General features: G+C 43.3%; 5 protein-coding genes across 5 annotated transcripts; 1 reads left to right on the top strand and 4 right to left on the bottom strand.

The window, feature by feature from the left end:
- Window positions 1–1,518: 1,518 nt before the first annotated feature.
- LOC134405468 (olfactory receptor 5F1-like) lies at window positions 1,519–2,478 on the bottom strand. Its single transcript, XM_063136712.1, has one exon. The coding sequence runs from the start codon at window positions 2,476–2,478 to the stop codon at window positions 1,519–1,521; it is 960 nt and encodes a 319-aa protein (XP_062992782.1).
- Window positions 2,479–5,288: 2,810 nt separating this feature from the next.
- On the bottom strand, window positions 5,289–6,218 carry LOC134405467 (olfactory receptor 5AP2-like). Its single transcript, XM_063136711.1, has one exon. It carries the CDS (start codon window positions 6,216–6,218, stop codon window positions 5,289–5,291), a length of 930 nt encoding a protein of 309 aa, XP_062992781.1.
- A 5,817-nt stretch (window positions 6,219–12,035) lies between these two features.
- LOC134407017 (olfactory receptor 5AP2-like) lies at window positions 12,036–12,947 on the bottom strand. The gene has a single exon (XM_063138744.1). The coding sequence runs from the start codon at window positions 12,945–12,947 to the stop codon at window positions 12,036–12,038; it is 912 nt and encodes a 303-aa protein (XP_062994814.1).
- A 5,452-nt stretch (window positions 12,948–18,399) lies between these two features.
- LOC134405466 (vomeronasal type-2 receptor 26-like) lies at window positions 18,400–26,523 on the bottom strand. Its single transcript, XM_063136710.1, has 5 exons — window positions 26,239–26,523; window positions 23,749–24,588; window positions 21,870–22,097; window positions 21,148–21,274; window positions 18,400–19,307 (listed from the first exon to the last, which is right to left on the bottom strand). Exons 1-5 carry the CDS (start codon window positions 26,521–26,523, stop codon window positions 18,400–18,402), a joined length of 2,388 nt encoding a protein of 795 aa, XP_062992780.1.
- An 11,143-nt stretch (window positions 26,524–37,666) lies between these two features.
- Window positions 37,667–46,503, top strand: LOC134405465 (vomeronasal type-2 receptor 26-like). Its single transcript, XM_063136709.1, has 6 exons — window positions 37,667–37,809; window positions 39,392–39,683; window positions 40,012–40,851; window positions 43,103–43,330; window positions 44,833–44,959; window positions 45,602–46,503. The coding sequence occupies exons 1-6, from the start codon at window positions 37,667–37,669 to the stop codon at window positions 46,501–46,503; spliced, it is 2,532 nt and encodes an 843-aa protein (XP_062992779.1).
- Window positions 46,504–60,948: the final 14,445 nt, after the last annotated feature.

Genomic DNA, 60,948 nt, shown 5'->3' with positions numbered 1-60,948 from the left:
CAATCCTGAAAATGTCTGTCATGACCACATACAAAACTGCTATGGTGACCATGTGAAAAGGAGGACAGGGCTCCTGTATCTTTAAAAGTTGTATAGAAAAGGGAATTTCAACAGGTGTCATTTGTATGCAGGCAGCACCTGGTGAAATTCCATCATCACAGCAGTTAAAGCTACATGAGCCCTGCCCTCTTCTATAGAGTGATCAGTGATAAAAACAGGAACACAGTCAAATGGCAATAAAAACAACAATAAAAGCCAACAGTAAAACCAGCAGCAACAACCAGGCAATAACAACAGCAGTCACATCAAGGGAAGACAAAATTAACATAATATCTTCTCAAGGCCTTTTGAAAAGCCTGCAATGATGGAGCATGGGGGACCTCTGGTGGCAACTTGTTCCAAAGGTTTGGGGTCATCACAGAGAAGGTCCTCCCATGTGTGGTCACCCATCTCACTGCTTTCCTGAATGGGCAAATGAGAAGGGCCTGCCTTTCTGATCAATATCTGAGCAGGCTGATATGGGTGAAGCTGTTCCTTCAAGTAACTTGAGCCCAAAATATTTTAGGCTTTAGGGTCAAAACCAGAATTTTGAACTTGGCTCAGAAATGCACTGTTAACCAGTGCAGCTGGTGCAGTATAGGCATTATGTGATCGCATTGCCTCACCCCCAATAATACTCGGGTGGCCATATTCTGCACCAGCTGATGTTTCTGAACCTTAGTGAATGGCAGGCCCATGTACATCACATTACAGAAGTCCAGCCTGAATTTCACTGCTGTGTGGATAACCGTGGCAAGATCCATCCTCTCCAGATAGGGTTGCAGCTGTTGTACCAGCTCAAGCTAGTAGAATGCTCTCCTGGACACTGCAGCCACTGGGCTTCTCCAGTTAGCTTTGAGTCCAAGTGGACACTTGGGCCACAGGTAGACCTAAGGTTTATCCTGGGATCATCCAGGGTTCACCCCTGCCTGAGCACTGGATCCCCTGTGTGTCACCTAGATGAACAGGTTTGACCCCTGGAAAATCCAGGGATAAACCTTATGTCTAGCTATGGCCTTGGTCTTTTATGGGGAGTGCAACCACATCTAAGACCAGTTGTAACCTCCATCCCTGTAATGGTCCAGACAAAAAACAAACTATATAGCTGCTATTTCTACTTGAACACAATTTTGTGTTGACATCAATTGGACATTCCTTACAAATGTAAACAGTAGCTTCATAGCTGTGAGTTCTGTCAGGTTCATGATAGGGAGAGAAAGAGTCTCTACCTGCTGCAGCCCTGATCAGCACCCCTCCAACCCCCGCTCAAAAATTTCCTTCTTGCCCCTTATTTAAACATTCAATAATATCCTCACATTTCAATCAGGGAGCAGAATTAATATTTTGGCTACTGTGATTACACAAGGTAATTAGCATTGTAACTAGTTCAACCAACCAATAAATGAATTGACTGATTCTTTTGATGTTTCCTAATATAACACAATTCCCTACTGGTCTACAGTAAGTAAGCCTGAGCTTTCAGAGTGGGCAATGTGCTTTCTTTCCAAGAACATTCAGAAATGCTGTTTGCATGTCCTTGTTCTTGAAGCTGTAGATTAGAGGGTTCAGCAAAGGAGTGATGATGGTATACAATACAGAGATCAGACGGTCCTGTTCCATGGAATGACTAGAGGAGGGACGCATGTAGGTGAAGAGGGCAGTGCTGTAGAAGATGCTTACTACTGTAAGGTGGGAAGCACAGGTGGAGAATGTCTTGATCCGACCTTGAGCTGAATGGATTTTGAGCACAGATGAGACAATGAGGAAGTAGGAGAGGATGATTAAGGAGACTGTTGTGATCATGATGCTACCAGAGATGATGAAAGTCACTAATTCAGCAAGGGAGGTATCAGAGCAGGAAAGATGCAGGACAGGTGGGATGTCACAAAAGAAATGCATAATTTTATTGGAAGCACAGAAGTTCAGGGAGAAGATAAAGGCTGTATTGACAATGGCATTGAGATTTCCAATGGCCCATGAGGCTGCCTGAAGCCACCTGCGGACAGGCTGGCTCATGAGCATGGTGTAGCGCAATGGGTGGCAGATGGCAGCATAGCGGTCGTATGCCATGACGGAGAGTAGGGCACCCTCAGTGGCAGCTGTGGTTAGAAAGAAGTACATTTGGAGCACACAGCCAGCAAAGGAGATGGTCTTGTCCTCTGACAGGAGGTCCGACAACATCTTTGGCATGGTGGTGGTGATGTAGCAGATTTCAGTAAAAGACAGGTTACTCAGAAGAAAGTACATAGGAGTGTGGAGGTGCTGGTCAGCCTGTATCAAAACCATGATGGTCAGATTCCCTGTCAAAGTGAGTACATAGACAAACAGCCCCATAGCAAAGAACAGGTTCTGGAGTTTAGGATCATCTGACAGTCCCAAAAGGATGAATTCTTTCAGATTTGTTTGATTCTTTCTTTCAGTTTTGCCATTGATTTCCATCTTCAGAAGGCACCAGGACTATTCAGAGGGCTTCCATCACTGCATTAGACCTGTACATTTAGGAAGAGAGGGAAAGCATAATAAAAGGGATTGAGTATTCATAACCATCAGGTGGGGCTTAACACTGTGACATAACTACTGAGACAATTCTGAGTGACATAGGTTGCAGCTAAATAAAATTAACATTGTGAAGAGAGGTTCCATGGGTGGATTTTTCTCATGCTAAGGTTTGTATATATACAAATGACACCTGCTGAAATTCCCTTCTCTATGCAACTGTTAAAGATACAGGAGCCCTGTCCTCCTTTTCATATGGTCACCCTAGTATAAGCATGTTGTGACTTCTGCTGTATCTATCTGATCATTTCAGCTTCTTCTACACTGGTATGCCTGCTATTTCATGTGCTGTATGCACATTTACTCGTACATACAGTGAGATACTTCAACTTAATCCTGTACCAGGGATATAGTTTCAAGCTGCAGCATTTCCAATCAAGTTGATTGAAACTCATTCCAGTACCATCAACATCACAGGATCCCTTTGTGCAGTTACACATCAAGCACATTTAACACTTTCCCTGTTTCTGTTCATACACAAGGGATGTCACTGCTTAATAATAGACCAAATACTGCTCACCCCACTCCACCCAATACACATTCATGGGACATCCTTAGGGGAAGGGGGAAGAGTTTTGTGGAGGGGCAAAATCCTATGACTTGGTGTGTGTGTGTGTGTGTGTGTGTGTGTGTGTGTGTGTGTGTGTGTGTGTATGGGGGTTCTTCTTACCTTACCTTTGGTGTGGCTGAGGGTTTCCCCCTCCTCTTAACTGGAAAATAAGCTTATGTGAAGCTTAAAGATGTGGCTTGAACTTCTCCAGTACCATGGCCATATCACTAATTTAAGTAGAAAGAGTGACAAGATTCTATTGGGAAATTTCAAAAACGTGATTGATGTCATGTTATGTCATGGCTTCCCCAGGTGTTTTTCTCTCCATGGAGAAAAAGACTTGGACCCTGTAACTTTTCATTTATAGATGGGAATGAGGAAAATAGCTGAGTAAGTCATAACTTTCAGTGGAAAATGGCAGGAGGTTAAGCAGCTATTGCCACACCATACTTCCATACCTGATCTTAGCATTTCAAGACTGTTCTTCCTTTTAATATGAAACTAAACAAAGGAGTTAAGTAGGTAAAAATGATGGTCCCTTAGAAGACGCCCACCACTGTGAGGTGGGATGCACAGGTGGAGAAAGCTTTGATCTCCGTGATAATTGTGTGGCTCAACGTCATTCTACATATCTTTGGCCATCTTTATTATCAGGTTGTAGGCCTTCGTGGAGTTGAGGCACAACAGCCAATTGTATCCAGGGGAGACATGAAAAAATGTATGCTATTAGGGAGAAATAACATTTGGGAGGTAGATCAGAACTATTATTTTTAGAGTTTTCACAAAACAAATTATGCAAACATTATGGAACTAACTGAAGCAGACAAGTGATAACTATGGGCACAAGGTGATAGAAAAACAGAGATGAGGAGAAATAGTCTTCTCCTTCCTGCAACCATGAAGAGCTTTATAATTATTATTTAGAATGCACACTTCTTCAAGACTTTTGAGAATGAGTTCTGCCTCACAACCACAAAACTCAGGGGTAGCAGCAAGGTACAGAAGAGGCCCTTAAACCATTACAAGTACTCAGGCATACCCAGTTACAGATTTTTCAGTGGTGCACAGTCGGCAATGTATACTATGCTAGGATAGATGGGAGAACTGTCTCTCTTATTAGTAGTATAAGACAACTACTTACTTATATCCTCTTTACCCTTAACAGTGTGGAGAGTCCAAGGGCAAGAAATAAGGGAAGAGCTGTGTGGCAGACTAATAGGTATTGTACATCAAGGAGCTGAACAATGAGGAAGAAAGAGAAGGAAGGCTTCTCTTTACTGCTGGCTCTTTAATATTTAAAGTATTTTAAACACTTTAAAAACATTTCCTGTGGATAATAAGCTACCTACATGATAAATCACAATAGCTATACATCTCAACAGCCTTAACGTTACCGGTGCCATGGAACTGCCACTGTTGTTTTATTGCAAATGTCCAACCTTTGCATAATCTCAGTCTGGAACAGATCTTGATAAAGGTGCATCTTCTTACATGTAATGCCTATCTCAATGGCTGTTCTGCCTGTGCCTCCTCCAAGATGCAACTTTAAACTACATTGACCCAGGTGTAGTAAATACTGAGGTGTTTTCCCAAAGGATTGTCTACTACATAACAAACTGATATCAACAGATAGCGTTACTGGTTTCCCTAAGGGCAACTTAATAGACAAACAACTTGTAAAGCGAAGCGGTATAGTGATTATCTTTTCCAATGTTTTGCAGATCACAAGAAAAAGTATCTGCACTGGAATTTTCTTTAGTCTTCATTGTATGTATGTATGTATGTATTTTTGCATTTATATCCCACCTTTTTTACTCCAAGAAACCCAAGGCAGCATACATAACCCACCTCTCCATTTTATCCTCACAACAACAACCCTGTGAGGTGGGTTGGGCTGAGAGTCTGTGATGGCCCAAAGTCACCCAGTGGGTTTCCATGTTCAAGCGTAACATTTGTATTTGCTTTTCTAGTTTCATTAACAAAAAACATGAGATTCAGGGATTAATGTAATATAATTGTTTAATAGATTTGTATGTCTCGGGTCACTGGCATCAAAAGCAAAAACAAAGCTTTATATTATGTAATGTGCAATGCCTATCTAATGAAAGGGAGGGAGGGGTGGTCTTGCAAATTCAATTTGATTTTATTCCTGTTGAGTTCTTCGCATGACATTCTGGAGCGCCCCTTGCACATCCTTGTTCCTCAAACTGTAGATGATTGGATTAAGCATAGGGGTTAGGATCCCATACAGTACAGGAAATATCCGGTCCTGTTCCTGGGAGTAAGTGGAGTTGGGACGTATGTATGTGAAGATGATAGTGCCAAAATAAATGTTAACTATGGTCAGGTGAGAAGCACAGGTGGAAAATGTCTTGAGACGCCCTTCCTTGGTGCGGATCCTGAGGATAGCCAAGACAATGTAGACATAAGACACTAGGGTAACCAGAAATGAACCCATGATTACACCTCCACCCACCACAAAGGTAGCAATTTGATTGGCTTGAGTATCAGAGCAGGAGAGTTGGAATAGGGGTGGGATGTCACAGAAAAAGTGTTGGATAATGTTGTCCCAGCAGAAAGACAAACGGGACATCAAGCCAGAGTGCACAGCTGAGTTAGACAAGCCAAGAGTCCAAGCAGCTGCTGCAAGCCAGACACACACTTTGGGGCTCATGAGCACACTATAATGCAATGGATGGCAAATGGCTGCATACCGGTCATAAGCCATGACACCCAGCAGAAGGCACTCAATGCCACCAAAGGAGATGAAGAAGTACATCTGGGTGAAGCAGCCGGCCAGGGAGATGCTTTTGTCCTGAGAGAGGTAGTTCACCAGCATCTTGGGCACAGTGGAAGTTGTGTACCCAATGTCCACCACAGAGAGATTCCCCAGGAAGAAGTACATGGGATTGTGGAGCCTCTTGTCCAAGCTGATCACAAGAAGGATAAGAATGTTCCCAATGAGGGCCACCAAGTAAATGACAAGAAAGAGACCAAAGAGAATATGTTGGACCTCAGGGTTGCCCGAGAGTCCCAGGAGGACAAACCTAGTGACAGCTGTTCCATTCCTCATCGTCTGATCTGGTGGGGACTCCATCTGTGAAGGAAAATTGATGGAACATTGTTTTCAGCTATCTTTCCTGCTGAAAGAAGAGACCTGATATATCAATCTTAGCCACACAAAGACCTGCACAGGATCTTTCAAAGCACTCCCGCTCTCCATAAATGATGTATGGAAGCTCTGCAGCTGCCTTCAATTCCCTGCTGTCTCTCAGCTTCTCATTCTCTGTGTCTTTTTGCCCCCTTTTGAACCCACAGATTTATCCCTTCAACACTTCAAGAAAAATAAAATAAAATACTACCCTTCCTTCCCACAACCTCATGATGTCAGAAACATAAGATTGCCTGATCTACTGATATGATCTAGTCTTTCCACTGGGTAGATTTTTCTTTCCACCACCACCGGCTCCCGCTCCACTTATGAAAATTCTTTTTCCCCACACTATATGGCTATTGTTTTAAGAGATACCAATTTTCCTGGCATGTACTGTTTGATATTGTAACTCTGACCAATTCCTGAGTTATAGCAGAGCTCAGTCACAAAGCAAAGTGGTTGTGGAAACATGTTTGTTATCATGTACTCATTCAGTATGCAGTGGACGTAGAATTGGTTGAGAGTCTGAGGAGTATGAATTCAGCGACAGCTGTTCCAATCCACATCATCTGATGTGAGGACTCCACCTGTGAAGGAGTACTGATGGAATTTGTTGTTGTTGTTATCTTTCCTTCCAAATGGCGACCCCTGAAATATGAGTCTTTGCCACACAAAGACAAGCACAAGAGCTTTTAAAGCACTCTGCTTTCCCCGCCTTCTCTCACCTTCACCCATCTCTCCTGTTTCTTGACCTCATTTTGAACTCTCAAGCCTTCTACCCCTTTCAAAAAAAAATGTGGAAGAAAAGAGAAAAAAACCCACCTTTCTTCCATAATGTTCTGATCCCAGTTAAATAGGAAAGACCAATGTCCCATTACCCAGCAGTTTCAGAGGGAAGATATTTCTTTCCCCATCTGGCTCCAACTCCTGAAAATAATAATGAAATATTATTTTCTACCAAAAAGGATATTTTTTAACACATACCATCTTACCTGCCATTAACAGTGAGCATCATCAGATGAATATTTTATCACACACTTGCTACTGCCCACTTATGGAGGTTCATGCATCCTTTAGACGATGACGTCAACCTCCTGCGTGCCTCCTGCTCCTTCCTTCCATTCATTTTTCCATCACAAAATAGACCCCTTTAATCCAACTGTTTAAAAAACAAACAGAATGTGCCACCATTTCCTGCTGTGTGCAGGAAAAGAAGCAGAATAAAATGCCCACTGAATAGGCCGTGTGGTCATTGCTGCTTCCTCATTCTCTCCCTGTGTAAAGAGATTGTTGCTATTGCGGGACAGCAGCAGGAGGCCATAGCGATGGTAGGGAAACACGAAAACCTGTGGCCAAAGAAAGAGAATCCCCCAACTTATAGATGGTATGACAGAGGCATTAGGCTGATGCTTGTGGCACTCATCCTGCTATTTCAGCGTAGATGTTATGCTATGCGGAGACCACTACACTGTGTTTGGCTGCACACACTTAATAGGCAACTGTAATGTAAATTACCAGTTACACCAGAGATCCAAGATTTGCCAATCTTGTTACTTTTATTGTAAAGCAGAGTTTGGGCATTTTAAATTTAATCAGAGCAGTGCCACTGTGAGAGGGAGAATTTATGTTTTATTTTAATTTATTTTATGGGGAAAAGCCATAGCACAGTGGTCGAGCAAATTCTTTGTATGTAGCAAGTCTCAGTTTCAATTGCTTCTCAAATTTGGGCTGGAGATGACCCTGTCTTAAACCCTAGACATCCAGTGCTAATCAGTACTGAGTCATGTCCCAGCCTATGATAGATTGCAACAGGAACTCTACCATCATGCACACACAGGGTAAAAAGTTAGTAAGTGGGCCCCCAAATATATAATTGGCCTAAAAGTGGGTCTCAAAAGGTTGAACACTACTCATGTCAGGGTTTGGTGTCTGACGAAGAAGCTTTTCAGGGCCTTGGGCTTAAGGCTGAAGGGAGAAATATATTTCAAAGATAAAGAGCTTTGAAAAAGTAAATTAAATTTAAGTAGACGGGAGAAAGTTTCATGAAATGGGGGGGGGCATTACTCTGGCAGGTTGTTGTTTTAGAAGGCTATGTGTGGTGAATACATGGTATTTTTTGTGTGCACACTAATTCCCTCAATTCTTACATTTTTATATGCATTTTCAAAGAACTGCAGCACTGCAGTATGAATACCAAAGAACATCTGCATTCCAAGTCACACACTAATTCGGGAAGTGTGAATTTGGTAAAATATGAACTGAACAAAATTTCCCCCACCCCATGATTGTTAATTGGATATAGTCCCCCACTTAGTGGGATCATAAAATAACCACCACCACCATCACAACAACCACAACCACATTGAATCAGTCTTCAGGGGGCATTTTCAATCCATCCCCATGAAATGCTCCCCTCCAGAAGAAGGAGGAGGAGGAGGAGGAGGAGGAGGAGGAGGAGGAGGAGGTGGAGGGGATGGGTGGGCTGAGGATTTTGGCTGAGCTTTAATACTAATACATCTGTAAACTTGGAGAAAAGAAAAAGAGAGCATACAAAATGGCTGGCACCCGAGAACCCTATAACCAGTTTTATGTTTGCAAGAAAGTGTTGGGCTTGTGTTCCTCTAAGAAAGGATTGACACTATTATAACAGTAGAGAAAACTGTTGGGGCCCAGGGCACACATCCATATACCATTTTTTCAAACCATATTCAAAGTGTCATATTCTGAGCAGGATCTACACTATTGCTTTATAATGGCTTAAAATAGTATTGACAAATTTTGGGACCCATGACACATTCCACATACCATTTTCAAATTGCTTCCAAAGTGTTATATCTTGCTTGGTGTAGATCTGGCCTAAGATGGGACAGACAAACTTGTCACCCTCCAAATGTTTTGTCCTGCAACTCCTATAATCCCTCAGCTTTGGCTACACTCACTAAGGCTGACGGGATTCCTAAGCCAAAGCATCTAGAAGGCCACACATTGCCCACCCCTGCTCTAATAGAAACCTCCTATGCCACATCACTTCTTCTTCTTCTTCTTCTTCTTCTTCTTCTTCTTCTTCTTCTTCTTCTTCTTCTTCTTCTTCTTCTTCTTCTTCTTCTTCTTCTCATTATTATTATTATTATTATTATTATTATTATTATTATTATTATTATTATTAATATACCACCCCATAGCTGAAGCTATGGATGATGAGAAACTTTCAAAACCAATTTGGGATACAGCATGGTGTCCTGCTGTTCAGAAGAGGACAAAGAAGTCCTGGATGATTGGTGCACCCAAGTCTTTGAACAAGCATAAAGAAGCTGCATGAATGCTAGCCAAAACCTCTTCAGGATCAAACTAGACAAGAGGACGTCTGCCCTGTCTCAATCATTGTAGGTCTGACCCATTTCATATGAGACAAGGGCAGCAGTCCAATTCTCAGAGTAAAGGAAAGTGAGAAACAAACCTCATTCATTGCATTGCTATGACATTTTCCAGGGCCAGTTCTGAAGACATGAATGAACCGTCATTTCATATGCAGTGCCTTTTTATTTGTCATCCACCACCTTTTCTTGTTCATGACTAGCTTCACAGCAAGATGCTGTCGAGACTATTATCAACCTTAGAATATTCTTCTCTGGGACCATTGGAGAAATGTAAAGAATCCACAGAACTCATTAAGAAAGTCTCAAGTGAGAGCTGCATAAGGGGCCAAGGGAATAGTTGTAGAGGGAATCAACAGGTAATGGTATGAGAAAATGTTGTGGCCGTTGTATACATTCCACCAATTTAAGTAAAAAGAGTGTCAAGATTCTATTGGAAAGTTTCAAAAATGTGATTGATGACCAGTACAGAAATACTTAAGGTTATATTTGAAGGTCATGGCTTCCCCACATGTTTTTCTCTCCATGAGGAAACAGCTGAGTAAGTCATGACTTTCAGTGGGAAATGGCAGGAGGTTAAATACCTACTGCCACACCATACTCCCATACCTGAACTTAGCATTTCAAGACTGTTCGACCTTTTAAAATGAAACAAAACAAAGCGAAAATAGGAGAATTCTGTTCAATGGACACTTTTTTCATGTCTAATGATCTCCCACAATGAATGCTGAGTTAAAATACCCCCTTCATCCCCCCATTTTTGTGGGGCCATTGGGGCAGTCATCTTTTTTTATCCAATGATTTCCCTGGAAATGATGGATGAAATGATCTAGAGCCAATCTTCATGGCAACAGAATGAGAACAACTTTCTGTTCCTTCTGGTTTTTCATGAAAGGTATCCATGTGTTTCAAGTCCATTTTTCTTTCTGACACGTTCACCCATAAATCCATTCTGCTAATCCACATTCATCTGGGGGAGAAAGTTTCTTAAAAAAAATCTCTGCGTGAAAACTCAGATTTGCAGACATATTTTAAAGTACATCTTCTCGTCAAATACATATTTCTACACTCTGGCCGTATTCAGAAGACACCTTAAACCATGGCTTTAACCACGGTGAATAATGGCAAAAAGCCTTATTCACAATGGTTAAAGCCATGGTTTAAGGTGTCTTCTGAACAGCACATCTGACTAGTAACTGCCCTATGCCTCAACCAGATCACAACAGGTATGCTGGTTTCAATTCAGAGGAATAGGACACACTGGAGCTGAACTCCATGGAAGCCACATTTAAGGAGGGGAAAGATGGACTAAAGCAACTCTATGAAAATGTGCCTTTTGAGAAAGAAGCTGCATCAAAGTGCTCTTCCCTCTGCACTAAATCACGAGTGTAGATTGACATCTTGTCATTGGCTGCTTTATTGTTTTCCTCCATCTTCTGGATTAGAACTTCATTATTTCTCTCTATCATTTCTACAAGCTTGGCCAGCATGTCTCCCTGTGCTGTTTTTGGCCCTGTGCCATTAAACTTGCCTGGACGATTAAATCCAGTCTTCTCCACCATTTTATCCCCTTCTTCCATAACTTGTGTGTTTGTTACTGAATCATCATGGGTAATTCCTTCTTCTTTTATTAATCTGGCCACTGTTTTGTCAGAAGGGTGAGTTTTAGTTCTGGTCCAAAGTGGTTTCCCATTATTATTATTATTATTATTATTATTATTATTATTATTATTATTATTATTTTGGCATTTAGGTTCCTATGCTTCAGATTGCTCAATTGCTCTTTCCTTCTGCTCCCCTCCTCCACCTCCTTCTCACCACCAAAGATTTATTTCCAGAGCGAGTTAATTTATATCCTCTCTGTACTTATCCATAGCTTTTATTTATGAGCTTTCAGAGAAGGATTTTGCAGATCACAAGAAAAAGTATCTGCATTGGAATTTTCTTTAGTCTTCATTGTATGTATGTATGTATGTATGTATGTATGCATTTTTGCATTTATATCCCACCTTTTTTACTCCAAGGAATCCAAGGCAGCATACATAATCCTCCTCTCCATTTTATCCTCACAACAACAACCCTGTGAGGTGGGTTGGGCTGAGAGTCTGTGACGGCCCAAAGTCACCCAGTGGGTTTCCATGTTCAAGTGTAACATTTGAATTGGCTTTTCTTTTTTCATTAATAAAAACATGAGATTCAGGGATTAATGTAATATAATTGTTTAATAGGTTTGTATGTCTCCGGTCATTAGCATCCAAAGCAAAAACAAAGCTTTATGTTATGTAATGTGCAATGCCTATCTAATGAAAGGGAGGGAGGGAGGTCTTGCAAATTCAATTTGATTTTATTCCTGTTGAGTTCTTCACATGACATTCCGGAGTGCCCCTTGCACATCCTTGTTCCTTAAGCTGTAGATGATTGGATTAAGCATAGGGGTTAGGATACCATAAAATACAGGAAATATCCGGTCCTGTTCCTGGGAGTAAGTGGAGTTGGGACGTATGTATGTGAAGATGCTTGTGCCAAAATAAATGTTAACTATGGTCAGGTGAGAAGCACAGGTGGAAAATGTCTTGAGACGCCCTTCCTTGGTGCGGATCCTGAGGATGGCCAAGACAATGTAGACATAAGACACTAGGATAACCAGAAATGAACCCATGATTACACCTCCACCCACCACAAAGGTAGCAATTTGATTGGCTTGAGTATCAGAGCAGGAGAGTTGGAATAGGGGTGGGATGTCACAGAAAAAGTGTTGGATAATGTTGTCCCAGCAGAAAGACAAACGGGACATCAAGCCAGAGTGCACAGCTGAGTTAGACAAGCCAAGAGTCCAAGCAGCTGCTGCAAGCCAGACACACACTTTGGGGCTCATGAGCACACTATAATGCAATGGATGGCAAATGGCTGCATACCGGTCATAAGCCATGACACCCAGCAGAAGGCACTCAATGCCACCAAAGGAGATGAAGAAGTACATCTGGGTGAAGCAGCCGGCCAGGGAGATGCTTTTGTCCTGAGAGAGGTAGTTCACCAGCATCTTGGGCACAGTGGAAGTTGTGTACCCAATGTCCACCACAGAGAGATTCCCCAGGAAGAAGTACATGGGATTGTGGAGCCTCTTGTCCAAGCTGATCACAAGAAGGATAAGAATGTTCCCAATGAGGGCCACCAAGTAAATGACAAGAAAGAGACCAAAGAGAATATGTTGGACCTCAGGGTTGCCCGAGAGTCCCAGGAGGACAAACCCAGTGACAGCTGTTCCATTCCTCATCGTCTGATCTGGTGGGGACTCCATCTGTGAAGGAAAATTGATGGAACATTGTTTTCAGCTATCTTTCCTGCTGAAAGAAGAGACTTGATATATCAATCTTAGCCACACAAAGACCTGCACAGGATCTTTCAAAGCACTCCCGCTCTCCATAAATGATGTATGGAAGCTCTGCAGCTGCCTTCAATTCCCTGCTGTCTCTCAGCTTCCCATTCTCTGTGTCTTTTTGCCCTCTTTTGAACTCTCAGACCTATCCCTTCAACACTGCAAGAAAAATAAAATAAAATACTACCCTTCCTTCCCACAACCTCATGATGTCGGAAACATAAGATTGCCTTATCTAGTCCTATGATCCAGTCTTTCCACTGGGTAGATTTTTCTTCCCACCACCAGCAGCTCCAGCTCCACTTATGAAAATTCAAAATTTACCCCTTTTAATCCATCTCTTTTTTTAAAAAAAAACACCAAACAGAATGTGCCACAATTTCCTGCTGTGTGCAGGAATAGCAGCACAATAAAATGCCCACTGAATAGGCCATGTGTTCATTGCTTCTTCCTCATTCTCTCCCTTTGTAAAGAGATTGTCCTTTCTGTGGGATTGCAGCAGGAGGCCATAGTGATGGTAGGGAAACATGAAAATCCACCTGTCTGATGACGCTCAGTAATATATTATAACCAGGACAATTACTGAATTACTGTACGGCTCAGTGCTTGTGTGAACAATGAACATGTCCATTTTCAGATATTCTCATGGTCATTTGGTATGGCTGGATGTGTGCCAGTGCTTACAAACTAGAACACCATATACTAGGCAAGTGGTTGCAGCTATTGCACCCACCATGCTATTGGAATTGAGTCAGGAGAAACCTCTTCACAAGACCTGTGACCAAAGTCAGAGGATTAGGATGCCCCCCACCATTTATTTATTTATTAATTTATTATTGCATTTATATTCCGCCTTTTTTCCTCCAAGGAACCCAAGGTGGCGTACATAATCCTCCTTGTCCTCTCCATTTTATCCTCACAACAACAACCCTGTGAGGTGGGTTGGGTTAAGAGTGTGTGACTGGCCCAAAGTCACCCAGTGGGTTTCCATGGCTGAGTGGGGACTAGAACCTGGATTTCCTGACTCCCAGTCTAATACTCTAGCTACTACACCACACTGGCTTCCAGTGAGTTATAAGTGGTATGACAGAGGCGTTAGGCTGCTGATTATGGCACGCATACTCATCCTGCTATTTCAGTGCAGATGTTATTCATCTCAGTTCAATTCTTAATCAGATTCATGCAGTTCGCACTTTACACAGATGTGGATGCTATCTTGAGCTTGCAATGTGATTGTTTGACCCCTCCCCCCCAAAAAATGCACTTGGATTTTGTTTAAAAAATATGCGCATGAAAAAATGTGTACTTTTTAAAATGCACAAAATACCCTTTAATCAATGGGAGAAGAATGCATACATTTCAAATAAGCATACAATTGATGCATAAATGTGGAAAAATATGCATGAAAAATATGGACAGATTTTCCTGCAAAAAGAAAGAAAGCTTGCAATCTGATATGGACAGCAGCTGGAATGAGCATCAAGTAGGAATTTGCAGAGCTTGAGTTTTGCTGATTTACCCATCTCTACTTATTGTTATGGCTGGAATGAAAATCACGAGGTCTTGCTGAGAACCCATGAAATAAATGCTAAATCACTGTATGTGCTTAAGTGCTATGGATATGATGAACAATAATAACTTCAAATACAGGAACTTTTGTTATAGCCTTACCTGTTTAGGCTTGAACTCTTTGTTTCATTGCAGAGAGTAATCCATTCTGGAGCCTCATTCTGGAAAAGCTTTGCAGAAGAATCTTCCTAAATCATTCACACCAACATGAACAATTTTTCCATCTCTGCCTCCTTCAAGCCACAGCTGAAGTCCTTACTATGTCAAGGTAGTCAAATGTTCTACTGAAATGCACCAAAGGGAACTGTTTGCTGCACTGTAGCTTGATTCATATAAATAGTTTCACTTATTACTTCTGGGAGTTCTTTTTTCAGTTAATGGTTTGTTTGTTTTTACAAGTTGAAATACAAACTTCCCAATTTTTTTCTCAATTCTGTGCTGGAATTTTCTTCACAGATTCTGGAAGGGAAAGCTTTTGAAGCCAAAGGAGCATCTATAACTCTCTGCTCTGTCCCAGTGGTGACCACAGGTCAATAAATAACTGGAATCCCAATTTTAAGAGGCCGTAAGAGTTCCCAGAATAGGAATTACACCATTGATCTCAATATGATTTCAAGTATAAATCCCTATGACAAATGAAAACAAAATAAAATCTACTCTTTAAAATTGCATGCAGTTATGAAGTGTGCATCCCTTATGCATTTTTTCCTACTTGGTCACAGATGACATGGTGATATTTGTAGGGTGACCATATGAAAAGGAGGATAGGGCTCTTGTATCTTTAACAGTTGTATTGAAAAGGGAATTTCAGCAGGTGTCATTTGTATATATGGGGAACCTGGTAAAATTTCCTCTTCATCACAACAGTTAAAACTGCAGGTGCCCTGCCCTCTTTTAAATCTGGTCACTCTAGTATACCTTCTGCACCTTTAACTGTTGTGATTAAGATGGAATTTCACCAAGTTCTCCATACAAATGACACCTGCTGAAATTCCCTTTTCTATGCAACTGTTAAATATACAGGAGCCCTGTCCTCCTTTTCATATGGTCACCCTAATATTTGTATCCCTTTGCCAAAGTTCTAACATTGTGAATTGATGGCAAGATGTATGTGTTCTGGATGGATTTCCTGACTTGGGGCACAATTCTATGGATTGTGTCTTCACTGCTCAAAAGCCCCTAAACTCACCGACGTCTGAGATTCCTATGCCTTGCCAGGCTAAGGCCAGCAGAGCAGGAAGAACAGCAGAGATCTTTTCTTCCCTGTCCTCCAATCTCCTTCCTTTTTACTAGATGGGCTTTTAAGACCATCTAGTGAAGGTGCTTTGAAAGGAGAAGAAGGAGGCTGGTGCAGGCTCAAGATAAATAATCTCTTGGCTTCCTTTGTCCAATCCCCTCCCACCCAGTGAAACACTCCCCTTTCCTGCTTCCTAAGGTGGATTTCCTGACCTTAGAGAGGCAACCAGCATGGTTCTTTCTACACCAGGGCTAGAATAGAGGGGGTTGGCTCCTTGTTCCTGAGATAGAGCATGCTGATGGTCCTACACACTTTGTATTGGTTTTATTTATTTTTATTTATTTAGGTTATATAGTTATATTTCTTTTAAATCCGGTTACGGGCCGTTATTAGAACTACTGTATTTATTGTGTTATGTAAACTGCTGATCTATTTTACTTCATGTACAGTGCTTTGTTACAAAGCGCTATGTAAATTATTATTATTATTATTATTATTATTATTATTATTATTATTATTTACACTACTGCTTTACAGCAGTATTAAGGTAAACACCCTCCCTTCCCTAACATTACCTGGCTCTGCCAGCGCCATCGCTGCATGGACAGTGGTGGTGCCAGGTAAGCCCCCCTCCCCCCACTTACCTGCATCCGCCACAGTCTGGGCAGCAGCTTAAACTGCAGCCCAGGCCTCAAGGCAGAAACAGGCTGCAGCCTGTTTCCGCCTTGCTGCCTAGGCCTCTGTTGAAGCCGCTGCCTGGACTGTGACAGATGCAGGTAAGCCCCCTCCCCCTGCCCCTTACCTCATTTGCCCCCCACCCCCTTACCTGGCTCTGTCGCTGTCGCCACATGGACTGCAGCAGCAGTGGAGCCAGGTAAGCCCCCTTCCCCCCACTTACCTGCATCCGTTGTGGTCTGGGTGGTGGCTTCAACTGAGGCCTAGGTCTCAAGGCAGAAACAGGCCATGGCCTGCTTCCTACATGAGGCCTGGGCCTCAGTTGAAGCCACCACCCGACTGCGACAGACACAGGTAAGCCCCCCTACCCCCTGCACCTTATCTGGCTTGCCCCCTGCCCCCTTACCTGGCTCTGCCACTGTCGCTGCATAGACTGTGGCAGTGGCGTCAGGTAAGCCCCCTTAACTGGCTCTGCCACCACCGCACGGACTGCGGTGGTGCCAGCACCAGGTAAGCCCCCCTCCCCACTTCCCCACTTACCTGGCTCTGCCATTGTTGCCGCACGGACCACAGTGGCGGTGGACGGGGGAGCCAAGTAAGCTCTCCTCCCCCACTTACCTGGGTCCGAAGCTTTGGAATGGTCCGAATAGCTCCAAACTGATCCGCACCTCCCCCGATCCACTCCAGAAACGGGCATTGGAGGTGCAGATCGGCCTGCTCCGCTTCAGATCCAGTGATCTGAAATGGAGCGGAGCACACCCCTAGTTTTTAGGATGTTTTTAACAATGCATATTATGTTTTAATTCAGTTTTATGCATTTTATCATTTATAGTTGTTCACTGCTTCGATCAGAATGGAGAGGCGGGTAAGAAATAAAATTATTATTATTATTATTATTATTATTATTATTATTATTAGTCCTATTAACTGTATTGCTCCACTCGAAGCCACAAGTACTCAGTCATAATGAGGTCTAGACCAATGCACTAGGTGGCAATGGGTGAATGCGGGGCCTCATTTACAAAGTTCCCTACATCCTCTCTCCAACTTCACAGAGGGTAAGTGGGCCCACAAAAGTGAGTGTGATGATGTTGATGCCCGACGCAGGGGTGGAGTCTGAAAAACTCCCCTCTGCCCGAGCACCTGAAGCCCACTTGCTAAGCTGTGGGCCACTTGCAGACCCACTCACTGAGTGACCATGTGTTTGATGAGCAGGTCAGGCAGGCACCTGTGTTCATAGTGAGCTACCATTTGTGCCGGTCATGTAGCATAAATGGGCTGTTAACAGCCACCATTTGTACATTACTTTTACGAAAATCCCTCAGCTGCAATTTCTACACAAAATGGCAGGTAGTTATGGGGATGGGCAGCTGCTGGGTGGCTCGTTGGATACTTCTGACATCCCTAGCTGAAAATGCTTCAAAGACTGCCTTCTCAATGTTGCCTGATTCCTCACTCTTAAAAAAGAGAAGGAATCAGGAGACATCAGGTTCTATGTTGACCCATATCAATCCATCCCCCAAACAACAGCAAGTATAGTTTAGAAGTTGGAGTTATTTTATTGCTGAAGCACATTTTCCCTAGACAGGGATAATCAGTATCTGCTCAAGCAAGGAATTACTACTTCAAATAAATAAATGTAGCTGAACTATGAGATGGGTTGGCATAGGACAACAATGCCTGTGATGGATTCCTCTTCCTTTTGAGAGTAGGTACAAAGCAAGACCTGGGTAAGCCACTCCATGAAGATTCTCTTGGACTTCTGACCTGCTCCTAGTTTTCATGGAAGGAAGCCCCTCACCACCTCAGAATTCAAACTAAACGAAGAGTGGCTCCCACCCATGTCTTTGAAGGAATGTGTGTCTCAAACTATGGCTTCTTCTTATTTCTCTTTAAGTGCTCCTTGTAGTTCAGCTCAGGCTTCAGGACAATTATATAACATTTTGGGGAAAAGATACAGCCCAATAAACCAGCATTAGAGGATAAGATGGAGAAGACCTCCACAACCACCATGTATTTTCCCTTGGTGCTCAGGTATGTTGGAACAAAAGAGATCCACACACTGCAAAACACCAACATGCTGAAAGTGATGAACTTGGCTTCGTTAAAGGTGTCGGGCAACTTCCTAGCAAAGAAAGCCACAACAAAGCTGACTAAAGCCAAAAATCCCATGTACCCCAGAACACAGTAAAACATGGAGACAGAACCTTCATTACATTCTACCACAATTTCTTCAGCCAAGGATTGCATGTCCAGGTCTGGGAATGGAGGAGCCGTGCAGAGCCACACAGTACAAACAGCTGTTTGAATAAGGGAGCAGGACAGAACTATAAAAGCTGCCAGTCTTCTCCCCACCCAATTCCTTATCCTGGATCCTGGTTTGGTGGCTATGAATGCCAGAACCACCGTAATGGTTTTTGCCAACACAGAAGAAATAGCCACTGAGAAGATGATGGCAAATGCCATTTGCCGCAGGAGACAGGTGACTGGCTGAGGGCGGCCAATGAATAGCAAGGAGCAGAGAAAGCCGAGCAGGAGGGAGATGAGCAGTGTGTAGGTGAGGCCACAATTGTTGGCTTTGACAATGGGAGTATTTTGGTACTTAATGAATATCCCAAGCACCAAAGCTGTGACCATGGAAAATGAAAAAGCCATACAAACTAAACCGATGCTCAAGCTTCCATCATAAGGCAGGAAATTTAAAACCTTGGGAAGGCATCCATCTTGGTTGCTGTTTGGGTACTCATCTTCTGGGCACTCAATACAGTTATCCATGTCTTTAAAAAGAGAAATAATGACACCTCAGTCTCTTTAATAAGCATATATTTATATCCTGGAAAAGCAAGATTCCTGATCATACAGTAATAGCCTTCTCCTTTGATCCATATCAAAAGATGAAATGTACACTGACCTGGCTCAGACCCAGTTTAGGCATTTCAGAAAATACTTTTTTATTTGCCTTTATATTTTGATGTCATTAAATGGAACTGCTGATGCTTTTCGATTTCTTGACAGAATTGCACACACAGTGTAGAGTGAGATAGGGGGATGTTTGCAAAGCGAGATTTAGAGAAGGAGAGAGAGAGAGAGATATCTGCAAGAACTCAAGATGATTCTGTTTCTTTGCAGAGAGAGGAGAGAGAGAGGGACCTGTTGCACCCGTTTCACCCTCAGTGTGTGCGTGTATGTCTGGCCTGTTAAAGCTTTTTCCGCCAATGTACCTGCCTGCCCCGCCTTGCAGGGATAGGCTGCATTTTTATTCTTATTTTTATCATTTCCCCTTAAAGTTTTGACATGTTGTAGCTTTCCTTCCACAAAGTTGAGCCTTCCCAGCAGCACTTGGCTTCATAGTTACAAGTGTCTTCTTTTTGTACTTATATGCTTGTGTGTTTTAGGGTTGTGCAGTGCACACAAGCAGTACACAATTAATAAAGCACACTTTGATAACATTCCATCATGAGGCATGGGAACCACTGACTGCTGCTGTGCTGGTTCTAGCCATGGTGGGAGAGAAGGAGTGCAGGGCTGGTTGGTTGGTTGCACCTTTCTGCTTGGTCTCATAGAAGTCAGCCACAGTGTGAAAGTGCTGCTGGGCTGGTATCGTCAGTGAGTAAGCTTCTACACCTGAGTCAGGCAGGCTGTTTGTTTCTCAGTAAAACTATTACTCCTATTGGCTGGCTGGGCTTCCAGCGTGTGTGTGGGCCCTCTCTGTCGGCCATGTAAGCTTGCTGGTTGCCATTAGGGGGCCGAGTAGGATTTTTAAAATCATGTTCTGAATTGCTTGTGAGTTTTTTCACCTACTCCACACTGCAAGGCATCTAGGGAGTATTAAATTGGTTGATTTATTGATTGACAATTTGGTCACATTTATTTATAGGCGGCTAAGTGCGGGCATTCCAGAGCAGGATTTAGGATTGGTGAGCATTCACAGGCACTGTTAGGGTATCTGGTAAGTTCTGAGTCTCTCAGCTTTGAGCCCCACGGCCTAGCTGAGAGATAAGGCTTACCTTTTAGGCCAACTCTTCTCATCCACTCAGCCCTGTGGCCTGAATTGGGGGTGACACTGGAAGGTCTCCCTACCCTACAAAAGGTAGGCCCGTGGGGAGGGCAAATGTTGCAGCGCCAACCCATAGGCCATGAATGGCTCACCCAATTTAGATGGGCCTGTTTCAGGCCTTACTGGATGCCCCATAGGATTTTACCCCTTTGCAGATCTTAAATAAATGTGGCCCTGTTTAAATCCAACTGTACACATCTTATCTCCTATTTATCAACCTACATACTGCAAATCCCTTTCTAATATGTTGAAAATCCACTTTAAGTGAGAGTTCAAAATACTGGGCTAAATGGACAACTACGGTAGTTTGACAATATATGAAGCTAGTCCTTATGGCAATAAAATGGGTAGAAATTTATATGCTCCTTTGGAGGCTTTGCACTCCTTCAAGGAAGGATACACCTGTAATTAATCAATACTATTTGCTCCAGGGCAAACTCTTATTGTATAAAAACAAATAATCTCTGTCCAAATTTACATTGTTTTGGAAGGGATGATGCAGTCTGAACCAAACCTGTGTTCTTAATATATTAAATATGAGAAGGAGTTAAATTGCTTACCCTTTTCATTAGAAATCTTCCCCTCTGGACATGAGTCACAATCATAGCAGCAGAATGGTTTCCCATCTTTCTTTTTTCTAACAGAACCCGGATGGCAATTATTATTACATAGTGAGGAGGGTGGCATCTATTCATAAAAATAAGGAAGGAAATACATAGTCTATGCTTAGTAAATGCACCTTCTAATTAGATGTTTCATATATATTTTTAAATTATTTTTTGTTTTGAAAATTCAACCAAATAAAAACAAAAAGAGGAAAATAATATTTGTATATCTTCATATATTTGAATATATAAATTTCAATGCATGCCTGTGAAATGTATATAAAAATAGTTTTCTAAGAATTATACATAAACTTTAACAACAGTAGACTAATCTCCAAGTAACCAAAGCTTGTCATGTGAGCAACAATTATTCCAAGCAGGAAAGAACAACAACAACAAAAAAAGTGTTGATCCTAGTTAACAGAAGTCTGGTATAATTTGATTTCACTTGGGTAGAAAATGATAATTATAAGGACAGAACCTCAAAATATTGTTTTAGTATAAATTAGTAGTTAATAAACTTTTTTTAAAAAAAAAAATTCAAGGTCAATAAATGACATAGGGCTCCTTGCTCTTCAAGGGGATTCACCCGATATGGCAAAATAATTTATCTACAAGTGTTATTGGAACACTCATCTACTGAAGGTTGTGCCCCTAGAACTAATAATCAGACCTACCTTGTTAAACACTCTGTGCCATGTGATGATCTCTTCATTAATAGTGAACTTCCTGCCTTGTAAGGTCAATGGATCCATCTTTCCAACTTTAACCCTTGAGAAAGTCTTATTTGGGAAAGTAATCCAGTTTATTATGTCAAATCCACTTTCCAATTCACCTTTCTCATTCAATGACACCTGATTGCCAGCACTGTTGTTAAATGAAATTCTCCTCAAAAATGGATGAAGCTACAATTGAAGAGGTAAAAATATCCTTCACAAAATTATGGAAGAGACAACAGTGGGTGTGTATATCCATCCTTCACATAGATGGTGTACTATCTATTTTTAATGAAATATTGATTTCTCCACCTTTCCATCCACCAGGATCCAAATAATGGCATGGAGCCAGCAGAAAGAAACAAAAAGAAGTTGGCCACGTGAAAGCGAGCAAAGATTCCTGACATATATGGTCCTATTTTCCAATTTCATGTTAAGAAAGGGAATTCGTGGACATCTGTAGCTATTGGGGAATGAGCAAAGAAGGCAGAGCTAGAAGTATAGAGACTGGTTTCAGACTACACTATAGTCAATGGTTGATTAAATAGTCAATCATTGCCTATTGTGTCATCTGTCCAGCCTTTTACACAGAACGGTTGATTATGTCCTTGAAATAACCAACACAAATAATCAATGGTGTGCAGAGATGACTATCTGCACAACCATTGATTATTGTGTCATGTGTCAGGCTCTGTCAACTATTTCACATGCCTACAGAGTCACGAGGCAAGAGCGGCAGAAACTCCTGCTGCTCTTGTCCAGCAGGGCTCTATAGGCATGTGTCAGCCATCCTGGGAAGTTGTGGGGAGCTGCCAATTGGGACATGCATGGGCACTTCCCTTCACCTCTCTCCCACCCCGCGATGCTCCTTCCATCTCCTCAAGCCGATATGCAAATAGATTGCTGGGTGGGTGGGGGGGTGAAGGATGTCTCCCACGGCTTGACATTACATGTCAAACTGTTGGAGATATCCCTCCACTGATATTGGGGTGGGGCACCCAAGCATCTCCTGTGGCTGTCAAGCAGCAGGAGATGCTTGGCACCCCACTCTTGTTCACCTTAAAGTCGTGATTGATTGGGCACGGGAACGGGATGCTGCAATCTCTTGCCACTTGAGAGCCCCATTCACCACCACGTTCTGGCAAACAACTGTGTGATGGAGGATGATCCCCTGTCAGGGGATCATCTTCCTCCATTATACCCTCGTTCGCCATTTGTGGATATGGAGTACACAGTGAAGGACGCTGTCAGAAGAGCTCTTCTGTCAGCATCCTTCTCCGTCCTCCATATATGGGGAAAGGCATGAGTGTAGGGCAGAGGAAGATGATCCCCTGACAGCTCTCAGAGCATCTTCCTCTGCCACACCCCATATCCACCAATGGCAAATGAGGGCAGGGTGGAATAGGATGCTTGGCGACAGCTCTCCTGCATCTTCCTTCCTCCCCTCTCCCCTCACCACCGAATGGCTGGTTCCAGCTGTCCATATCGGGATGCAGTGGAGAAAGGTGCAGGAGAGAAAGGTGCAGCACAAAAATTCTTTGTGCTGAAGGGGTGGGCAGCTCTCCAAGTCTTTCTCCATGGTGTCCTGATATGGAAAGTGGGAACCAGTTCCGCCATTTGGTTGGGAGGGCAGAAGTGGGGGTGGGAAGCAATACTCAACCATGTGTTAATAGTCCACTCCATGGTTGACTATTAGCATGTCGTGTTGGCGTTACCCCATTGTTGACTATTGTGTCATCCGAATAAAGCCACAGTATTGTGTAATGTGTGGTCCTTTGTCACACTACTTGAACATTTGCCTGTTCATGATTGTAGAACTGCTTTGGTTAGGAGGTTATACCTGCCATGGTTGTGGATTTGGAAGTGCTGATGCCAGTCTGTTCTTGGTATTCGCTGAGTGCATGGCTTGTAAAGCATGTGCCATGATGTAGACAGCATTGTATACACTGTAGCTTTGAGGTGTCATAGTCATTTCAAAAAAAGGCCCAGAAAGACTCTGCAGTGTTTCCATCCCAGTGCAAGTTCCATTGCCTTTCCCAGCTGCAGGGGCATCTGAAAATAAGCAGTCAAAGGCCTGTTCCCAGAAGTCCCAGATAAAAGTGTCTCCACTTAGTGATTGAGGATTTATGGTCTGAAGGAAATTTTGGAAACCCTGCACCTTGTTGTCCTGCACTGCAAAGGACAAGGCTCCTTGGAAGACTTGTATATCCCAGTTCCTGTGAAACTGTAATGCTGGGAAGTCCCATTGGGCTGTAAAGATCCACACTCTGCTCAGAGTCTCTGGCTTATCCTCAGTTTGTACTAGCAGATATTTCAAACCCAGTATACAGTGAGTTGCTGCATACACAACCAGGACTTTGACCATGCTGTTGCTGAAAAGGTGTATCTCTTTCTCTGTTTTTAAGTATGCTTCATGTAATTCAGAGAAATCTGTCAGGGAAGGCATTCGGTCAATGAAAGCTGGACAGATGCCACTCTGGGAAAGGATTGGCATCAAGGTCTGCACAAAATTCTCTCCTTTATCATCATCTAATGTGATGATCCCAATCCAAGTCCATTGGAAATGTTTAAGTATTTGGACAATCCCAAAGTACTGGTATTCTTCATTGGGAACCACCCGATACATGAAAGGAAACTGTGTTTTAGTACTCAGCATAGGGCCAAATAAATAATAAGAGACCTAAGCAAAAGACACACACACACACATACACACACACACACACACACACACACACACAGAGAGAGAGAGAGAGAGAGAGAGAGAGAGAGAGAGAGAGAGAGATTGTCAGTACATAAAAATATTGGTTCCATGGTGGACTTCACAGAAATAAGGAAAGATATGTACCTGGTGTTCCTAATAGGTGAGTAGGAATAATTTAACAGATTCACAGGATTGAAAGTTTTTTTCCATCCTTGCTCTCAGAAGGCAACTCCTCAATCCCTCTGTCTAAAAGATTGTCACACAGAGGAGGGCCAGGAATCATCCCAGAGTGCAGGACACGGAATAATGGGCTCAAGTTACAGGAAGTCAGATTCCAGCTGGACAGCAGGAAAAACTTCCTGCCTGTTAGAGCAGTACAACAATGGAACCAATTACCTAGGGAGGTCGTGGGATCTCCCACACTAGAGGCATTCAAGAGGCAGCTGGATAACCATCTGTCAGGTATGCTTTAAAGTGGATTCCTGCATTGAGCAGGGGTTTGGACTTGATGGCTTTATAGGCCCCTTCCAACTATTATTCTATGATTCTATGCTAGATATTGCACCCATGACTGGCCTAAGAAATCTTGCCACCTAAAGTGAATTTTCAATTCCATGTAGAAGAGCCGACAAGACTAAATGTTGATTCTTAGTTAAATATTGGTGACAGAAGAGAATCCTACAGCACATCTGAGGACAGTAGGCTAGTGCAAGGGGCACAGGGCAGGTTGGGCAGTACACATACATCTGCCCTTTAACACTTTGCCCCTGCACATCACCCCCATGAGCTGTACCAGAGACAGCTACCTCAATCAGTCTAATGACAGGGCTGGCTTTGATTGCAGCCATTGAGCAAGTTTTCTGGGCCAGCTGTTAACACATATACTCTCAGTGTGATGGGAAAGCTGGCTTTGATGGTGCCGGAAAGTTAACTGTAAGCAGTTATTTTTAAGAAGAGGTTTATTGGGGGAGAAAGGTATTTTCTCCACAATGAGATAAGACCTCTCTATTGCCATCACATCCCCCCTTTTTTCCTTCTTTCCTCCACATACTCACACAAGATCACAGCAGTCCTGACAATACAGAGAAAGATGTAGATATCAAGAGTTACGAAAGCCCTATATCTCATACAGATATGAGATATAATGACCAGCCATGGTTCACTAGGGTAAGTGGAAGGCAAAAGGAAGAGGGGCCGACCAAGGGCAAGATGGATGGATGATATTCTGGAGGTGACAGACTTGAGCTTGGGGGAGCTAGGGGTGGTGACAGCCGACAGAAAGCTCTGGCATGGGCTGGTCCATGAAGTCATGAAGAGTCGGAAGAGACTGAACGAATAAACAACAAATATCTCATACAGATTATACTGTTGTTTTATACTTTGAATGGTTTTAATTTTTGTGAACCGCCCAGAGAGCTCTGGCTATTGGGCGGTATAGAAATGTAATAAATAAATAAATAATAAATAAAATAAATATGAGATATAATGACCAGCCATGGTTCACTGTACAGTTTGCTTCTTTTAAAATCTATTCCATTTTTATTTTATTTTATCTTGTACAGTGCTCTGAAATTTTCAATGGGGAGCTGTATATAAATATTGTAAATAATAAATAAATAAATATCCTACCTGCGGAATTTTATAGATACCTAAGATGCTTGCCATGTACAAGGCGGTTTCAGAGTTAAGTCCCCCAATGACAGCTACCAAATGCTTCTGTGCATCACATTTGTAGTTGGGGACAACCCTTTTCAGGCTAAAAAGAAGATTCAGTGTGGTCTGGTAAGTCATCTTTTCATTGAAGTAACTGTCAAAAAAATGGAATCCCAATGTAACATTGGGTAAAATCCTGGGATTCTCATTGATCTCCTTCACTGCAAACATAAAAGCCAGGACGTGCTGGTAGTTCTTCATCACTACACTGAAATGAGAGTATGGTTATGACCATGAATATTCTAAACCTAACTATTGTGAAGTCCACACTGCTGTAACAGAAGCACCTACTTTGGGGCATGGTATTCTGCACATCTTAACAACTAAATATATCCTCAAAAACAGTGCGCATAGATTCCACTTCAAAACCATATGGAAATAAGTGACAAAAATAGATTAAATGGTTTTAATTATGTTTGAATACTGTGATCTGCCTTAACTCTATGATGAAAGGAACATGCCAGCTATTTATTTATGAGACAGAGAGAAGTACTGGTCGCCAGTCGGCATAAGATTTCTGTGATGCTCATATTTCTGGACTGCTCTGTACTATAAGTAGAAATATTATTATGTATCCCATCACAACACAAGAGCCCAAATGTACACAAATTGCTTTTATCTTAATCATGTATGCAAGCATAATATATAAACACCATAAATGTAGAAAACACATAACAATATACTCAACAAAAAATGCAGCTAAGTAATACCGGTACACTTTATCAAGTTCACATGAACTTGTGTTGTGGTGGGATACATACCCAGAACACCCATTTTTGTTTAGCTTGAAATATTATTATGGGAAAAGCTTATCTGGGAAAAAGGTTGTCTAAAAGCAGCAACAGCAAGTAGGACTTGAAATTCATTGTCAGGATTCTGCTTTTGAACTCTAGGTTTTATAATTAAAATAATGTAACTATTTATTATATTATAATCAACTCCTTGTTCTAGGTCCATTATCTTAATAGATTAAGTGGCAATATTAATAGAATAAGCATTATTATTATTATTATTATTATTATTATTATTATTATTATTATTATTTACATTTATATAGTGCCCCATAGCCAAAGCTCTCTGGGCAGTTTCCAACAGTTAAAAAAGTGAACATTAAAAACAAATATAAAAATTTTAAAAGCTTAAAAACAACAATATCCATTTAAAAAAACAAAACTTTTCTTCTGTCAGTTAAAAGCTCAACATATGTTGTTAACTGCCTGGGAGAAGAGAAAAGTCTTGACCTGGCCCTGGAAAGATAACAATGTTGGCACCATATAATGATAATAATAAAATTCTGGTAGAGATGGCTAAACAGCCCATCATGTGACAGAATAAAAACTAGTCAATAGATAGATATTCCCTCTATAACGTTTTAGCCTCACAACAGCCTTGTGAAATAGGTTAGGCTTTAACTCTTTAATAAATATCTCAGCATAAATTTTTTAAATAGGAAATATGCCTTAGCTAATGAAACAGATGGTGGAAGGAAGACTAATAAATAGCATATAATGGAAATAGGAGAGAACATGTAATATCTTTATGTGATTTGATAAAGTCACATATTTTTAGAGTCAAAGTATATGTAAAAGGTAAACTCCAGGGATTGAGAACTACACTGTATCTGAACACAAAGACAGGAATGATAGGAGTACACGACAGGACCAACTAAAAAAGGTGATGATATAAAAGGTGAAAGATATAAAACACAGAGAGAAATGTCATGCAATGGGCAGAATGGTGAACTGTATATCTGACAAGCTATATCAATGGATACTAGCCCTGATGGCTATTTTGTACATCTATCTGAAGCAGTCTGCCTAAGTACACAAGTTGCTGGGAGACATTAGCAGGAGTGTGCTATTGCATTCTGTGCTACTTGTGAGTTTCCCACAGGTAGATGGTTGGTCACTGTTCAAAATGAATGCTGGACTAGGTAGATATTGGTCTGAGATACACCATGCCTATACTTATCTTCTTTAGAGGAATGGAAAGGCAAAATACAGGAAGGAACAAGGGAATTCTTTAAACAGGTGTGTGCATATACCCAAATAAATAACCCACTCAGGGACACCTCATGGAAGCAAGGAATTCCTTACATAGGCTCTTTAATAAACATTGCACTGGGGTGTTCATCAAAGGACATAATGTTAAAAAAGGAGAAGAACAGAGAAGAGATACCCCCAATTATGAGGTCTCCTAGCTGATGGTATTCATGTGGGATCTCAAGGGGATCACTCATGCTGCATGTAATGGAGTGTGCCTTGCACTCAGTATGGGGCAGAAACACCAACTGCAACATCAATAGCCGTAGCAAGAAAAATAGCATTCTGACCACAAAATCCTTTTCTATGAAAGCAAAATCCACAGTTTCAATTTAATGCATTATTATCTCATTTCAGCCTGATAACACTAGTGTCTTCTGACTCTCCTAGTCAACACTGATAGTCTCTGCTAGAAGCTCTGCCTGTCCACAATCTGTTACCCTAACTTCTAAAAAGCAGAGGTGTGTGAGTGTGCATGCATATTCTCTCTCTCTCTCTCTCTCTCTATTATATATATATATTCCCACTTTGATTGATTATTGTGAGAGTGGTCACTGTAGTTCTGGGTGAGAAAGACTGTCACCATAATTTGAGACAATTGCAGGGTTCACAATTATCTCCCCAAAGTACTCTGAACAGCTGAAGAAAACATGTTGATTAGATTTCATCTAATATCTGTTGCTCTCTGGGTAGGAATGACACCTGGGCTTAATACAACAATGGGTGTGATAATTCATCTGGAAGCATTAGGCCAGTGGTTCTTAACCTTTTTGGAGCCACGGACCCCTTTGAAAATCTGGTGAAAGCTATGGACCCCCTCCCTAGAAAAATGCACATAAGCACATAAACACAGCTTTGCATGCAATGAATATACTTTATTTTATTGAAAACTGATTGCCTCATACAGTGTATGACATACACAAAGTATGAATAAAGTGAACAAGCTTAACAAAAAAAATTGTTTCTCACTCTTTTTCATGCAAAAATTAATGGCCACTCCATTAGGGTGACCATATGAAAAGGAGGACAGGATACAGATACAGGAGCCCTGTCCTCCTTTTCATATGGTCACCCTACACTCCATACAAAAATGAAATACAATCATCATGTGCAAATTAAACAAAACAAAACTTTAATTCTGCTCAAAAGTTCATTTCGATGAGAAGGCTGTTGTTTTTTGGCTTGAATAAGAAGATGAAACTGTGGAGTGGACTTTGACAAGGTAACACACATGTCATCTTTGACATCCAATCAATTTCGACTTTTTGTTTTGATAGAAACAAGTGCTGAAAATGATGACTTTGTGTTTTTCTACATTACTGACGCCCCCATTCTCTCTCTATTTATGCATCCCTACTCAAACTGCATGCACCCAGTCCCTAATTTTAACAATAAATAATAACAGACTTGTTGTAAATAATAAATAAATGGATAAAACAAATAAATACAGTGCACCAACCATTCTTGGCTTTTTCACAACACTCGCACACATCTTTCTCCCATACGCACAAACACATATTCACACACTGTAAACCCATCACTCATCAGCCACACTCTGAAATTGTGGTCAGAAGGTGGTCGGAGGTCTCCAACCTTGGCTGGTACAGCTGTAGTAATAATAAGGCCCTCTTTCTCATAGTAATCCCTCTCCCAGCACAGGGTCCTTAAACAGGAATCTCCTCTACCATCTCCTCTGTCCATTTGTTCCTCCCTCCCTGGTTGCCGCCCCTCAATCCAAGCCGATGGGGGATAGGAAATCCTCTCAGGGCGCCCCTCAATGGAGTAAGACATTGAGACATTGCCCTCAATGGTACTTACTTCTGAGTATACTCAGCCTTCCCTCCTCCCGAGGTCAGTAAAATGAGTACCCAGCTAGCTGGGGGAAAGGTAATAATGGCCAGGAAAGGCAATGGCAAACCACACGCTATAAGGCCTGCTAAGAAAATGTCAGTGAAAGCTGGTGTCCCTCCAAGAGTCAGTGCTTGCATGAGAGGTTCCTTTCCTTTCCTTTCCCCCCCTCCAAGGCTCCAGGCATGCTGGGCAGGAGGGAACAGGGAAAGCATGAGAGAGCACATGGAGGAGAGCTAAGTTCAAAATGGCCACTGAGTTCTTTTAAATTTAAAATATCATCTCCAGTGATTCCCATAATATAGTGAATATAAATTTTTATTTGACTTTCACAGACCCCCTGAAGCCCATCCATGGACCCCTTGGGGGTCCATGGACCCCAGGTTAAGAACCCTTGCATTAGGCCTTTTGATGATGGGAGGAAGGAATTGGATTTTTTAAAAAATAATTTTTATTTTTTAAAACATCCAAACAATACAACAATACAATATAAAACAATGCCCCATAATACACAATAATATAAAGTAAACAATTTAATAAACATATGTTCTAACTTAATTCCATTTAACATAACATAATTAACATAAGTGTGCTCCCTCCAACCCCGGGATCTTATTCATATTTCCAAAATCTCATTACTTCCTCTAGAGGTGTTTTCCCTCTCCCCTTTAGTAATACAAATTCTAAAAACTGTTTCCATATTCCTTCAAAATCATTCGTTTTTATCATTCCTCTTCTAACTTTCATGTTACATGTTAATTTATCATTAATAGCAATATCCCATATTTCTTTATACCAATCTTCTATATGATAATCCCCTTGAACCTTCCAGTTCCTAGATATCATTAGTCTTGCTGCTGTTAACAAATTCATTATCAATTCTTTTGTCTCTTGATTACAATTCAGTTCTCCATAAACTGATAATAATGCCACCGTAGGTGTGTCTTCAATCTCCATTCCTAAAATTTCTTTTATCTCTTTAAACACCATTTTCCATAATTTTTGTACATATTCACATTCCCACCACATATGTAAATACATTCCTTTCTCTTGACAACCTTGCCAACATATTGCTGAATTCATCTTATTTATTTTATTAAATTTCACAGGGGTTAGGTACCACCTCCAGACAAGATTGTAATAATTTTCTTTTATCCTCACGGACATATTTCTCAACACTCATTGTTTCCATATCCCTTTCCAACTCTGTTGCCCTATTTGTTCCTTCAAGTCAGTTTCTCATACCATCTTACCTACACTTTCCATCTCTCCCTTTTCCACTAATATTCTATATATTTCACTCGTTAAACCTTTTATTGATTTGTTTTCTCTTTTCTCATTTTTTTTAAAATCAGCTCCTCAAACTTCGTAATTCCTCTACACTCTCCATTATCATTTAACCATTTCTTCATCCACTGTTCTAATTGAATATAATTTAACCACAATATATTTCCCTCTTTTAATCTCTCCTTTATTTCTTCCCCAGTTTTCATTCTTTCTAACCAATCTTTTAACTTCACTACCTTTCCTTCTTTTAAACTTTTTCCCAACTCTTTTTTAAAATTCTCTGGCAAGTTCCTCGTCATTATCATTGGTGATATTGGGGAAATACTTGGGAGTAAGTCCTTTTCATATAATCGCCATATTTCCCAGTGATTTTTAAATCAGTTTCTTCTTTAAGGCTACATGCCAAACCTTACTGTAGCATGGCGCCAGCCAAATCTTTCCAATATCTGATTATAACCAGTCTGGCAGCAACTAAAAGAAATCCTATTAATTGTTTAGATTCAACTTTTTCATTCTCCTCCTGAAATAATCCTAACAATGCTAATCCTAACAATGCTAATTCTTGTAATTTAATAACTTTTTGCCCTTTTGTCTTTTCAATTTCTTTAAAAATTAAGTCCCAAAAAACCCTGTATTTTAGCCCAAAGCCACCACATAAGCTGAGAAAGCCTACCTCTCCACATCCCCTCCAACAGTATTGCAAATTATATTTATTAAATTGTGCCATTTTTGCAAAATCTTTAACATTGTTTCCTTTGTTGACATCGGAACTGATTTGAATGGGAACTTGCTCAGCACCCTCTTCCTTGATAGACCAGTCCAACTTCCATATTTTCTTTAGATCTTCAGAACCACCCATCTCTAAATTAAGAAGGATGGAGTATAGTTGAGATACCAAACCTGTGTTAGTGCCTGTAGCGGACTTGATTTTGGCCTTAGCTAGACTTAAGGTTTATCCCGGGATCGTTCTGTCATCCCTGCCTGCTCCTGGGATCCCCTGTGTGTCATTTACATGAAGAGGGATGATCCTGGGATGATCCCAGGATAAACCTTAGGTCTAGCTAAGGCCTAAACGTTTGTAAGAGGATGGGTGGCACATTCCTTAACATGTAATTGTCATATAAATGTGCCTACCTGGGACCACTCCAACCATGTTATATTGAAGACCTTGAGATGGGTTCTCCATAAATCCCTAGAGAGAGGAGCGTTATCATAATAAAAATCCTGCATTCTATACAGCCCTGCTATCTTGAATGGTTCTACCCTAATTTGCCTTGCATTGCTAATAAATTCTGGATGACAATATCATGGAGAAAGATTTGGCATTAACTTATTTAACCATTGGCTACAAACATTAAATGGTCCCATAAAAGTAGATATTGGGCTTTTAGTCACTTGTTGTAGTCGTTTTATAAATGGGATGCTTTCAGAAGGTTCTATATCTAAAAGGAATTTAAGTTCCTCCCATTTTTGTACTGAAATTCTACCACTGCAGGTTTTTAAAAAAGCACCAAAAATCATCGGAATCACTGGCCCTAAGTCACAGTAGACAACTAATGGATCTTTCTCATCACCTCAAGAGACAAATTGGAGTGGAGTTTGAACTACTCAGTAAACCTCCTCTGGATGGCACTGCAAAGATCAGGGCTGGCCCTCTCATGAGGCAGGGTGAATTGCCCACTTCAGGTGGTGGTGTGGGAGGAGTCACAATTCCCCACCAACTCACTGTAGTGTCACCCCCCCCCACATCTGCTACCTTGTTCAAATGAGACTGCACATTTGCTGTAATGGAAGTGCAGGGCTGGTGGGGCTCTCTGGAGCTGCTGCCCAGAGGGCAGAGGGTGGAGGAGGGAACAACAATGGAGTGTGGCAGGGGCAGGGATGAGGATGGGAGGAGCCAATGCTGCAGCATCAATGTCACAACAGCAGCTGTGGTACACATGTGCTCTCCCATCTCAGTCAGTATTAGAGCTTGCAACAGTGCTGGTAAGGATACAGTGGTGGTGTAGTATGACCCTCTCTCAAAATACTAGAACCCAGGGTCATCCCATGAAGTTGATTGGTGGGAAATTCAGGACAGATAAAACAAAGCAGTTCTTCACACAGTGCATAGTTAAACAATGGAATTCACTACGACAAGATGTAATGGTGACCACCAATTTGGATGGCTTTAAAAGCGGGGAGAGGGGAAGATAAATTCCTGGAGAATGGCTGCTAGTCCTGATGGCTATGTGTATCAGAGGCAGGGATGTTGCAAGAGTTCACCTGGGTCCACAATGGCAGCAGATGCCCCCATGTTTAGCCCTTACAGGCCCAGGCAGATGCACCCAGTGCTAGGCTGGCCTGTGCCCGAGTTTTCACAAGCCCCCAAGAGTGCTTGGCAAGGCTGGCAGGGCCTGGTTTGTTGGGGGGTGGACTAAGGTGGCAGGTGAGCACTCCCTAGGCTCGCCAACCCCTAAAATTCAGAGACAGTAAACCAATGTACACCAGTGGCTGAGAAACATGGGTGGGAGAGTGCTGTTAGACTCATACCTTGCTTGTGGGTTCCTGGTCAACACCTGGTTGGCCACTGTATAAACAGAATGCTAGACTAGATGGATTCTTGGTCTGATCCAGCATGGCTCTTCTTATGTTCATACGTTCTTAGTGTCCACAGACTTGTGGAGAGTTCTACTTGCATTTAAGTGCATGTGAATAGAGCTCACTTACAAGACCTTGCCAATTCAACACAGCAAGTTGTGATCTGAGGGGTAGGACTCCCTTACACCAGAAACATAGGAGAGGCAAAGTGCACAGTTCTGACCTCTACCTGCTTTAAGCACTCAAGCATTCAGGTTAATGCCTGAACTGGGCTACAGGGACAGATTTAGAATGGAGGAAGAATTCTTCTAGTGTAGGACATAGCTGTGCTTATAGGCCGCAGAGATCCTCAAATATGAATGCAGAGTGAAGAAATATAGGGGTGTGCACGGACCCACCGCTCCGCTTCACTTGCAGATCTGTAATTTTTGGATCGGGCTGCTTCGCCCCGCCCCCGCTCTGCCCACTTCCGCTCCGCTCCGCTCGGAGCTCCGGATCCGGATCGGAGCTCCGTTTCCCCCCCATAGGGTTGCATTGAAAGCTAAAAAATTATACAACTTTTTTTCTGTTCAAGTTAGAAACCTCATGTTTGGCACCATGACACCTCATGGGGGTATACACACGCACACCAAGTTTCAAGGGAATCCCATCATCCCCTGATTTTTGGGGAATTTTTGAAAATCGGGCACCCCATTCACACCCCTTTCCATAGCTCCGTCAATTTGCACGTTAGAAAGCTCAAACTCACCACCACGATAGCGTATCCACATGTCCACATGGATACCAAGTTTCAAGGCAATCCCATCATCCCCTGATTTTTGGGGAATTTTTGAAAATCGGGCACCCCATTCAGACCCCTTGGGATAGCTCCGTCAATTTGCACGTTAGAAACCTCAAACTCGCCACCATGAAAGCTTATCCAGGGATACATAAGCATGCCGAGACTCAAGGCAGTCCCATCATCCCCTGATTTTTGGGGAATTTATGAAAATCCAACACCCCTTTCCATAGCTCCGTCAATTTTGCATGTTAAAAAAACCTCAAACTCACCACCATGAAAGCTTATCCAGGGATACATACGCACGCCAAGACTCAAGGCAGTCCCATCATCCCGTTTTTTGGCGGGGCTTAAACCTGCAAAATTTGGAACTTCCAAAACTCCAAGTGAGTGCAGGAAGGACTTCTCCCCTGAGTCAAAGCCACACACACACAACATCCCTGCGAGGTGGGCAGGGGAGGAGGGAGGGAAGGCAGGCAGGCATGCAGCTGGCATTTCTGGGGGCATAAGGAAGTGAGCCAAGGATAAGCCAGTAATGCATATAAAATGGAATAAATAAACAAATAAATAAACGAAGGAGGGGTAGAATTAAAAGCAGCAGTATTGCTGAATAAACAGCAAGAAGAACTTTTTTAAAAAGGCTATATCTGTCCTTTACCAGCAATAGGGGGACGTGCCCGGGGGAGAGGGAAGCAGCTGCCAGTTCAGCTCAAGAAAGCCATTGCTTCACCAACAGCAGCTCTAAGAAGTAAACGCTCACTTCAACTCATAATAGGCATCGCTCCACCACTAAGAGAGAAGTAGAACGCTCACTTCGACTCATGATAGGCATTGCTCCACCGGGTTACTCTCTTTGGAAGGCTCTAATGGCCTTCCAGTACAGGAGAGAGTGGGGGCACGTCCACAATGAGATGCCCTAGGGGAGCTCATCCCCTTGCACCACATCTTTTCAGTTGTTCCCCAAAGTTAGGGTGGGTAGCAGTGCTGTGTTTCTATCTCTTATTCTTGGCTTAGTATATGATTTCAGGTTGTGTTTGTGCATTTGGTGGGGCTACTGTGTTAAAAAACACTGGGAAAAGTCCGTTCAGATGAAGAAAGAGAAGTTTCCCAGAATCCCAAGTTACCCATTTTGCCTATGCCCTCCTCTAACTTTGGGATCATGTGATCATGACCGGGAGCTGACTCTGCCCCTCAGCCCTTTGAAAAAGGTATTTCTTCCGCCGATTTTTTTAAAAAATTCTAGCGCGCGACCCGCACCACGCAGAGAGGTGAGAGTAGTCTCAAAATGACCCCCATCCACGACTCTCTGTGCACAAGAATTTTCAGAACGATAGCTTAAAAATCAACCCAGTTATCCCCGATTGTTTTCCTCAATGCAATCCTATGGGCGAAAACCGCCATTTGACCCGCGCTGTCCGTTTGTTTACCCGATTTGTAAAAAATTCTAGCATGCGACCCGCACGACACAGAGAGGTGAGAGTAGTCTCAAAATGACCCCCATCCACGACTCTCTGAGCACAAGAATTTCCAGAACGATAGCTTCAAAAACAACCCAGTTATCCGCGATTATTTCCCGCAATGCAATCCTATGGGCGAAATGTTTTCAAGATGGCGATCGGAGCGCTCCGCCTGAACTCCGAAAAATGGAGCTCCGAAAAATGGTCGCTTCTTTTCGCCTTGCTTCTAGGAGTCCGCGGTCCGCTTCTACTCCGCCTCTGGGTAAGGCGGAGCAGGCCAATCCGCTACTGCTTCTCCGCTCCTAATCGGAGCGGAGCACATGCCTAAAGATATAATCCATGAGTAACAAGGCAGAACATAGGAGCTCCACCGTGGAAGCCCCCCAAGAGCATTCACACCTCCTGAAAAAGTTTCTGAATATATGTTATTTATTTATTTATTGCATTTATATCCCACTTTTTTCCCCTCCAAGGAACCCAAGGCAGTGTACATAATCCTCCTCCTCCATTTTATCCTCACAACAACCCCGTGAGGTAGGTTGGGGTGAGAGTCTGTGACTGACACAAAGTCACCCAGTGAGCTTCCATGGCTGAGGGGGACTAGAACCCAGATCTCTTGACTCTCAGTCCAAGATTCTTACCACTACACCGCACTATTACAAGCAGCACAGTGCAGAACACAGTATACAACAGTAAGCATAAGTAACAAAGCAGAGGGGAGACAATATCAGCACAATAGTTTCTGTCCCAGGATGCCCATTTCCTCTATATCTTCATCTGAAGGCTTTTTTTGGATATATTTTCTTGCTCAGTGTTCTATTAAGCCCAGATGTTAATCTTGTCCCAGATGTGTGATGACACCCAACAAACATGTTTCCTTCTGCTGTTCTCCTGCCTATGAGACATATACTCTGGGGAGGTTATTGTGCACCTTGTTATTATCTCAAATTATAGTAATCTAACTTTATTTTTTTGGCCAAAGTTTGTGTGGATTTTCAATGGCTGTTCTCACGATTATCAGCTAAAGTGAAATTACATATAAAACACATCTGTGCCTTTCAGAGTTCAGGGTGACATACTGTGGGAGTGGGGTGCAGAGCTGCATGCAGTTTCTCTTAGGTTTTACCAGCCGGAAAGTACCTCCATTGATGAGAAGAGTCAGGAGTTGAGAAAATCAGGATGTTTCAACTAAGCTAGCATTGTATAATAATTTGTTAAATGAAAAATAGAGGCTGAAACTGTGTGAGGAGAAAAGGATCCACTCCTTTGTCTCCATGTGGCTGCAAGTAGCATTTTTGTGGTTGGTGTTTCTGCTGCACACTGAGTGCACAGAACACCCCATTGTTTGTAGCATGAGTGATCCCCTTCAGATCCCACATGAGTATTATCAGCCAGGTGATCTCACCATTGGTTCTATCTCTTCCCAGTTCTTCTCCTTCTTTGACACTATGTTGTTTGATCGACATCCCCGTGCAACGTTTATTGAAGAACCTGTGTAAGGAACTTCTTTTTTCCAACTTAGGTTGATAATAGAAGCAATAACGTGCTTTCCATTAGATGGGTTTTGACAAGTTATTATCATGCCTAACTGAGGATAAATGATAGATAAAGTCCATAAATAAGTTTCTATTATTTTTTTCTCTCCTTTTAGGGTTGATAAAAATGCACTTGCACATCTTTCTATAGGATACCTTGGATGCCTTGTTAATTTCTCCCTTTCTATAGGATACCTTGTTCCTTTCTCCATTTTGCATTGTCCAACATCTTGTCAGATCTACAGTTCATCAGTTTGTCCAGTCAAGAAGACAGGTTCAGTAATTAAATTACCATAATACAATGTCAACTTGGCATTTTCTCATGTGTTCTCCTTAGCCTATGGCTCACCCTTAAACTTGCAAAAGCAAGCTTTTGCTTTGCATACACTTGCTGGAAATCTTGATAGTGAGTTGATTTTGATCGGGTCACTTGTTGTGAATGAGTAAGCTTCTTTGAAACTATCCATTTATTGAGATTTCCTAGGCTGTATCCAAGTATTAAGACTGACCACCAGAATTATAACTATGTGGAGGCAATCACCTTAGCTCTGTGCAAAATTGCCAGTACAGAACTAAGGTTTATGCCTTCTGCCTTCCTGGATATTAGGTATAAGAAATTGGCTTATGAACAGCATTTCTCTGTGTCCTGTAGAACAGCTGTAGTCCATAATAGTACCCAGTGTCCCCTATATAATGACCCTCCTGAAAAATATCTGTCTGAGTTTAGACACACAATTTTTTTGGGTTACATCCACAGAGTTTCTATGATTTGGTCTGGTTTTTTTTGTTATTGTTTCTTTATTTGTCTTGGTAGCCAGGAAATTGAAAGCCAAATCTGTGACCCAAATTTTAGTGTCTTCATGTTTCTCTCTCTCTTCCCCCCGGACTTCATTTGTTTCAAAAAATCACCCAGCTTTATACACCCTCCATTTCCACTATATTCTGTTAGTCCTTCTTTCACCATCCCCATTACTACCCTAAGTGATATTATTGATAACAAGCTAATGTGACAAATATCTTGAACTTTGTAAGTGTAGCTTGTAGGAGAGCATTTGGGATACTAACACACACACACCAGTATCTCATCCTGGAAAATTATTGACAGTCTAAGCATCCACTGTGTCAAAAGGGGCAAGATCAAGAGGTTTGTTCCCTCACCATAATGTAATCCCACATTACATTATTTTAATTATAACAACACTATCCATACATTTCTGCAAGACAACTTGGCATGTTTTACTTATGAACAGAACTTGAGAAATATGAGGAATCTGTAATAATTATGAAAGGTAGTACCCCTTATCTCTCTGTTTCATAATTAAAAGTTCTTAAGTCAGTAATAATAAAATTTGTTTCTCTCTCAGTTCCTCAAGGTTTTTAAGCTATGGATGCATTTATTTTAATGGTATGTGTAGCTAGCTATAATGATGTACAAAGTGCCATGCCAAAAAACAGGTGCCACTGTAAGAATGGACTGGATGAAGCAAGTAGTTCGTAAGGCCTAGAATGTTTATGTGATTTTGGCCTTTACTCTCATTACAGCATAGTGACAAAAAACTACCAGCATGTCCTGGCCTTGGTTTTTGCTATGAAGGAGGTCAATGAGAATCCCAAGATCTTACCCAACATTACATTGGGATTCCACATCTTTGACAGCTACTTCAATGAAAAGATGACTTACCAGACCACCCTGAATCTTCTTTTTAGCCTCAAAAGGATTGTCCCCAACTACAAATGTGATACACAGAAGAATCTGATAGCAACCATTGGAGGACTTGACTCTGAAACCTCCTTCTACATGGCCACGATGTTACATATTTACAAGATTCCACAGGTAAGATATGTATGTGAAACATATGGCTTTTTGCAGAAATTGTACAAAGAAAAATGCTTAAGGGGGAAAAAGGAGGTAGGTGTTGCATGTGATGTACAAACAAAAAAACACAATTTTCCCAAACCCAAAGATGGAGAGTCTGGTGTGAATGCTCATCCTCTCATGTTTTGGAATGGCACTAATTAGTTCCAAATCCTAGAAGAAATGCAAGAAGAAAAGATGAAGAGAAAGAGAGGACAGCTATGACACTTGTACACTACATGATCTCTAAATGCACACTTATTGTAATCTCTGCTCTGGTTTCAGCAAATCATTTGCTTTTGCTTAGGTCTCTTATTACTTATTTGGTCCTATGCTGAGCACTAAGGTCTTGTTCCCTTTCATCTACCGTGTGGTCCCCAATGAAGAGTACCAGTACACGGGGATTGTCCAACTACTTCTGCATTTCCAATGGACGTGGGTCGGAATCATCACATTGGATGATGAAAAAGGAGAAAATTTTGTGCGAACCTTGATGCCAATGCTTTCTCAGAGTGGCATTTGTCCTGCTTTCACTGCAAGAATCCCATCCTTTACTAGTTTTTCTGAATTATCTGACAGGTACTTAGAGACAGAGATTATACTGCATCTTTTCAGTCATAGCAAAGCCAAAGTGATAGTCGTATATGCAGAAACTCTATCCACGTTGGGCTTGAAGTTGTTGCTAAAAGAAACAGAAAATATGGAGGAGAACCTGGGCAGGGTGTGGATTATGACAGCACAGTGGGATTTTCTAGCAGTACAGTTTTACAGGAACTGGGATATACATGTCTTCCAGGGAACCTTGTCTTTTGCAGTTCACTCCAATGAGGTGCCAGGATTCCAAAATTTCCTTCTGACCTTAAATCCACACTCTCTAAATGGAGACAATTTTATCAGGGACTTTTGGGAGCAGGCTTTCGACTGTTTATTTTTGGATGCCTATGCGGCTGGAGGGAGCAATGGAACTTGCACTGGGATGGAAACACTGCAGAGCCTGTCTGGTCCTTTTTTTGAAATGAGCATTACTCCTCAAAGCTACAGTATATACAATGCTGTCCATGTTGTGGCACATGCTGTACATGCCATGTGCTCATCGGATACTAATCTCAGACCTGTGACATCACATCCATACCCACAACCATGGCAGGTACTACCTCACAAGCAAAGCAGCTCTGTTGTCAGGAGAAGAAAAAATGCATAATGCCATGATGTCCAAATTGTGTGACTTATACAGAACATTTTACATGTCAAGCTCTAATGTACTGTTTGATCCTGGCAAACCATCGCTTATAAGCCTGGAGCCAGCATTTGGAACCTGCTTGCCTTCCCTCTCAAAAACAATTTCTCCTTTCCTTGCCTTGTTCTATTTGCAAGGTTTATCTAACCCTGGGGACCCCGTTTAACCTGTAAAGGATATCTATAAGAAGTACCAGCAATAAACCTGATCAACAACCATAGAATAAAATTCAAGCAAGATTGTGGGAGCCAATGTATTTAGAAGCCCCCATAATTTGTTCTGGAATTCTAGGGTAGGAAGCAGATGCCCTTCTGGCAAGAGTCTCTACAGCTGTTCAGGGCTTGTAAGGCTGCATAGCCTTGCCTTCCCAAAGAGGAGGAGAGGAAAGCAAAGGATCTTGTCATCATCAGCTATAGCAAAAGAGCAGCTCACCTTAAAACATTAACAAATTGTATAATTTGGCATTACCGTATATGTATTAATTTAGTGCCTTTATGAGCTTCCTTTCTTCTATTAGGGAACTCAAGGATGCTTGCATGGAGTTCCAGTCACAGATTAGCTGCCTAGCTTCAACAAAGTGACTGTATCAGATGCCTTCAGACTTTGCTCTGGGACTCATTTGGTACCCAGTTGGTTTCAAGGCCCAGTTCAAGGAACTGAGTGTGGCCTAGGGATGTTGGATAGGGTGACCATATGGAAAGGAGGACAAGGCTCCTGTATCTTTAACAGTTGGATAGGGTCATTTGTATGCATGCAGCACCTGGTGAAATTCCCTCTTTGTCACAACAGCTAAAGCTGCAGAAGTATAGGTATAATGAACAGATACAAAAGGGGGCAGGGCTCCTGCAGCTTTAACTGCTGTGATGGAGTGGGAATTTCATGAGGTACCACATGCATACAAATGACACCTGCTGAAATTCCCTTTTCTATACAACAGTTAAAGAGTTATTTATTTTATTTATTACATTTTATACTGCCCAATAGCCAAGGTTCTCTGGGCAGTTTACAATTAAAACCATAACATACAAATCAAGATTTAAAACTTTTTTTTTTAAAAAAAATTATGCCTGCCACAGTTGTGGCAGGTATAATAAGGCTGAAATGGGGGGGGGGAGGGGAAGCATTCTACCATAATGAAGGGGTAATTGGGGGGTTGGTCATTCTAACATTCATATAATTAAAAAAAAATCACCAATCTTCCTGAAATTTACAAGTATCAGAAAGAAAAGTTGGTTTTACATGTCCTGAAAATTTCAAGACAATCAATGAAAGATTAAGGGAAAGAGGGCAGTTTAAAGTGGAAAAAAAATCCTCTTTCAATCAAAATGGATCTGAGAATTTACGTTGGCGATTATTTTATCTGACTCATTCGATCAGCTGCTGCAGCACCTCCTTTTATCAGCGAAGGAGCCACCACCATTGCTGCCACTATTTTTCGTGTACAAAATGAGGAGGACTAGTAGTGTGGCAGGGAGAGGGAGCTGCTCTGTGCCATTCCCCCAAGGGAAAAAAGGAGGGCTGTCAGGGTGGAAGGGGAGGGGCAGGAACACAATATGTCTGCCCCCCCTGAAACCTAGGACATGTCTACACCATAGAATGTAGAGAGAGGGAGGGGGAGGATTGCAGACTTACCAGCTTCTACAATCCTCTCACAGCATCTTGATGGCCATGCGATGTCCCAGAAGGACGTTGCAGCCACCATTTTTTCCAAAGAGGGAGAAGGAGTACAACTGCACTCCTCTGCAGAAGGTAACAACAACAAAAACATCCCCGAACCCGCTCCCCACCCCTGATGGGCACGGACTGCCCCTGTGTAGCTCTGTGCCCATTTTAAGCACACTGCAAAAAGGGAGAACCCAGGAGTAGCGGCCACATGGCCCATGGTCGATGGGATGGACCCAGAACCATGGAAAAATTAGGTTTTCTGTGGTTCCCTATATCCCGGGCAAAGTCCAAGGTTGTCCCGGGTTACTCCTGGGATGCCTTCTGCATCGTTTGGATGCACAGGGATGATCCAGGGACTACTCCGGGATATAGGGCTGGTGTAGACATGTCCCTAGCAGCAGCACTGTTTATATATTACACTTAAGCTGCCTTGCTGAACATGGTGGTGAACATGGAATATCATATGAAATAATTAATAAACTTTTATTGACTGTAGCTTCATCCTTTCTTGAGAAGAATTTCATTTAACAACAGCGTTGGTGACCAGGTGTCATTGAATGAGAAAGGTGAATTGGAAAGTGGATTTGACATAATAAACTGGATTACTTTCCCAAACAAATCTTTCTCAAGGGTGAAAGTTGGAATGATGGATCCATGGGCCTTACAAACCAGAGAGTTTATCATCAATGAAGAGATCATCACATGGCACAGCATGTTTAACCAGGTTGGATCTGACTGTTTGTTCTTGTACAAACCTCAGCGCATATTTCCAGTATCAATCCTAGATTTTTATTTGATAGTTGTTGTATGAAACTATTCATAGTCTGAACAGAGGTGAGCTTCCCTCATTAATCAGCTAAACTTTCCCACACTGTGGAAAACAGGAGGTGGATTGTTATAACGTTAATACAATCAAAAAGGTCACACTAATCTTTGTGAAAATTGCACACGCCAGAAAGAAATGCTGATTTAATATAACCAGGAAATTTCAGGAAAATTGGTTAAAGGTTGAAGGAGAAAGGACAGTGAATGGAAAAAACAAAAAGAAAAAACTCAGTCACGCAGAATTGTTCCTGAAAACACGTGCCCATCATTTATAAAAAGACGATGGGCTCCATATTTTAAAGATTGATGTTTTCTATATTCCCTTTCTACTGTAGTTGGTGAGATAGATTTTCTTTTTTAAAAATTCAATTAACTAATTTCAAAATATTTTTATTCTATAATGAAACTCTATGGGAGTTCATAATGGCAGTGCTCTGATTGTTGACAGGGGAGGGGAATAACTGCTATGTGACGGAAAGCAGAAGCATTTGTTGGGGCTTTGCCAGCACTTGGGGTCTGCCTGAACTTACGGGAAGTCCTCTGGGCTCCCAGACCCAGTCGGGCACTTTAGTTCTTGCTTCTTTTATCTTTTTTGAGCACGTTTTCTCTTGGCTCTGAGACTATTTTGGGCTATCTTGTCCCAATCCAGATTCTCAGAGCTAGGCGCCATGCTCATGAGCAGCTCGGTGTATTTTTTTTTTATCTTCAATTTTGTTTTGCCCACTGGTAAAGCTTGGGTCTCACAACACTTTTCATTTTAAAATATTTTCTTCACTCTCTACCTGGATTAAGTTTTCCTATTGGGTGGTATAAAAATGCAATAAATAAATAAATAAATAAATAAATAAATAAATAAATAATATGCACCACTTTCATATTATTTATTTATTTATATATATAGCACTATCAGTGTACATGGTGCTGTACAGAGTAAAACAATAAATAGCAAGACCCTGCCGCATAGGCTTACATTCTAATAAAATCATAATAAAACAATAAGAAGGGGAAGAGAATGCACCAAACAGGCACAGGGTAGAGTAAAACTAACAGTATAAAAGTAAGATCAAATGCCGCTAGGTGTGGCTCCTGCCATTTATATACTGTTTTCATAGTGGAATATCCTGCTTGGTGTAGATGAGCCCTAAGTATCAGGGCAGTGAAAATAATCTCTTTGTGCAATGGACATTATAGGAGTACTTCTCATGTCCCAGAAAGTATGAAGATGTTTAAATACAAAATGCTCTCTCTCTCTCTCTCTCTCTCTCTCTCTCTCTCTCTCTCTCTCTCTCTCTCTCTCTCTCTCTCTCTCTGTGATATTGTTGTTATCTATTTGGAGCATTGATTGAGAACAGCATTTATGAAGCATGGGCTAAAGATTTCCTTGGTTGTGTTTATGGTTAGATGCCACCCTCGTCAGTGTGCAATGACAACTGCCATCCAAGTTCTGTTAGGAAGAAAAAGGAAGGAGAACCATTCTGTTGTTACAATTGTGTCCCATGTCCAGAGAGGAAGATTTCTAACCGAAAAGGTAGGTGTCATATCAACAAGCTTAAAAATATCAGAAATAAATAATTTCTATAATTTCTTCTTGATCACTAGTGGTTAAGTTTTTACTAGAAAGTTTAGAGTATAGCTCTGTAATGTTAACCATCATATTCAAAGATGAGAATTTGAATAGGATCTGGGAGGTGGCAATAATTATGAAATTACCTTATTATATGGAGCATAGAAAATAACATATGTTTGAGTTTAGGTTTATTGAAATATGGAGTTTGTCATTTTTTGGAATAAAAATTGAGAGATAAGTTCACATCGTACTTGCTATCTTCTCTGATACATTTTTGTTGTTGTTAAAAGATATGGACATATTCATTGGGTGAGCCTTTATGTTAATTTTTATATTTTATTTAATATTTGAAAAGTGTTTAAAGTATTTCTTTAAAGATGAGAATTTGATAGGCCCAACACTACACATCATAAAGAACTGTCAAAATTATTGATTCATGGAGGGGTGGACAGTGGGATCCTATATGCTATCTTGATCCCACTATCGTTTTGTAGGACTGGGAACCTTGCTTTTCCAGGATTCCAGAGAGGCCAAGGCAGAAAACCATGTATAGATGTATGCTTATTAAAGAGACTGAAGTGTCATTATTTCTGCTTTTTAAAGACATGGATAACTGTATTGAGTGCCCAGAAGATGAGTATCCAAACAGCAACCAAGATGGATGCCTTCCCAAGGTTTTAAATTTCCTGCCTTATGATGGAAGCTTGAGCATCGGTTTAGTTTGTACGGCTTTTTCATTTTCCATGGTCACAGCTTTGGTGCTTGGGATATTCATTAAGTACCAAAACACTCCCATTGTCAAAGCCAACAATTGTGGCCTCACCTACACACTGCTCATCTCCCTCCTGCTCGGCTTTCTCTGCTCCTTGCTATTCATTGGCCGCCCTCAGCCAGTCACCTGTCTCCTGCGGCAAATGGCATTTGCCATCATCTTCTCAGTGGCTATTTCTTCTGTGTTGGCAAAAACTATTACGGTGGTTCTGGCATTCATAGCCACCAAACCAGGATCCAGGATAAGGAACTGGGTGGGGAAAGGACTAGCAGCTTTTATAGTTCTGTCCTGCTCCCTTTTTCAAACAGTTATTTGTACTGTGTGGCTCTGCATGGGTCCTCCATTCCCAGACATGGACATGCAATCCTTGGCTGAAGAAATTGTGGTAGAATGTAATGAAGGTTCTGGCTCCATGTTTTACTGTGTTCTGGGGTACATGGGATTTTTGGCTTTAGTCAGCTTTGTTGTGGCTTTCTTTGCTAGGAAGTTGCCCGACACCTTTAATGAAGCCAAGTTCATCACTTTCAGCATGTTGGTGTTTTGCAGTGTGTGGATCTCTTTTGTTCCAACGTACCTGAGCACCAAGGGAAAATACATGGTGGTTGTGGAGATCTTCTCCATCTTGTCCTCTAATGCTGGTTTATTGGGCTGTATCTTTTTCCCAAAATGTTATATAATTCTTCTGAAGCCACAGCTGAACAGTAAGGAGCACCTAAGAAGGAGAAATAAATAGGGATCAGAAGTTTGGGGCTATACATTCCTTCAAAAATATGGTAATTATTGTATGAGAGGCCTTGGGGAACCGATTTACAGCTGTTACTATAAACCTGCTGCAATGTGCTCTATGTTGGGCTGCCATTAAGGCTGCTCTGGAAGCTGGAGCTAGTGTAGAATGCAGTAGCTCATCTATTGCCAGGAGCTGCCTCTTTTCAGCATATAACTCCTTTGCTAAGGTAACTGCACTGACTGGCTATTGGCTTCTGGGCCAGGTTTAAGGTTTTGGTACTAATATACACAGTCCTAAACAACTTGGGACCAGGATACCTGAGAGAGTGCTTTCTCCTTCACCAACCTTCCCAATCACTGAAGTCATTCCCAATCACTGAACTACATGCTCATGGTGGTTCCACATGGCCCTATGGCCCGATTGGAATCCACCAGGAGAAAAGCCTTTAGTGTAATGGCCCCTTCTCTATGGAACTCCCTGCCCCTGGAGTTCAAGCAGGTACAAACACTAGGCTGCTTCTGGCACTTTCTGATAACAACTCTGTTTCGAGAAGCCTTCTTCAACTGACTAGCCACTGTTTTTCTGGTTCCTTTTTTAAAAAATTGAAATAATATCCACCACTCCATAATGTGTTTTAGATATTGAATGATATATAAATATTGTTGTTGTTGTTGTTGTTAATAATAATAATAATAATAATAATAATAATAATAATGACGGAACTTAAGCCATCCCTATCTTTCACCAAACCATCTTCCACTGCAGCTATATCCTTCTATTGAAAATGAGATCCTTGTTTTCTTCAGCAGCTGTAGATGTCAGTTGTGTAGGCAACGGCAATAACTACTTCATTAAACAAACAAATCAATGTTTGTGCTAGACATTGCATCACCTGAAGTGGGAGAACCTGATATTACTGCCTCCTCCTCCTCCTCCTCCTCCTCCTCCTCCCTCCCCCTCAGCTTGTCTTTTAAACATTTTATCATCCTTACAGGAATGGCCTACTATATTATACTCATCCTTATTTAATAGGTCTCTCTTTCAAATTCTTATGCATATCCTTTTTAATTCCCAGTTCATCAGAGAACTTGTTGGACATCCACACTGCCACCTTTAGGTATTTTCAATTTTTCCATCTCATTGGATTAATCTGTGATGTGTGTTAAGTATTTCACTTTTCCGAAACTCCCATCCCTCTTGAACACCTGTCCCTCTCAGAATGTCTAGCCATCTCATCTTACCCATTTTTTTCTGATCATTCCTTGCTAGCATGAATTACAAAATGGCATCACCACTTTCATTTCATTAACTAGTTCTTCCCTGTTATTCAGGATCCAGGACAGAAGATCCCCTTTTCCTTCCTCCATGTTCTGAGAGTTGAAGTTGTCACAGCACATCAAGTCAGTACTTTATTGAATGTTCCATTCTTAGCAAAGTTAGACTTCCAGCAGAAGTCAGGATAGTTGAAAACACTCATTACTACTATGGCTTTCCTTTGTGAAAGCTTTGTAGTCTCATTCAAGATAACATGGGTGGGTAAACACAGAATCATAGAATAGTAGAGTTGGAAGAGGCCTATAAGGCTATTGAGTCCAACCCCCAGCTCAATGCAGGAATCCACCTTAAAGCATACCTGACAGATGGCTGTCCAGCTGCCTCTTGTCCAGACCACAATCTCCCTAGGTAACTTGTTCCATTGTCGTACTGCTCTAACAGTCAGGTAGTTTTTCCTGATGTCCAGCCGGAATCTGGCTTCCTGTAACTTGAGCCCATTATTCCATATCTTGCACTCGGGAGGATCAAGAAGAGAACCGCCCAGAGAGCTCTGGCTATTGGACGGTATAGAAATGTAATAAATAAATAAATAAATAAATAAATCCTGGCCCTCCTTTGTGAGACAACTTTTTAAGTATTTGAAGAGTGCTATCATGTCTCCCCTTAGTCTTCTCTTCTCCAGGCTAAACATGCCCAGTTCTTTCAGTCTCTCTTCATAGGGCTTTGTTTCCAAACCCCTGATCATCCTCGTGCAGCCCAAAATAGCATTTGCTTTTTTTGCAGCCACATCACACTGTTGGTTCATATTCAGCTTGTGATCTAAAACAATTCCAAGATCCTTCTCGATTGTAGTATTGCTCATCCAAGTATTCCCCATCCTGTAACTGTTAATTTGGTTTCTTTTTCCTTGATGTGGAACTTGGCATTTTTCCCTATTAAATTTTATTCTGTTGTTTTTAGACCAGCACTCCAGCCTATCAAGGTCACTTTGAAGTTTGTTTCTGTCTTCCATGGTATTAGCTATCCCATCCAATTTTGTGTCATCTGCAAATTTGATAAGCATTCTCTGCACCTCCTCATCCAAATCATTAATAAAAATGTTGTGCATAGGATGCAACTACAGACAATCAAATGGACAGGAGTAGGTCAAAGTGTGGTCTACCAGCAATATTTTGCTCCCTCCCTATACATGCACCTCCTGTCTGCACTTATATCATCCGAAGAATGCTTTGGTAAGGCAAATGCCAGCTGCTGGGCCTCATCTGCACCAAGCAGGATATTGCACTATGAAAGCAGTATGAAAACAGTATATAAAAGGCAGGAGCCATACCAAGCAGGATAAAGCAGTATGAAAGCAGTTTGAAAACAGTATATAAAAGGCAGGAGTCACACCAAGCAGGATATAGCAGTATGAAAGCAGTATATGGTATGTGTCAATGGGCCCCAACAGTTGCCAGTGCACTTCAATACCACTATAAAGCAGTAGTGTTGCTCCTGCCTTTTATATAGTGCTTTCATACTGCTTTCATAATGCAATATCCTGCTTGGTGTAGCCCTGGTTTCTGAGGGGCCATGGGAAGACACTTCAGTGGACTCCATCCCACTCTAAGTTTACCTTATTATTTATTTATTTATTTATTTATATAGCACCATCAGTGTACATGGTGCTGCACCTTCTCAACACTATTGCCACCAGCTGCTATTGTTCCTCATCCCCTTTCTCATCTTTGTTACCACTTACTTGCTTGACAGGTAGAGAGACAGTGAACAAGTAGGCAGGGATATCTAATGCTCATCACCACCACCATTGTCAGGGCCAGAGCAAGAGGCAGGTGAACAAATGGTGAAGAGGAGCAACTCCAGGGGGCTGTTGTCACAGGGGGCCTGGTGAGATGTGGGCCCTTGGCAGCTGCCCAACCCTGCCTACCTTTGATGCCTGGATAACACAGTACTGAGGCAGCAGGGCGAAGTGTAGGGAAACTGAATTACTATGTTCAGGGAGAACTACTTGGTGGGGCCGAGGGAAATGGGGGATGTATATTATGAGGGACCAAGAAGTGTAGGCAGCTGAGGAAATGGAAAGAATGACAATAGAAGGTTTATTCAAAGAAATAGAAGAGCTAATGTGGTGTTTCTCAGAAACGTCTTGCATTCTTGGGAGACAATGACGAGGCCTGCTAAATAATCCACAATGCTTTATTTAAGCAATAAACATCGCTTCCCACCTGAAGAGTGTCTAATCTCTTGGAACCTTCCCCCTAGGCAAAACTATGCAAACTAAGCAAGACAATTATTCTTTCAAGGAGAACGGAAAGCCTTTTCCCAAAATGCGTTAACTTCAGAGAGGCTAGTTCTGAGGCAGCTTCTATCGCAATTCGAGCTGGGCTGACTTTCTCTCACCTTGCTTTCACTCCACTCATTTTAGCCTGCAGCACTCTCTAGGATCAGCTAGCCTGTCCTCACTCTCTCCTTCATAAGAATGTTGGTTTCCCATTGAGTGTGTATGATTTGCCCTTGACGAGCTACGCTCTGGAGTAGGGGTGTGCACGGACCCCCCGCTCCGCTTCACTTGCAGATCCGCCATTTTTCGGAGCGGGTCGCTCCGCCCCGCCCCCGCTCCGCCCACTTCCGCTCCGCTCCGCTCGGAGCTCCGGATCCGGATCCGGAGCTCCGTTTTTGCCCCCCCATAGGGTTGCATTGAAAGCTAAAAAAGTAAACAACTTTTTTTCCGTTGAAGTTAGAAACCTCACGTTTGGCACCATGACACCTCATGGGCGTATACACACACACGCCAAGTTTCAAGGCAATCCCATCATCCCCTGATTTTGGGCGAATTTTTGAAAATCGGGCACCCCATTCACACCCCTTGGGATAGCTCCGTCAATTTGCATGTTAGAAACCTCAAACTCGGCACCAGGGCAGCTTATCCATGTGTCCACATGCACGCCAAGTTGCAAGCAAATCCCATCATCCCCTGATTTTTGGCGCGGCTCTACCCTCTAACGCACCTCCCATAACCCTAATTCACACCCCTTTAGATAGCTCCGTCAATTTGCACGTTAGAAACCTCAAACTCAGCACCATGATAGCTTATCCACGTGTCCACATGCACGCCAAGTTTCAAGGCAATCCCATCATCCCCTGATTTTTGGGGAATTTATGAAAATCGGGCACCCCATTCACACCCCTTGGGATAGCTCCGTCAATTTGCATGTTAGAAACCTCAAACTCGGCACCAGGGCAGCTTATCCATGTGTCCACATGCACGCCAAGTTGCAAGCAAATCCCATCATCCCCTGATTTTTGGCATGGCTTAACTCACCCCAAATTGTCCCATTCTACAACTACGTCAATTTGCACGTTAGAAACCTCAAACTCAGCACCATGATAGCTTATCCACGTGTCCACATGCACGCCAAGTTTCAAGGCAATCCCATCATCCCCTGATTTTTGGGGAATTTATGAAAATCGGGCACCCCATTCACACCCCTTGGGATAGCTCCGTCAATTTGCATGTTAGAAACCTCAAACTCGGCACCAGGGCAGCTTATCCATGTGTCCACATGCACGCCAAGTTGCAAGCAAATCCCATCATCCCCTGATTTTTGGCGCGGCTTAAACTTTTTAACTCACCCCAAATCAAGTCCCATTCTACAACTACGTCAATTTGCACGTTAGAAACCTATCCTTTGGTCCCATGACAGCTTACCCATGTGTCCCCATGGACACCAAGTTTCAAGGCAATCCCATCATCCCCTGATGTTAGGGGAACTTTTGAAATTTGAACACTCCAGTATGTCAGGGATTTAAAGTTGCAATTGCAGACAGCTCAATGGGGCCAGTTCCAAGGCAATCCCAACATGCCACGAGATAACCCTAAATCTTCTGGCACATTTGAAAAAGGGATTATTGAATTTGATAAAGTCTAAGTGAGCGCAGGAAGGACTTCTCCCCTTAGTCAAAGCAAGACACATACACCATCGCTGCAAGGCGGGAAGGGGAGAAGGGAGGGAAAGCAGGCAGGCAGCATGCATTGTAGTGCCGCAAGGATGGCTTGAGCACTAACGCATAGCAAACCAACCCATAAGTGGGCGCAAAGTGAGGCAAAGATGGCTGGTTGTTTCTTTCTAAGCCAGCAGTTACGCCTTGAGGGGCACAGAGGAGGACGACTGGGAGCAAGCGTGCCGGAGGGTGCTGGCCACGAACCGCAAAGCCCATCTCCCAGGCACCAGGCGGGCAGAGCAGGCGAGGAGTCAGTCCTGGCAGATGCCCCACCACAGCAGCACCCCGGGGGAGGCGGGCAGACAGGCAGGCAGGCATGGGTTGGCGGGCCCAGAAAAGCTGGTACCTTGCACAAGTAAGCCATAGATCTGTGGGGGAGTCAGTCCCAGCAGATCCAGCTACCTCACAAGGATGGCTCCCAGGCAGGCGGGCAGGCGCCTCCACTGTAGTGGCTGTGCTCAACTCGGCGGGCGCACTACAAGACGAGTTGAAGTGAGAGCTCACTTCTCAGGAAATGTAGTGGCTGTGCTACGGGAGATCGGTGGACTGCTGGAGCTTAGCTTTTTCTCTGAGGGGAAGTCCATGAGTTGAAGTGACAGCTTGCTTCTCAAAGACAGGGTTACAGCGGAAGAGGGGTGGGACGAGACCGGGGAGACAAGCTCGACCAGTGACTACTACTAATCCCCACATCCTGGAGGACCACAGCATCCCACACAAAGTGGCTGTGGTGAAGTCAATGGCTGTCATGAGTCGAAGTGAGTGCTGACTTCTCAGGAGGAAACTTAAACTGTCCCTAGTATGCACTAAGTGGCTGTGCTATGGGAGTTCGGTGGACTGTTGGAGTACCAGCCACAATTGGGGAAGTGAATGAGTTTCAGTGAAAGGTTGCTTCTCAAAATCAGCACACAGATCAAGGACTCCATTTGATCCCCGAGCTATCTAAAGGGTGACCCGTGGACTGCTGGAGTTTTCCTCCGGTTCCCGGTGGCTGGGATGGGTCTCGGCTTCTCAAAGCCATGGCACTGCTGCATATGCAGTGCAGCTTCTCGAAAGAGAGCTGTCCCACGGAAAAACGGTGCATTACTGGAGCTTAGCTTTTTCTCAAAGGGGAAGTCAATGAGTTGAAGTGAAAGGTTGCTTCGGAAGTCTATGGCTTTCATGAGTTTCAGTGACAGCTTGCTTCTCAAAGAGGGCGTTACAGCGGAAGAGGGGTGGGACGAGACCAGGGAGAGGAGCTCGACCAGCTGCTGCGACTAATCCTCACCCACATCCTGGAGGACCACAGCATCCGCAGTAGTGGCTGTGGTGAAGTCAATGGCTGTCATGAGTTGAAGTGAGTGCTCACTTCTCAGGAAAATTAAACTGTCCGTACACACTAAGTGGCTGTTCTATGGGCGATCGGTGGACACCTGGAGTACCACCCGCACATAGGGGAAGTCCATGAGTTGAAGTGACAGCTTGCTTCTCAAAGATAGGGTTACAGCGGAAGAGGGGTGGGACGAGACCGGGGAGAGAAGCTCGACCAGTGGCTACTACTAATCCCCACATCCTGGAGGACCACAGCATCCCACACAAAGTGGCTGTGGTGAAGTCAACGGCTGTCATGAGTCGAAGTGAGTGCTCACTTCTCAGGAGGAAACTTAAACTGTCCCTGTGCAGTCAGTGGTTGGGGAGAGAGGCACGGCCAGCTGTGCCTCCACCGTAGGGGCTGTGCTCAAGTGTCTGAACTTGGAGTCGAAGTGAGAGCTCAAAATTGCTCCATATGAGACTGGGGAGAGAAGCTCGACCAGCTTCTGCTACTAATCCTCACCCACATCCTGGTGGAACAAAGCATCCACCGAGAAGTGGCTGTGGTGAAGTCAATGGCTGTCATGAGTTGAAGTGAGTGCTGACTTCTCAGGAGGAAACTTAAACTGTCCCTACGCACTAAGTGGCTGTGCTATGGGCGATCGGTCGACTACTGGAGTACCACCCGCACATAGGGGAAGTCCATGAGTTGAAGTGACAGCTTGCTTCTCAAAGATAGGGTTACAGCGGAAGAGGGGTGGGACGAGACCGGGGAGAGAAGCTCGACCAGTGGCTACTACTAATCCCCACATCCTGGAGGACCACAGCATCCCACACAAAGTGGCTGTGGTGAAGTCAATGGCTGTCATGAGTTGAAGTGAGTGCTCACTTCTCAGGAGGAAACTTAAACTGTCCCTGTGCAGTCAGTGGTTGGGGAGAGAGGCACGGCCAGCTGTGCCTCCACCGTAGGGGCTGTGCTCAAGTGTCTGAACTTGAAGTCGAAGTGAGAGCTCAAAATTGCTCCATATGAGACTGGGGAGAGAAGCTCGACCAGCGACTGCTACTTATCCCCACATCCTGGAGGACCACAGCATCCGCAGTAGTGGCTGTGGTGAAGTCAATGGCTGTCATGAGTTGAAGTGAGTGCTCACTTCTCAGGAGGAAACTTAAACTGTCCCTATGCACTAAGTGGCTGTGCTATGGGCGTTCGGTGGACTGTTGGAGTACCAGCCGCAATTGGGGAAGTGAATGAGTTTCAGTGAAAGGTTGCTTCTCAAAATCAGCACACAGATCAAGGACTCCATTTGATCCCCGAGCTATCTAAAGGGCGACCCGTGGACTGCTGGAGTGTAACCTCCCTCACCCTCAATTGGGGAAGTGAATGAGTTTCAGTGAAAGGTTGCTTCTCAAAATCAGCACACTGATGGAGTCACCCAGAGGTCCACAGCCTCTATGTAGTGGCTGTGCTGAAGTCAATGACTTCCGTGAGTTCAAGTGAAAGGTTGCTTCTCAAAGGCGAGGACTCGCCTGTTTGCTTCTCAAAAAACCATACTTCTGGATCAGGGAGTACGTCTTCCACTCCCAGGGCACTCCAAAGGGCGACCCGTGGACTGCTGGAGAGAGGCAGCCTGGCTAGTGGTGGTGGTGGTGCCAGGCATTGCCTTGCCCCCTGCTTGCACCTCACCTAAACGTGCAGTCAATCATGGACAAACGGTTGTAAACCGCCCAGAGAGCTTTGGCTGTGGGGCGGTATATAAATGTAATTAATTAAATAAATAAATAAATAAATAAATAAATAAATAAATGGAGTCTTTTGGAACTGGGTGGAAAACTATCCGGATGAGTTGACTAAGCTGTACCGGACGCCACAGAAATGAAATGAACTCAAGTGCGGTGCTTTGCCCTCACAGTCAGTCACACACACGCACGGTGACAAACTCTGCCTAGTGCCTACAGAGAAAAAACCAGCCTGCCTGAACTGTAGTGTGCCTGCCAACCCAAGGAGGGGTGGAATTAAAGGGAGCCTGCCTGTCACTCCCACGAGGGCTTGAGGGTGGGGTATCCCAGCAGGGGGAGATTGCCCTTCAGAAAGACCAGCTGCTCCACCAAGTCCGGCTCCAAGCGAGAGCGGTGAGGGGTCACTATGTCGCCCGCCATAGAGAACACCCTCTCGCTTGGAACACTGGTGGGTGGGCAGCTGAGTCGATCCATGGCCACCCGCGCCAGGTCCGGCCAAATCTGAAAACGGGATGACCAGTAGGCCAGGGGGTCCATGGAGGAGTCCTCGATGGGCTCTGACAGGTAACGCTGCACGGTGGTTGCAGCGTCATCCTGGCTGGTGGCTGGGGAGGGTCTCTGCCCAAACACGGTGTGCAGAGCCTCTTCCCAATACCCCTCGCCTGTGCTGCTGCTGGGAGGGATGCAGGTGAGGCTGCTGCTGGTGCTGCTGGTGCTGCTGCGGGGAGGGGTGGCCTGCTCCTCTGCCTCACTCTGCCCCACCCTCTTGGCCCATGCCGCCCGCACTTCGCCCACCAGCGTTTCCACCCAGTGCTGCCTGCTATTTGGCCCACAAAGCCCATCCTTCACACGAGGGTCGCACATGGCTGCCAACATGTGGACCCTGTCGGTTTGGATGGGCTCCAGCCTCCGCGTCACGCCGTCCCTCAGCCTAGTCACCGCTTCGCGGACCTCGGGCTCGAAGCGCCTGCCGGTGACGGGATCCCTGTACTCCAGAAAGTCGCCCATCTGTTTCTGGAGATGCCTGCATACAGGGATCACCTGGCTGAGGAGGGCAGAGCTTTTGCTCAGGGTCTCGGTGGCGTTCAGGAACGGCTTGAGGACCGCCACCAGCTGGGACATGGCGTCCCACTGCTGCTTGCCCAGGTGGTGGACGCCCATGTCCCTGACCCTGAACAAGTCGTGGATGGCACGCTGTTGCTCCACCATCCGCTCCAGCATCAGGTAGGTGGAGTTCCAGCGTGTCACCACATCCTGCACTAGCCTGTGCTGCGGGAGATTCAACTCCTCCTGCTTCTCCCGCAGCAAGCGACTGCCCTTGACGCTGTGGTGGAAATGGCCTGCCACCTTTCTGCAGCTCTCCAGGAGGTTACGGATCCCGGACAGGGGACCGAGGTTGGGCTTGCTGCTGCCCATCCCAAGGCCATCCCTCACCACCAGGTTCAAGACGTGCGCGATGCAGCGGACGCCCTCGAATCCGCCGTCGCGCACCGCCTTCACCATGTTGGCTCCCCCGTCCGTGACCATGTAACCGCGGGTGACCTTCTGCCCAGCTAGCCACCCATCCACCATGCGGTTCATGGCCTCCGTAATCTCCCCTGCCGTGTGGGACTGGTCCATCACTTGCGTGTGGAGGAGGGCCCAGCAGTAGCCCTCCTTGCCAGTCCCTGTAGTGCTGGATCCTTCCTGCCCCACGGCTGCCCACCAGTGTGCCGTCAGGGACAGGTAAGCGTGCACTCCGCCCTCGCTGGACCAAATGTCCGAGGTGAAGTGCACCATCCGTGCCTCTGCCTGGCACAGACGACCCAGCACTAACTCCCTGCAGGAACGGTACAGGGAAGGCACCACCCGCCTGCTCAGGGTGGTGCGACACGGCAGCTTGTAGTATGGCACCACAAGCGCCATCAGCCTCTTGAAGCCTGCGTTGTCGACGAGGCTGAATGGCTGGTCGTCCAACGCCACCATCTCACCGATTGACGTGGTGATCTGGGAGGGCGTTGGAAAACGCCATCTTGTGGTTCCATACTTCCCCCACCCCATTTCCGGCAGGGTTGCCTGCCTAACCCTTGTGGGGATGGGAGATGGAGAGCTGAGACTGGAAGTGCCAGCAGCAGCAGCAGCAGCAGCAGCAGCAGCCGCCGCCTTCGGCTTTCCCCTGGAACCAGTCGCCTTGCCCGCCTCTTTCCCCAGCAAGACCGACTGGTGCTGCCTCTTAAGATGCATCTTCATGCTGCTGGTTCCATAATGCCCTGTCGATGAACCCCTGCTTAGGCTGAGTTTGCAGTGGCGACAGACAGCAAAGCGGGGATCCGCTCCCAACTCAAAGTGGTCCCACACGATGCTTGTCTTTCGTTTCCGTGGTGACACCACCAATTGCCCGCCTGAGCTCTCTGGTGTTGCCACAGAAACAGGGGTGTGGGATGAGACTGGGGAGAGAGCCTCGGCCTGCTGCTGCTCCTCCTCAGCCCCCACATCCTGGAGGCCCACCGCCTCCTCCTCCTCCTCCCCCCCCTCCACTGTGCTGAGGACCTCGTCTAGGTCCATCATCGGGCTCGTGGGCTGAAAGGAGAATGAAGGAGTTGGGGATACTCCTCCTCCTCTAATGGCACTGCTGCCACGTGCCTCTTGCAAACGGGCACTTTTCCCATTCCCACCCTCAAAAAGAGAACGCCGGGCACAAGTTGCAGAAGAGAGTGGCTCTGCCTGCTGCTTGTCCTGCTTCTGTTTTGGAGCAGTCAGCCAAGGAGTTGCCCGTTTGAGTTTCACAGGAGGAGAGGAAGCCTGCTTACTGCTGGCAGACTGAGCCTTGCTGCTTTCAGCACGCCTGCTTCCTCTTTTCATGATGACTAACAAAATATTAATACTACTAATACTATGTATAAGGTACTACTAAGAATATGTATAAGAAGATATAATATGTTTAAATGTAGGGAAATGGGACAAGAACAATAAAATATACTACTACTAATATGTATGAGAATATACTAATATATATATATATATCTACTACTAAGAATATCTACAAGAATATAATAATATGTTTAAGAATATTACTAATAAATGTAGGGAAATGGGACAAGAAATGGGACAACCACTACTATAACAAGAACAAAATATGAATACTACTACTACTAATATGTATGAGAATGTATACTAATAGACTACTAAGACTATGTCAAAGAATATAATATAATATGTTTAAGAATAGGGAAATGGTGTGCGTATGCTTTCCCCAAAATGCTCAATCTGTGGCTGCCTGTTGAACTTGACAAAAGCAGCCCACTCCGTCGAAGTTACACAGAGAAGAAAAAGAGAATCCAATTTTTTTGGTATATTTGGTATATAGAAGATAGAAGGAAACACAATCAGGATTTAAGAGAGGGGAGGGGGGAAAAGAACCAACCACTACTATAATATGTATGAGAATGTATACTAATAGACTACTAAGACTATGTCAAAGAATATAATAATAATATGTTTAAGAATAGGGAAATGGTGTGCGTATGCTTTCCCCAAAATGCTCAATCTGTGGCTGCCTGTTGAACTTGACAAAAGCAGCCCACTCCGTCGAAGTTACACAGAGAAGAAAAAGAGAATCCAATTTTTTTGGTATATTTGGTATATAGAAGATAGAAGGAAACACAATCAGGATTTAAGAGAGGGGAGGGGGGAAAAGAACCAACCACTACTATAAGAAGAACAAAATATGAATACTAATATAATATGTATGAGAATATATACTAATGGACTATGTGAAAGAATATAATAAAATATGTTTAAGAATATAAATGTAGGGAAATGGGACAAAAAGTGTGTGTATGCTTTCAAAAGAAAGCTTTCACAAAAGCAGAACAGTCAGGCTTTAATACAGGGAAGGGGGGGGCAACCAACCCAACCACACACTCCAAAATTCAAAAATAAAGTTTATATTAAATCAAAGTAAGGGGAAAACACAGGGCAAACTAAGCTACAAGTCAGAAAGAAGCAAACAAACACACACACGCGCCAAACTAAACCTATATTAAATTAATCTATCTCCAAAGCAGGAGCACTAGCTAAGTAAGTGTTCCCTCCACGAACGCCAACCCACAAAGAGACACAAAACAGAAAGTTCTCAGGGTGGGTCTGCCTTAGTCCCCCCTCCAACGCTGGGATTGGAGGAGGATGCTTTCTGAGGAGATCAATTCTCATCAGGATTGGGAGTTGAATGTGCCTGTCATCGCTTCCAAAAAAATAAAAATAAAAAAATAAAAAAAACCCAAACCCCGATTTTTAAAAAAATATTGCACGTGAACCACAGCACGCAGAAAGTTGAGAGTGGTCTCAAAATGACCCCCATCCACGACTCTCTGTGCACAAGAATTTTCAGAACGATAGCTTAAACCCCCCCCCAGTTATCCCCGATTCTTTCCCTCAATGCAATCCTATGGGCGAAAAGCCGAAACGGAGCCCCGCGGTTGACCCTATTTTTAAAAAACTTCTAGCCCGCGACCCGTACGATGCAGAAAGTTGAGAGTGGTCTCAAAATGACCCCCATCCACGACTCTCTGTGCACAAGAATTTTCAGAACGATAGCTTAAACCCCCCCCCAGTTATCCCCGATTCTTTCCCTCAATGCAATCCTATGGGCGAAAAGCCGAAACGCAGTTTGAGCCCCGCGGTTGACCCGATTTTTAAAAAAATATTGCACGTGAACCACAGCACGCAGAGAGGTGAGAGTGGTCTCAAAATGACCCCCATCCACGACTCTCTGTGCACAAGAATTTCCAGAACGATAGCTTCAAAAACAACGTAGTTATGCGCGATTATTTGCCGCAATGCAATCCTATGGCGAAATGTTTTCAAGATGGCGACCGGAGCGCTCCGACTGAACTCGGAGCTCCGAAAAATGGTCGCTTCTCTTCGCCTTGCTTCTAGGGGGTCCGCGGTCCGCTCCTACTCCGCCTCTGGGTAAGGCGGAGCAGGCCAATCCGCTACTGCTTCTACGCTCCTAATCGGAGCGGAGCACATCCCTACTCTGGAGAGAGGTCACCACCAGCTAGTGAAGAAACCGTGAGAGCTATCTCCCACACTTGGACAGGCTGGCATATGTCTGGTGCCAACTCCTCTACTTTAGAGTCTGATTCTGATTGATTACTTGAAACACCTTCTTCCAAAACAGGGGGAGCAGGGCTAGACATGACACCTAATATAGAACTTGAAAATATTAGGAACCAAGGTAGAAGAAAGCCAGACTCAAAAGAGGGAGCAGAAAATACTTTACTTTGGGTGGATCATCACCATAAATAGTAAGTAAGCAATGCCCAGGTTAGACCCACACATTCGGGGCCTTTTCTATAATGTCCAGGAATGACATGCTATCCCCTTTAAAGCCCTGATTGAAGTAGTGGGGGGAATGACCTGCCTCAAGAAAGTGCATCATTCCCACCCCACCCCCCATGCTAATGGCAGCCTTAAAGAGGAAAGCATGTCATTCCTGGACACTATAGAAAATTACAGAAAAATCCCCCGACACCCAGGATAGAACAGAAACTTGGACATATCTGGGGAAATCCTGACAGTTGGGCACCCTAGCTGATGCTTTTTGTGTTGTGATACCTCTGGCTGGTAACATGTGACAGCTGATGAGGATAAGTAAATAACTGAAGGGTGTTACTTGCCAGTAGACCTACAGAAGAAAAGGGCTTGGCCCTATTAATAATAATAGTAATAATAATAATAATAATAATAATAATAATAATAATAATAATTTAATTTATTTCTTACCCCCCTCTCCCTTTGGATCGAGGCAGGGAACAACATTAGAACAGTAATCAATACAGCTTAAAAATTCTTGATTTTTCATTGATCTGGATAGGCCTGCTGGAAAAGGCTAGTCTTTAAAGCTGCCTTAAAATCACACAGAGAGTTAATTTTACGAATCTCCTCTGGCACGCCATTCCACAATCTGGAGGTGTCAGAAGAAAAGGCCCTCTGGGAAACTGATGTCAGCCTAGTTTTAGCTGACTGAAGTAAGTTCACCCCAGAGAACCTGAGTGTGTGGGGCGGACTATATGGGAGAAGGCGATCCCGCAGGTAACCTGGACACAAACCATTTAGGGCTTTAAAGGTAATGACCAACACTTTGTACTTTGCCCGGAAACTAATTGG

Source organism: Elgaria multicarinata, chromosome 11, assembly GCF_023053635.1.
Source record: "Elgaria multicarinata webbii isolate HBS135686 ecotype San Diego chromosome 11, rElgMul1.1.pri, whole genome shotgun sequence".
Taxonomy (NCBI): Eukaryota; Metazoa; Chordata; class Lepidosauria; order Squamata; family Anguidae; genus Elgaria; species Elgaria multicarinata.
Note: the sequence above shows the minus strand (reverse complement) of the source record. Positions and strands in the feature narration are given on the sequence as shown.

Bases quoted from the DNA above. Each gene is read 5' to 3' on its own strand.
- LOC134405467 (XM_063136711.1), bottom strand. From the start codon at position 6,218: ATGAGGAATGGAACAGCTGTCACTAGGTTTGTCCTCCTGGGACTCTCG.
- LOC134405466 (XM_063136710.1), bottom strand. From the start codon at position 26,523: ATGAAGAACTACCAGCACGTCCTGGCTTTTATGTTTGCAGTGAAGGAG. The intron at 22,098-23,748 runs GTATAACCTCCT...CTTCAATTGTAG, and splicing joins CAAATCCACAACCATGGCAG to CTTCATCCATTTTTGAGGAG. The intron at 19,308-21,147 runs GTAAGCAATTTA...CTCTTTTTAAAG, and splicing joins GAAGATTTCTAATGAAAAGG to ACATGGATAACTGTATTGAG.
- LOC134405468 (XM_063136712.1), bottom strand. From the start codon at position 2,478: ATGGAAATCAATGGCAAAACTGAAAGAAAGAATCAAACAAATCTGAAA.
- LOC134405465 (XM_063136709.1), top strand. From the start codon at position 37,667: ATGAGTGATCCCCTTCAGATCCCACATGAGTATTATCAGCCAGGTGAT. The intron at 43,331-44,832 runs GTTGGATCTGAC...GTTTATGGTTAG, and splicing joins GGCACAGCATGTTTAACCAG to ATGCCACCCTCGTCAGTGTG. The intron at 44,960-45,601 runs GTAGGTGTCATA...TGCTTTTTAAAG, and splicing joins GAAGATTTCTAACCGAAAAG to ACATGGATAACTGTATTGAG.
- LOC134407017 (XM_063138744.1), bottom strand. From the start codon at position 12,947: ATGAGGAATGGAACAGCTGTCACTGGGTTTGTCCTCCTGGGACTCTCG.